The sequence below is a fragment of the Dendrobates tinctorius genome, unplaced genomic scaffold, assembly GCF_039654945.1.
Source record: "Dendrobates tinctorius isolate UK_male_01 unplaced genomic scaffold, ASM3965494v1 ptg000011l, whole genome shotgun sequence".
NCBI classification, from domain to species: Eukaryota; Metazoa; Chordata; class Amphibia; order Anura; family Dendrobatidae; genus Dendrobates; species Dendrobates tinctorius.
In genome coordinates this window covers 80804652-80876740 of record NW_027361679.1, presented here as the reverse complement: position 1 = coordinate 80876740, position 72089 = coordinate 80804652, and the positions used below count along the sequence as shown (strand labels likewise).

Here is a 72089-nt window from a genome sequence, read left to right as displayed (position 1 = left end):
TCACCTGATGTCCTGATGTCCATCTGGCGTCCCAATGTCCACCTGTTGTCATGATGTCCACCTGATCTCCACCTGGAGCCCAGATGTCCTAATGTCTACCTGGTGTCCTGATGTCCACCCGATGTCCTGATGTCCACCCGATGTCCTGATGTCCACTTGATGTCCTGATGTCCATCCGATGTCCTGATGTCCATCTGATGACCTGATGTCCACCCAATGTCCTTATGTCCACCAGATGTCCTGATGTCCACCAGATGTCCTGATGTCCACCAGATGTCCTGATGCCTGATGTCTCCCTCATGTCCAACTAGGTGCCCTGATGTCCACTCCGTGCTCCTGATGTCCCCTCCGTATTCCTGATATCCAATCCGAGTCAGGATATCTCTCCGAGTTCTGATGTCCAGCCTGTGTCCAGATATCCAGTCCGTGGTTCTGGTGGTCAAATTTGTGCTCTTAAACCGGTCCCATTCTCCTTCCTGGATGAAATCCTCCTCCATGGTTTCCGGGAGTCTCCAGCTCGGCTCCCCGGTGACCGTCCCACCTGCGAGTCCTGGATCTGACCATCCTATGCCCATGCTGTAGTGCCAACATTCCTGGACCTGTGCTTTCCGAGTCCTGTTCTGATGTCCTACAAGTTCCCTGGGGTCATACCCGTGATGACCCTGCCATCATCTGAAGTCCACCTGAGGTCGGCGTCAAACATTCTCCTGCTGCGCTTTTGCTATGCCCGTAGCCGTGCGTGGTTCCGCTGCGCTGCATGACCACCCGCATGTGCGGTCCCCCCTAGTAAGCCTGTGCTAGACAATCCTGGACTGAGTCAACCCATGAAGACCTCCTGCTTGGCCTGTCTACCTGAGATGGGTTTCCTTCATGATGTGCATATTCCGGAACCTGGTGTTTCTATGTTTTTGCCTTATTTCAGTTCATTTTATTTTTCTTCACACCTGAAGTTGTGCGGTGTCTTTTAGTCCTGCTTATGGCCATCTTGTCCACATGCTCAGCTGCCACAGACGCCGGTCGCTACCCTTCCTTAGTCCGGGTAGGTCCGAGTCCCCCCTGTGGTCCAGTGGGTCCACATTCCACGATCACCTGGGACGCATACCCCGTAGTCATTATAGCTCAAGGACACGGGAGCGTTGGCTGTAAGCCCCGCTGCGTCCGCGATCGTAACAATATTAATTACGCATCATTGTACAAAGTATGTTTCTTACATTAAACATCTTTAAACATAACAAATATCAGAGTTTCCTACATTTTATCAACTTTTGCAAGATTATTAACAAACAGATGATTGCAAGCACAAATAAGAAACTCGAAAAAAAAACCATAGGCCTCCTCCATATCCACTCAAAGCCTCCATTCCATCGCCAATACAGGTGTCTTTTCTAAAATTTTAGTAGAAAAAAAAGGTCAGCGATTTGCTCATAATCTAGGAAAAGTCGAATAAGAATGGACACAGCTCCGCAATGTCTACTTCAGAGATCTAACTAGCAAATATATCTTCAAAAGCAACTTTTTAGCTCACTTAGAATTAAAAGGTCGGAGAAACGCATATTGCAAATTACATGGTAAGTGGTTCTTATACACATTTACAGAATTGGCTGATTTTAGTCTATTGTTTAAAGGAGCCTCATTTAAAAAGCATATGATAGATCACAAAAACATATTTTCACACATTCCACAACTTAAAAATTAACAACTTTGACAGTTTCATTCATTTTAGCTACTTTTCCAAAATTATCAGAAAACAGATAATTGCACACCTAAAAATAAAATTAAAAAACATAGGCCTCCTCCATATCCCCTCAAAGCCTCCTTTCCATCTCCAATATAAGTGTTCTTTCTACCATTTTTATAAAAGAAAAAATAATCTATTTGCTCATAATTTTGGAAAAGTGCAAGGAGAGTTTTGTACCAAACACTTCCTATGTCTTGATCTGGGTACCATGGCTGGTAGTTGTCAAAGCCTTGCAACATGTACATGTGGTTAACATTTCAAAACTGAGGAACAATAAGATATTTTAAGGTTAAAACTTCATGTTAGGGTTGGCGGGTTCCACTGAAGAAAAATAAATAACAAAGTGCAATCGCTACCCGGGGTCCACCGTACAGAGATATATAAATGCTGCTAGTGAACAATGGTGGAACTTAACAGTAAGCGATCACTTTAAACGCGCTGTGTTAAATGCCACGCATTGTGAACAGAACTCAGAGTACCCAGCTCAGTTACTGCACAGAGTGGTACTGCTAAAAGTAAGCAAGGTACCAAACGCTGTTAAACGTCACAAGGGAAATAGCACGTGGGCAGAGCTCGGTCTGCAAGCAAATTGTGCTAGCCGCACACGTGTAATAGAGCAGATGCTGAGTCAAGGAAGAGAACTCATGTGACGCTAGGTGCAAGACCCTGTCGCTTTCCCAGAGAAATACAGCCTGAGGGTAGGACTTGTTCTGTAACTCAACTGTCCTAGCCGCACAAATGAAGGAGACAGATGCTAAGCCACGGGAAATTTACCCAGTCCTAACCCTACGTACCCACGTAAGTACTCTCAGAGAATAGAGCGACACACTCAAACGTGCAGACAGACTGATAGAGTATCCACTCACTTAAACCACACATAAGTGATACCAGCGGGCCCGCGAGTGCCGCTGGGGGCATTTTATACACTAGACTGTACCACAAACACTCACGCCCAGGTAGCCAAGACGTCGCCTGCGGACCATTCCGTAGCTGTCACCTCACCAGAGCAGCAAACGTCCTACCACCAATGAGCAGACGCCACATCACGGACATGCTCAGTAGAGTGATCTCTGCACTTAGACTCCCAATCTTCAGGCTGCAGCTGCATAAGGCTGATTACCATAAACTTGGCTGGAGAGCCAGCAGTAACCAAACCGCTTGGGTTCCTTTCTAGGTCGCTTCCAGATGTCCGGAGCCTGATGACCGTGGCCTCTCATCTGAAGCCTGACATCCACGGCCTGATGTCCGTTGTCTGACGACATGTTCCAGATGTCCTGTCTGGTGTCCTGATGTCCACCTGGTGTCCTGATGTCCACCTGATGTCCTGATGTCCACCTGATGTCCTGATGTCCACCTGGCGTCTAGATGTCCTGATGTCCACCCGATGTCCTGATGATCACCTGATGTCCTGATGTCCATCTGGCGTCCCGATGTCCACATGATGTCCTGATGTCCACCTGATGTCCACCTGGCGCCCAGATGTACTAATGTCCACCAGATGCCCTGATGTCCACCCGATGTCCTGATGTCCACCCGATGTCCTGATGTCCACCCGATGTCCTTATGTCCACCAGATGTCCTGATGTCCACCAGATGTTCTGATGTCCATCTGGCGTCTAGATGTCCTTATGTCCACCCGATGTCCTACTGATCACCTGATGTCCATCTGGCGTCCCGATGTCCACCTGATGTCCAGATGTCCACCTGGCGCCCAGATGTCCTAATGTCTACCCGATGTCCTGATGTCCACCCGACGTCCTGATGTCCACCCGATGTCCTTATGTCCACCAGATGTCCTGATGTCCACCTGATGTCCACCAGATGTCTTGATGCCTGATGTCTCACTGATGTCCACCTAGGTGCCCTGATGTCCACTCCGTGTTCCTGATGTCCCCTCCATATTCCTGATATCCACTGCGAGTCCGGATATCTCTCCGAGTTCTGATGTCCAGCCTGTGTCCAGATATCCAGTCCGTGGTTCTGGTGGTCAAATTTGTGCTCTTAAACCAGTCCTGTTCTCCTTCCTGGATGGAATCCTCCTCCATGGTTTCTGGGAGACTCCATCTCTGCTCCCCGGTGACGGTCCCGCCTGCGAGTCCTGGATCTGACCAGCCTATGCCCGGTGCTGTAGTGCCAACATTCCTGCACCTGTGCTATCCGATTCCTGTTCTGATGTCCTGCAAGTTCCCTGGGGTCTTACCCGTGATGACCCTGCCATCATCTGAAGTCCACCTGAGGTCGGCGTCAGACATTCTCCTGCTGCTCTTGTGCTATGCCCGTAGCCGTGCGTGCGTGGTTCCGCTGCGCTGCATGACCACCCGCATGTGCGGTCCCCCCTAGAAAGCCCATGCTAGACAATCCTGGACTGAGTCAACCCATGATGACCTCCTGCTTGGCCTGTCTACCTGAGATGGGTTTCCTTCATGATGTGCATATTCCTGAAAATGGTGTTTCTATGTTTTTGCCTTATTTCAGTTCATTTTACTTTTCTTCACACCTAAGTTGTGCGGTGTCTTTTAGTCCTGCTTATGGCCATCTTGTCCACATGCTCAGCTGCCACAGACGCCGGTCGCTACCCTTCCCTAGTCCGGGTAGGTCCGAGTCCCCCCTGTGGTCCAGTGGGTCCACATTCCACGATCACCTGGGACGCATACCCCGTAGTCATTATAGCTCGACGACACGGGAGCGTTGTCTGTAAGCCCCACTGCGTCCGCGATCGTAACAATATTCCTTACGTATCATTGTACAAAGTATGTTTCTTACATTAAACATCTTTAAACATAACAAATATCAGAGTTTCCTACATTTTATCAACTTTTGCAAGATTATTAACAAACAATGATTGCACGCACAAATAAGAAACTCGAAAAAAAAAACATAGGCCTCCTCCAATATCCCCTCAAAGCCTCCATTCCATCGCCAATACAGGTGTGTTTTCTAAAATTTTAGCAGAAAAAAAAGGTCAGCGATTCGCTCATAATCTAGGAAAAAGTCGAATAAGAATGGACACAGCAATGTCTACTTCAGAGATCTAACTAGCAAATATATCTTCAAAAGCAACTTTTTAGCGCACTTAGAATTAAAAGGTCGGAGAAACGCATATTGCAAATTACAAGGTAAGTGGTTCTTATACACATTTACAGAATTGGCTGATTTTAGTCTATTGTTTAAAGGAGCCTCATTTAAAAAGCATATGATAGATCACAAAAACATATTTTCACACATTCCACAACTTAAAAATTAACAACTTTGACAGTTTCATTCATTTTAGCTACTTTTCCAAAATTATCAGAAAACAGATAATTGCACACCTAAAAATAAAATTAAAAAACATAGGCCTCCTCCATATCCCCTCAAAGCCTCCTTTCCATCTCCAATATAAGTGTTCTTTCTACCATTTTTATAAAAGAAAAAATAATCTATTTGCTCATAATTTTGGAAAAGTGCAAGGAGAGTTTTGTACCAAACACTTCCTATGTCTTGATCTGGGTACCATGGCTGGTAGTTATCAAAGCCTTGCAACATGTACATGTGGCTCACATTTCAAAACTGAGGAACAATAAGATATTTTAAGGTCAAAACTTCATGTTAGGGTTGGCGGGTTCCACTGAATAAAATTAAATAACAAAGTGCAATCGCTACCCGGGGTCCACCGTACAGAGATGTATAAATGCTGCTAGTGAACAATGGTGGAACTTAACAGTAAGCGATCACCTTAAACGCGCTGTGTTAAATGCCACGCATTGTGAACAGAACTCAGAGTACCCAGCTCAGTTACTGCTCAGAGTGGTACTGCTAAAAGTAAGCAAGGTACCAAACACTGTTAAACGTCACAGGGGAAATAGCACGTGGGTAGAGCTCGCTCTGCAAGTAAATTGTGCTAGCCGCACACGTGTAATAAAGCAGATGCTGAGTTAAGGAAGAGAACTCATGTGACGCTAGGTGCAAGACCCTGTCGCTTTCCTAGAGAAATACAGCCTGAGGGTAGGACTTGCTCTGTAACTCAACTGTCCTAACCGCACAAAAGAAGGAGACAGATGCTAAGCCAAGGGAAATTTACCCAGTCCTACCCCTACCTACCCACGTAAGTACTCTCAGAGAATAGAGCGACACACTCAAACGTGCAGAAAGACTGATAGAGTATCCACTCACATAAACCACACATAAGTGATATCAGCGGGCCCGCGAGTGTCGCTGGGGGCATTTTATACACTAGACTCTACCACAAACACTCACGCCCAGCTGGCCAAGATGTCGCCTGCGGACCATTCCGTAACTGCCATATCACCAGAGCAGCAAACGTCCTATCACCAATGAGCAGACGCCACATCACGGACATGCTCAGTAGGGTGATCTCTGCACTTAGACTCCCAAGCGTCAGGCTGCAGCTGCATAACGCTGATTGCCATAAACTTGGCTGGGGAGCCAGCAGTAACCAAACAAATACCACGAGCCTGTACAAGACGCTGAGCAGCATTAGCAGCAGCTGGGTCAGAATGGGAGACCCAGCACCAGACAATGCTTGGGATCTATCCGCACTGCGGGAGAATCCCAACACCTAACACAAGGTAGGCAGCTTTTGCTCAAATCTGCAAAAGTGGCTGATTTTAGTCTAAAATGTATGTCAACTTTTAGATTAATTGATAGATTGAGAGTTCGACTTGCTCTGTAATTCAACTCTCCTAAGCGCACACATAAAGGAGACAGAAGCTAAGCAAAGGGAAAGTTACCCAGTCCTAACCCTACCTGCCCACATAAGTACTCTCAGAGAATAGAGCGACACACTCAAATGTGTAGACAGAGTGGTAGAGTATCCACTCACATAAACGACACATAATCAAAAAAAACAAAAAAATACCTTATATAGGCCTACTCCATATCCCCTCAAAGCCTCCTTTCCATCTCCAATATAGATGTGTTTTCTACCATTTTGGTAGTTAAAAAAAAAGCCTCTGCGATTTGCTGATAATTTATGAAAAGTAGAGGAAGAATGTTGTACACAGTTCCGCAATGTCTACTGCAGAGATCTGTCTAGCATATATATATCTTTTAAAGGAACCGTATAATGCAAACTGCGAGGTAGGCAAATATTATCCACATTTACAGAATCAGCTGATTTTAGTATATTGTGCATTAGCTATTCTCGTTGAATTCCCTAAACAGAACCATGCTTGGTTTGTCCAAATATGTATGTATTGTGAATAGGGAGAAAGAAATAAGTCATAGCCTCACACCTCTGGCTACAGCTTATCTCAATTAGAGACAAAATGATGGGTCATATTGCAATTCTGCTGTGACTATGGCTATTGTCACTTCTCACAGACAAGCTGGGAGACAAAGGAGTCAAGAAGTTTGGGGTCAAGTACCAAGAGTGTACATCTAAGGCAGAGGGCCAAGACAAAAAAGTAAACAAGTCACAGTTTGAAGTCAGCAGTCCAAAATGGTGCAGATCAAGACAAAGGGGCTAGGCAAACTAATAGTTAAAGGCAAGGAACAGCAGAACACTAAACCACAAGTCAGGCACTCCATAGCACAAAGATACAAGTAACAATGTGTCTGACCACTGCCAGCCAACTAAATAGCCAGGTGATCACCCTGAAAGGGAGAGACCTGGAGGAAGCCTTGCAGGCCCAGCCTTTGATTGGACTGCTTGGCAATAGTAAATTTGCATGGGAACAGCCTAGCATGCCCCAGCCCATGACGGGGACAGCCCAGCATGCCCCAGCCCATGGCGGGGCAGCTGATCTATCCCTAATTAGCATGAGGATAGTCAGCATGCTCCAGTCTCTGATTGGGCGACTGGGCTGTCCCATTCACTATACTGAAAGCCCAGTATGCCCCTGCCATCTATTGGATAACTGAGCTGTCACTCACTGTGTCTCTAGAATTCAACTTCAAATTAAATATTCAATATTGTTTACCCAGCACAGAGAGAATAAATGTCATCGAAGCACATAACGTAAATTGCTAGGTATGCTGTGTTAGCTCAAATCTGTAAAAGCAGCTGGATGGGAATGGTTCAGTATGTATGGCAATGTCTACTTCAGAGATCTCTGTGGCTTATATATTTTTGAAAGTGACCTTTTAGCTCATTTAGACCTAAAAGATGGAGAAACACATAATGTATATTACAAGGTAGGCGAATCTTATCCCAATTTAAAGAATCGGCTGATTTTAGCCTATTGTATATGGGAACCTTTAAGAGGAACCTGTCTGAAACTTTTATCCTCCCCCTAAACCACTAATATAAATGTGCAGCCCTTTAAAAGATAAACAAGTTGATCCCTTTATTACCCCAAAGTGCTGCTCCGGCATTGAGAAGTCATATTTTGAAGTTGTGGGTGGAAGAGCATTGGGGCGTGATGATGTACTTCTAGCTTGTCAGTCTCACACTGTATTTTCTATCTAGCAGCACCTTCCCCTGGCTGATTGAAAGGTCAGTGGACTAGTACTGGAGTAAACGACCTGTCAATCAGCCAGGTAGGACAGTGCATCACTACGCCCCAATGCATCTCCAGACACAACTTGAAAATGCAATTTCTCCTTTCAAGCAGCCACTACTGCAGCTCAAATTCCTGTTTAATTTTTATTTCTAGGGTAAAATCAGTGAAGGCAAATGTTTACATTAATGAGAAAGAAGATTGGCAGTTGCTACAGATGAGATTCTATGTGAAGGCAGAGAGGGGGGAGTTAGAGACAGAGCTCCTCCCTTCTGTCCTTCCATGGAATCTTATCAGCACCAACTGTCACCTCCTATCTCAGTAATGTACAAATCTGTCTTTAATAAAGACAGATTTGACCTCAGAATTGAGAATTTTGAAAAAGACTTATCAGTCCTGGAGGAGAAAGAAGATAATTTCTCTAACAAAATATATTGCAAAGTTTCTTAATTTTATGTGTACTATTAATTTATGGGGGAAAAGAACCTTACGGTTAATCTTTAAATAGCAGAGCAATCATTTTATGGTACCGAAACACATTGTAAATAGAGTTGAGCGACACGGGTCGAAAAATTTCAAAAGTCGCCGACTTTTGGTAAAGTCGGGTTTCATGAAACAAAACCCGACCCTAGAGTGAGGTCGGCCACGAGCTCGGCGACTTTAGCGCCAAAGTCGCGTTTCAAAAGTTTGTTTTCCGCCCTTTTTCAGCCTATCAGGATCCACGGACACTGTGGGCAACGTGATGACATAGGCAGGGGTCACCACCATCTTTGAGAAGGGCATGCAAGTGATTGGCTTGCTTTGGGGGGCGTCACAGGAGGTATAAAAGGGCGTGCACGCCGACCGCCATGTTACTCATGCTGATCTCAGAATAGGGAGAGCTGCTGCTGCTCCTGATTCTGTAGGGAGAGCGTTAGGCAGGGAAGAAGACTCCAAAAACTGCTTCTGCTGCTAGCGATTTTGCCTGTACAACACACCAGTCGCTAAGTGTGCAGTGCAATTGGAGGCTATATTTTGCTGGATCAGCTGTGTTGGTTGTTAGGCTGCCTTATAAGGCTTCCTGATAGCTGCATTGCTGTTTTCCCACTGCTCTGCAAACTGCTTTTTTAAAAGCAATCCAAATTTTTTTTTTTGTCCTGGTGAGGTACTGAGCGTGCATTTTTTCACACTATACAGCGGTGTACGCTCCTCACACAGTACCGTGTAATGGCTGTTATCAAGGCCACAGTGAAGCTATCTGTGTGTGACTCTGTAAGGATAAGTCGAGGACATGTTCCGTTCTTACAGACCTCCACCTTCTAGTTTTGTCTGGTGTTCAAACAGTTAAGTATATTTGCTGTTTGATCACATTCAAAACTATAGAGAGACAGCGTGTGTCAGTCCGTATACTTAAAAAACACGGAGCTTGACAATTTTTGCGGACACCTGACAGCGGTGTATGTGCACGCTCCTCTCTCAGTACCGTGTAACGGCTGTTATCACGGCCACAGTGAAGCTACCTGTGTGTGACTCTGTAAGGATAAGTCGAGGACTTGTTCCGTTCTTACAGACCTACACTCTAGGGAGATTCCTATTCTGCCCAATTCTATATACACCTTGTAGTTTGTCATACACTAGCCAATTTCTGCCTGTGACATAGCGGTGCGATATTCACTGGGCCTCCCACAATCCAACAGTGTCCACAAGTGTGTTCAGAAATTCTACATCTCCCCTGTCCTATAGTGACATTTTTCACCCCTACGACATTGAGCCTGTAACATAGCGGTGTGATATTCACTGGGCCTCACACAATCCAACAGTGTCCACAAGTGTGTTCAGAAATTCTACATCTCCCCTGTCCTATAGTGACATTTTTCACACCTACGACATTGAGCCTGTGACATAGCGGTGTGATATTCACTGGGCCTCACACAATCCAACAGTGTCCACAAGTGTGTTCAGAAATTCTACATCTCCCCTGTCCTATAGTGACATTTTTCACACCTGCGACATTGAGCCTGTGACATAGCGGTGTGATATTCACTGGGCCTCACACAATCCAACAGTGTCCACAAGTGTGTTCAGAAATTCTACATCTCCCCTGTCCTATAGTGACATTTTTCACACCTGCGACATTGAGACTGTGACATAGCGGTGTGATATTCACTGTGCCTTACATGTGAATCCAACAGTGTCCACAAGTGTGTTCAGAAATTCTCATCTCCCCTGTCCTATAGTGACATTTTTCACACCTGCGACATTGAGCCTGTGACATAGCAGTTTGATATTCACTGGGCCTCACACAATCCAACAGTGTCCACAAGTGTGTTCAGAAATTCTACATCTCCCCTGTCCTAAAGTGACATTTTTCACACCTGCAATTAGATGAGTCACATGCAAAACACTATCGCGTTGAATGGTGGTTATGTAGGGGTGGGCTAAATTATATCATAGCAAAGGGCCTATAAGGACTAGGAAGACGCTTACCTCGCCTCAGGAGACCTCTGTACAGGTCATTCTCTAATGATCCGCTGGGATCGGCATGTGGGTGAGATATAGTAACTGAGTCTGTTCTCCACAATGTACATGTACAATTTAAATGTTTTTTTTAACTGTTTTTTTTTTTTTTGCTCATTCAACAGCTTTAAAGATGCCATGATGATGGGGATGGACTTGGAAGAGGAGGAGGAAGAAGAAGCGGAGGCCAATTCTACTGGCAGATCAATAGGTGAAATGTGAAATTGTTTGTACTTGATTTATCTTTAATTTTTGGTTCGATAAAGGCTGGATACAGACAAAATGTTGCCATGTATTGTTGCTACATATTTTAATGATTGAATAAAAGCTATGTTTTTCCTGAGGAGAAATATTCTGGTGCCTCGAATCTTTGAGATAATGTTTTACTTACCTGCTACTCTTCAAGAGAATTTCTTCCACATATCCTGAATCTACTTTCTGAAGTCCGTCCATCTGAGCAAAAATGATAGAAAATCATTTTACGGTTGGAAATTGAGCATATTGCGACTAATGAATACTCTAACTCTACAAGAACTCTAATATTGCTGTAAACATTAAAAAAATGTTAATGTCAACCATTAACGTCATCCAACCACGCCAAGGTGTACTTTTTTTTATATGGATGTTCTCCAATCACTATGTATACCTCTGGCACCTTCCACAGCTCAGCACTCATACCCACCCATCATTTCCGTGCAAGGGTTTAATCCCGAGCTACGCCTTTTCCGAGCTACAGTTTCCTTTTCTCTCCCCATTCAGATGAGGACTGGTTTGGCACAAGGAGAGGTGGGACATATAGTGGTTAGGGACCATTCATAGTAAAAGTACACCTTGATGTGATTGGACGGCTTTTGTGCTCTTTCATCAAAAAACGCTAAGTACATTACGGTTTTAATGTTTACAGCAATGTTGGAGTTGATGTGTTCATTATTTATAGTATGCTGACGCATTGTGCCCCTGTGCATTGGTTTAATGCTAAAGGCCCTATTGTTTTGTGAATGGAGCATACATCATGTAAGGTAAAGACTATTGTGCTACTGCAATAAGAACTTTTCACTAAAGAAGAAATACGGAAATGGCTTATTATTATGATAATAGCTGAGGTCATTGATTACATTGGCAATTGTGTTAAAAATTTGAGGTTTGATCACAGAAAGCAAAAAAGAGTTTTCCAAATGAGAGATACTGTCTGATTATTGCTTGGGGGTTTTATTTATGCCTTGCTTCTTTTTTTATTTTATATTTTATAGTATAGCTCTATTCTAATAACGTTGATAAAAATAAATCAAGCAAGTGCATAACAATGCTGTATTACATAGGGTGGTTTCACATTAGCTTTTCAGGCCGCAGCATCGGCCTGCGCACAGCCGCTGCTAAGCCACGCCCCCTGCTGCGCCTCCTCCAGTAGCTCCGCCTACGGGCGCACGACGTTGCATGCGTCCTGCGTCCCCTACCTTTATCACTGGGAAAGCAGGCCGTGCACAGTATGCTTTTGGTGGCGCATGCGTCCTTTTGACGGTGCGCTGAGCGCAACCAAATTGCAACAGGTTGCGCTTAGCGCTGGTCGGTGCACTGTCAAAAGTACGCATGCGCCGCCAAATGCATACTGCGCATGGCCTGTGTCCCCAGTGATAAAGATAGGGGACGCAGGACGCATGCAGCGTCATGCGCACGTAGGCGGAGCTACCGGAGGAGGCACGGCAGGGGGCGGGACATAGCGGCGGCCGTGCACAGGCCGTCGCTGCGCCCTGAAACGCTAATGTGAAACCACCGTTAATGAATGTTTTTCAATGTTCCATTGTAGAAGGATCATCTTTATTCTCATTTGCACAAGGAAAGACTAAACGCAATGGGGTGAAACTGAAAGGGAGGAGACACAGATTAGATATTAGGAAAAACTTTTTGACAGTAAAGGGGGCTTTACACATAGCGATATCACTAGCAATATCGCTAAAGCGTCACCGATTTTGTGACGCAGCAGCGATATTGCTAGCGATATCGCTGTGTGTGATACTTACCTCCGACTGGCTCCCCCGCTGTCTGTCGCTGATCGCGCGAGATCGTGCAGCTCCATTTCTCATCGGGCACTTCCTGCTGGGGCTGCCTGCTGGTGCCGACAAGCGCCGTGTGGACGCGGGCGGGAGGACGTCAGGATCGCCGCGTCTGAAAGGTAAGTAACGACCGCTGCTGCGTCGCTACATCGCTGTGAGATCTGCCTGTGTGGCAGCTCACTAGCGACCATTTAGCGATGCACCAGCTATCCTGACCGGGTCGTATCGTGGTCGGGATCGCTGGTGCATCGCTAAATGTAAAGGGGCCTTTAGGGTGATCAATCAGTGGAACAGGCTGCCACGAGAGGTGGTGATTTCTCTTTCCATGGAAGTCTTCAAACAGAGGCTGGACAGACATCTGACTGGGATGATTTAGTGAATCCTGCTTTGAGCAGGGGGTTGGACCAGATGATTCTATGATTCTAGATGTATTAATGGGGTGAAAATTCTCCTTGTGGAAAGTGCCAAGTCGGCGTACGGAGACTTATAGGCCATGCAAAGCAACTCTGGAAATGTAAATATGAAAGCAGTTTCTTCAGAGTGGCCAGGACTGTATTTGCAAATCTAAATTTCCAGGAGACCATAGCACGTCTATAATTCTCCCTAACCCTACATAGCATTCTCCATGAGGAGAAACTTTGGCTGGTTATCCTAAGACATTTGGCAAACTATTTAAAGGGTTGATATTGACTTTTAGGATTTCTACCTCCCATAGATTGCACTAGAGTTTTAGTCTATTTGCAATGTACAATTTTTAGCGTAGTTTTCTTACACTTATTTAGTTACAATGGGATATACGACTTCCTGTAATACATGTGATATCCCCCATAATATCGTATAAGCCATATTTGATATACTGTAACTAAAATCAGAGGTACCCCAGGTTAATATGTAAAGATTATATGAAGTCCCAAAAATGCTGAAGTTGTTTTTACCATATAACTGTTTGAAGGGAGAGCTATCAACTTTAACTTACTGTGTAAAGAAAGTGAACCCCTTGCACTATACAGCCTGTAACTGCACTGTGAGTCTTTGACATTTACACTACAATGGAAACCCGTCCAGTCAAGAAAAAGTCAAAATGTTACAACGATCTAACAAAACAGAATGGAAAATGGGAATGATCCTTACCTGCTATTCTAAGGTGAGATTTTCTTGAAAACCATCTAGGATTACCATCTAAAGATCTTCCATGGATGGAGTAAATGCTAGTCTTGTCTGAGATCTATCTGATGTAATGAAGACTGCATGCTGCGGCATCAGAATTATTTCTACATTCCGTTAGCTGTGATGTCATAAAGGAAGAAGAAGCCTATGATATCATCAACTGAAGGTAGAAGCCTGAGAGGGATGTAGCTGAAAATCAAGAAAAATTCCTAATTTATACTGCCCTAACTAATGTGTTTCATTTGACTTCTAAAATGAACAGAAAGATGTAAACTGTCAAAAAACAAAAACTGATACGCTGCTCATAGCCAACAATCACAACTCAGCTTCCATTTTTTATCATCTTGGCATCACCTGCTTTACGCCTCATTCACACGTCAGTATTTGGTCAGTATTTTTCATTAGTGCTTGTATGCCAAAACAAGAAGAGTAACTTACAGCAAAAAAAAAAAGATTGAAAGATTGACATCTGTTCTGTGTTTTGGGAACATTCCTGGTTTTGGAACACAAATACTTATGAAATACTGATAAAAAAAAATGATGTGTGAACATAGCCTTATATTTGCGATAATGGAAGATAGTTATTAGAACCCTGGACAATACATTTATGGCACTATCACTGCAGGTATAGGTGTTTTACTCATATTATCATCCATGGGGCAATGGCTGTGATTAAGGGTATCGCCAAACATTCAGACAGCTGCCATGTTTTGCATGGTGTGTACAGTAATGCAACATTGTCTAGAATTACATAGGAAAAAAATATTCTTTAGATAAAAATACTATTTCCATAGCTGCACTAGAGACTCATAATGTTATCTTCCTATAAACACTACATAAGACACACAGTCATGTACAATACATGGCTATTAGGTTGATGATCTTGAAGTTTCAATGTTCAGTACATTACCATATTTAGGGTTATTCCTCAGTGTTTTTGCCAGAAAAGTGGTGTAAAACACATTGAAAAGCCACAACTCTCATTTAACCCCTTCATGACCCAGCCTATTTTGACCTTAATGGCCTGGCTATTTTTTGCATTTCTGACCAGTGTCCCTTTATGAGGTAATAACTCTAGAACGCTTCAACGCATCCTAGCGATTCTGAGATTGTTTTTTCGTGACATATTGGGCTTCATGTTAGTGGTAAATTTAGGTCAATAATTTTTGCGTTTATTTTTGAAAAAAATGGAAAGTTGGCGAAAATTTCGTAATTTTCAAATTTTAAATTTTTATTCTGTTAAACCAGAGAGTTAGGTGACACAAAAGAGTTAATAAATAAAATTTCCCACATGTCTACTTTACATCAGCACAATTTTGGAAACAAATATTTTTTTTTGTTAGGACGTTATAAGGGTTAAAAGTTGACCAGCGATTTCTCATTTTTAGAACAAAATTTACAAAACCATTTTTTTTAGGGACCACCTCACATTTGAAGTCACTTTGAGGGGTCTATATGGCAGAAAATACCCAAAAGTGACACCATTCTAAAAACTGCACCCCTCAAGCTACTCAAAACTACATTCAAGAAGATTATTAGCCCTTCAGGTGTTTCACAGGAACTAAAGCAACATGGAAGGAAAAAATGGACATTTTAATTTTTCCAACAAAAATTTTCTTTTAGCATCAATTTTTTGATTTTCACATGGGTAACAGGATAAAATGGATCCTAAAATTTGTTGGGCAATTTCTCCTGAGTACACCGATACCTCATATGTGGTCATAAACCACTGTTTGGGCGCACGACAGAGCTCAGAATGAAAGGAGCACCATTTGACTTTTTGAATGGAAAATATGCTGGAATATTTAGCGGTTGCCATGTCGCGTTTGGAGAGTCCCTGTGTGCCTAAACATTGGAGGTTCCCCACAAGTGACCCCATTTTGGAAACTAGACCCTCCAAGGAACTTATCTAGATGCATAGTGAACACTTTGAACCCCCAGGTGCTTCACAAATTGATCCGTAAGAAAAAAAAAGTACTTTTTTTCACAAAAATGTTCTTTTAGCCTCAGTTTTTTTTCATTTTTACATGGGCCACAGGGTAAAATGGAACCTAAAATTTGTTGGGCAATTTCTCCTGAGTACATCGATACCTCATATGTGGTCATAAACCACTGTTTGGGCGCACGGCAGGGCTCAGAATGGAAGGAGCACCATTTGACTTTTTGAATGGAAAATATGCTGGAATATTTAGCGGTTGCCATGTCGCGTTTGGAGAGTCCCTGTGTGCCTAAACATTGGAGCTCTTCCACAAGTGACCCCATTCTGGAAACCAGACCCCCCAAGGAACTTATCTAGATGTGTGGTGAGCATTTTGAACCCCCAAGTGCTTCACTGCAGTGTATAACGCAGAGCCATGAAAATAAAAAATCATTTTTTTCCTCAAAAAATTATTTTTAGCCCACAATTTTTTATTTTCACAAGGGTAACAAGTCTAAACTGGACCCCAAAAGTTGTTGTCCAGTTTGTCCAGAGTACGCTGGTACCCCATATGTGGGGGGGAACCACTGTTTGGGCGCACGGCAGGGCTCAGAAGGGAAGGAGCGCCATTTGACTTTTTGAACTGAAAATTAGCTCCAATCGTTAGCGGACACCATGTCGTGTTTGGAGAGCCCCTGTGTGCCTAAGCTTTGGAGCTTCCCCACAAATGACCCCATTTTGGAAACTAGACCCCCTAAAGAACTTATCTAGATGCATAGTGAGCACTTTGAACCTCCAGGTGCTTCACAGAAGTTTACAACGCAGAGCCGTGAAAATAAAAATATATTTTTTTCCTCAAAAAATGATTTTTTAGCCCACTAATTTTTATTTTCACAATGGTAACAGGAGAAATTGGACCCCAAAAGTTGTTGTCCAGTTTGTCCTGACTATGCTGGTACCCCATGAGTGGGGGGGAACCACTGTTTGGGCACAAGTCGGGGCTTGGAAGGGAAGTAGTGATGTTTTGAAATTCTGACTTGATGGAATGGTCTGTGGGCGTCATGTTACGTTTGCAGAGCCCCTGATGTACTAAACTGTAGAAACCCCCCACAAGTGACCCCATTCTGGAAACTAGACCCCCCAAGGAACTTATCTAGATGTGTGGTGAGCATTTTGAACCCCCAAGTGCTTCACTGCAGTGTATAACGCAGAGCCATGAAAATAAAAAATCATTTTTTTTCCTCAAAAAATTATTTTTAGCACACAATTTTTTATTTTCACAAGGGTAACAAGTCTAAACTGGACCCCAAAAGTTGTTGTCCAGTTTGTCCAGAGTATGCTGGTACCCCATATGTGGGGAGGAACCACTGTTTGGGCACACGTCGGGGCTTGGAAGGGAAGTAGTGACGTTTTGAAATGCCGACTTGATGGAATGGTCTGCAGGCATCATGTTACGTTTGCAAAGCCCCTGATGCACCTAAACAGAGGAAACCCCCCATAATTGACCCCACTTTGGAAACTAAACCACCCAAGGAACTAATCTAGATGTGTGGTGAGCACTTTGAACCCCTAAGTTCTTCACAGCAGTTTATAACGCAGAGCCGTGAAAATAAAAAAAAATTTTTTCCTCAAAAAATGATTATTTAGCCCACAATATTTTATTTTAAAAAGGGTAACAGGATAAATTCGACCCCAAAAGTTGTTGTCCAGTTTGTCTCGAGTACAATGGTACCCTATATGTGGGGGTAAACCACTGTTTGGGCACACGTCGGGGCTCGGAAGGGAAGTAGTGACGTTTTGAAATGCCGACTTGATGGAATGGTCTGTGGGTGTCATGTTACGCTTGCAGAGCCCCGGATGTGCCTAAACAGTGGAAACCCCCCACAAGTAACCCCATTTTTTAAACTAGACTGCCCAAGGAACTTATGTAGATGTGTGGTGAGCACTTTGAACCCCCAAGTGCTTCACAGGATTTTATAATGCCCAGGCGTGAAAATAAAAAATAAATTTTTTTCCACAAAAATAATTTTTTTAGCCCCCTATTTTTTATTTTCCCAAGGGTAACAGGAGAATTTAGACCCCCAAAGTTGTTGTGCAATTTTTCCTGAGTACGCTGATATCCCATATGTGGGGGTAAACCACTGTTTGGGCACATGTCGGGGCTCGGAATGGAGGGAGCACTGTTCGACTTTTTGAACGCAAAATTGGCTGGAATAAATGGTGGCTCCATGTCGCGCTTGGAGACCCCCTGATGTGCCTAAACAGTGGAAACCCCTCAATTCTAGCTCGAATCCTAACCCCAACACACCCCTAACCCTAATCCCAACCCTAATCATAACCCTAACCACAACCCTAACCCCAATACACCGCTAACCCTAACCACAAGCCTTTCCCTAAACCCAACCCCAACCCACCCCTAAACCTATTCCTAACCCTAATTCCAACCCTAACCCCAAACCTAATCCCACCCTAACCTTAATTCCAACCCTAACCCTAATTCCAACCCTAACACCAACCCTAAACCTAATACCAACCCTAACCCTAATTCCAACCCTAACCCTAATTCCAACCCTAACCCTAGCCCTAGCTCTAACTCTAGCCCTAGCCCTAACCCTAACCCTAACCCTAGCCCTAGCCCCAACCCTAGCATTAATTGAAAAATAAAAATATTTTCTTTATTTTATTACATGTGCCTGCCTATGGGGGTGATAAGGGGGTGGTGATTTACTTTTTTTTATTTTGATCACTGTGAGAGTTTATCACAGTGATCAAAATAAAAAAATTGAATCTGCAGCAGGGAAATGCCGGCGGGCGCACTGCGCATGCGCCCGCCATCTTCCAAGATGGCGGCACCCATGCAGGAAGGACGGCGGGACACCGGGAGGCAGAGCGGGACATAGGAGGTACCGGGGAGGGTGAGGGGGGATCGGACAGCAGGGGGGACAGGAGGGAAGGGGAGGGGGAGCAGATCGTGATGGCAGCGGCCCATCGCTGCCATCAGTCCGTGGCGGGGGGTGATCGCCCCCGCCAGCCGGTGTAGGGGGGTTAAATTAGTGTCTCCAGCCATGACCGATGCTAGTGCAGCATCGGCCATGGCTGGATTGTAATATTTCTTCAATTTTCATTGATGAAATATTACTTTCGCTCTGATTGGCTGTTTCACTTTTAACAGCCAATCAGAGCGATCCTAACCTCGCGGGGGAGAAGCCAACCCCCTGGGCTTAACTCAATGTTGTCCTGTATCTGCGGGTCAGGTGACATTTCAGTGACCCCGGTCACCCGACCCGCAGGAACGCTACTTATATCATGACGCCTACGGGGGCGTCATGGGTCGTTTGGGCACGACTTTTCATGACACCTACATAGGCGTCATGGGTCGTGATGGGGTTAATAACATTGTTAAAAATATATCAAGCAACTGCATAATAATAAAGCAAATTCTGTATTACTTTGCAAATTTTTTTTAATGTTCCCTATAGGGTAACTATCAAAGATCCGATCCCCGTGTAATAAAGGTGCTATATACCATGTGGCTTTTGGCTGACGGTGCAGGACCCATGTCATTACATTCAAAATGGGGCAGTGGCTTTTATATTTAAAGTACAACATTTCTGCCAGGAATGTGTTTCTGTATCAATTCTGCCCTGCCATAAAAATATCTCAAGAGCTGTCACTTTGTTGAAGGATCATCTTTATTCTCATTTGCACAAGGAAAGACTAGAAGCAATGGGATGAAACTGAAGGGGAGGAAACACAGATTGGATATTGCAAAAAGTTTTTTGACAGTGAGGGTGATCAATGAGTGGAACAGGCTGCCACGAGAGGTGGTGATTTCTCCTTCCATGGAAGTCTTCAAACAGAGGCTGGACAGACATCTGTCTGGAATGATTTAGTGAATCCTGCTTTGAGCAGGGGGTTGGACCAGATGATTCTATGATTCTAGATGTATTAATGGGGTGAAAATTCTCCTTGTGGAAAGTGCCAAGTCGGCGTACGGAGACTTATAGGCCATGCAAAGCAACTCTGGAAATGTAAATATGAAAGCAGTCTCTTCAGAGTGGCCAGGACTGTATTTGCAAATCTATATTTCCAGGAGACCATTGCACGTCTATAATTCTCCCTAACCCTACATAGCATTCTCCATGAGGAGAAACTTTGGCTGGTTATCCTAAGACATTTGGCAAACTTTTTAAAGGGTTGATATTGACTTTTAGGATTTCTACACCCCATAGATTGCACTAGAGTTCTAGTCTATTTGCAATGTGCATTTTTTAGCGTAGTTTTCTTACACTTATTTAGTTACAATGGGATATACGACTTCCTGTAATACATGCGATATCCCCCATAAAATCGTATAAGCCATTTATGATATACCGTAACTAAAATCAGAGGTACCCCAGGTTAATATGTAAAGGTTATAGATTATATGAACTCCCAAAAATGCTGAAGTTGTTTTTATCATATAACTGTTTGAAGGGAGAGCTATCAACTTTAACATACTGTGTAAAGAAAGTGAACCCCTTGCACTATACAGCCTGTAACTGCACTGTGAGTCTTTGACATTTACACTACAATGGAAACCCGTCCAGTCAAGAAAAAGTCAAAATGTCACAACGATCTAACAAAACAGAATGGAAAATGGGAATGATCCTTACCTGCTATTCTAAGGTGAGATTTTCTTGAAAACCATCTAGGATTACCATCTAAAGATCTTCCATGGATGGAGTAAATGCTAGTCTTGTCTGAGATCTACCTGATGGAATGAAGACTGCATGCTGCGGCATCAGAATTATTTCTACATTCCGTTAGCTGTGATGTCATAAAGGAAGAAGAAGCCTATGATGTCATCAATTGAAGGTAGAAGCCTGAGAGGGATGTAGCTGAAAATCAAGAAAAATTCCTCATTTATACTGCCCTGACTAATGTGCTTCATTTGACTTCTAAAATGAACAGAAAGATGTAAACTGTCAAAAAACAAAAACTGATACGCTGCTCATAGCCAACAATCACAACTCAGCTTCCATTTTTTATCATCTAGGCATCATCTGCTTTACGCCTCATTCACACGTCAGTATTTGGTCAGTATTTTTCATTAGTGCTTGTATGCCAAAACAAGAAGAGTAACTGACAGCAAAAAAAAAAGACTGAAATATTGAAAGATTGACATCTGTTCTGTGTTTTGGGAACATTCCTGGTTTTGGAACACAAATACTTATGAAATACTGATAAAAAAAACTGATGTGTGAACATAGCCTTATATTTACGGTAATGGAAGTTAGTTATTAGCACCCTGGACAACACATTTATGGCACTATCACTGCAGGTATAGGTGTTTTACTCATATTATCATCCATGGGGCAATGGCTGTGATTAAGGGTATCGCCAAACATACAGACAGCTGCCATGTTTTGCATGGTGTGTACAGTAATGCAACATTGTCTAGAATTACATAGGAAAAAAATATTCTTTAGATAAAAATACTATTTCCGTAGCTGCACTAGAGACTCATAATGTTATCTTCCTATAGATATTACATAAGACACACAGTCGTGTACAATACATGGCTATTAGGTTGATGATCTTGAAGTTTCAATGTTCAGTACATTACCATATTTAGGGTTATTCCTCAGTGTTTTTGCCAGAAAAGTGGTGTAAAACATATTGAAAAGTCACAACTCTCATTTAATAACATTGTTAAAAATATATCAAGCAACTGCATAATAATAAAGCAAATTGTGTAATACTTTACAAATCTTTTTCAATGTTCCCTATAGGGTAACTATCGAAGATCCGATCCCCTGTATAACAAAGGTGCTATACACCATGTGGCTTTTGGCTGACGGTGCAGGACCCATGTCATTACATTCAAAATGGGGCAGTGGCTTTTATATTTAAAGTACAACATTTCTGCCAGGAATATGTTCCTGTATCAATTCTGCCCTGCCATAGAAATATCTCAAGGGCTGTCACTTTGTTGAAGGATCATCTTTATTCTCATTTGCACAAGGAAAGACTAGAAGCAATGGGATGAAACTGAAGGGGAGGAGACACAGATTGGATATTGCAAAAAGTTTTTTGACAGTGAGGGTGATCAATGAGTGGAACAGGCTGCCACGAGAGGTGGTGATTTCTCCTTCCATGGAAGTCTTCAAACGGAGGCTGGACAGACATCTGTCTGGAATGAATTAGTGAATCCTGCTTTGAGCAGGGGGTTGGACCAGATGATTCTATGATTCTAGATGTATTAATGGGGTGAAAATTCTCCTTGTGGAAAGTGCCAAGTCGGCGTACGGAGACTTATAGGCCATGCAAAGCAACTCTGGAAATGTAAATATGAAAGCTGTCTCTTCAGAGTGGCCAGGACTGTATTTGCAAATCTAAATTTCCAGGAGACCATTGCACGTCTATAATTCTCCCTAACCCTACATAGCATTCTCTATGAGGAGAAACTTTGGCTGGTTATCCTAAGACATTTGGCAAACTTTTTAAAGGGTTGATATTGACTTTTAGGATTTCTATACCCCATAGATTGCACTAGAGTTCTAGTCTATTTGCAATGTGCATTATTTAGCGTAGTTTTCTTACACTTATTTAGTTACAATGGGATATACGACTTCCCGTAATACATGCGATATCCCCCATAATATCGTATAAGCCATTTATGATATACCGTAACTAAAATCAGAGGTACCCCAGGTTAATATGTAAAGATTATATGAAGTCCCAAAAATGCTGAAGTTGTTTTTATCATATAACTGTTTGAAGGGAGAGCTATCAACTTTAACATACTGTGTAAAGAAAGTGAACCCCTTGCACTATATAGCCTGTAACTGCACTGTGAGTCTTTGACATTTACACTACAATGGAAACCCGTCCAGTCAAGAAAAAGTCAAAATGTCACAACGATCTAACAAAACAGAATGGAAAATGGGAATGATCCTTACCTGCTATTCTAAGGTGAGATTTTCTTGAAAACCATCTAGGATTGCCATCTAAAGATCTTCCATGGATGGAGTAAATGCTAGTCTTGTCTGAGATCTACCTGATGGAATGAAGACTGCATGCTGCGGCATCAGAATTATTTCTACATTCCGTTAGCTGTGATGTCATAAAGGAAGAAGAAGCCTATGATGTCATCAATTGAAGGTAGAAGCCTGAGAGGGATGTAGCTGAAAATCAAGAAAAATTCCTAATTTATACTGCCCTGACTAATGTGCTTCATTTGACTTCTAAAATGAACAGAAAGATGTAAACTGTCAAAAAACAAAAACTGATACGCTGCTCATAGCCAACAATCACAACTCAGCTTCCATTTTTTATCATCTTGGCATCATCTGCTTTACGCCTCATTCACACGTCAGTATTTGGTCAGTATTTTTCATTAGTGCTTGTATGCCAAAACAAGAAGAGTAACTTACAGCAAAAAAAAAAAGATTGAAAGATTGACATCTGTTCTTTGTTTTGGGAACATTCCTGGTTTTGGAACACAAATACTTATGAAATACTGATAAAAAAAACTGATGTGTGAACATAGCCTTATATTTACGATAATGGAAGTTAGTTATTAGCACCCTGGACAATACATTTATGGCACTATCACTGCAGGTATAGGTGTTTTACTCATATTATCATCCATGGGGCAATGGCTGTGATTAAGGGTATCGCCAAACATACAGACAGCTGCCATGTTTTGCATGGTGTGTACAGTAATGCAACATTGTCTAGAATTACATAGGAAAAAAATATTCTTTAGATAAAAATACTATTTCCGTAGCTGCACTAGAGACTCATAATGTTATCTTCCTATAGATATTACATAAGACACACAGTCGTGTACAATACATGGCTATTAGGTTGATGATCTTGAAGTTTCAATGTTCAGTACATTACCATATTTAGGGTTATTCCTCAGTGTTTTTGCCAGAAAAGTGGTGTAAAACATATTGAAAAGTCACAACTCTCATTTAATAACATTGTTAAAAATATATCAAGCAACTGCATAATAATAAAGCAAATTGTGTAATACTTTACAAATCTTTTTCAATGTTCCCTATAGGGTAACTATCGAAGATCCGATCCCCTGTATAACAAAGGTGCTATACACCATGTGGCTTTTGGCTGACGGTGCAGGACCCATGTCATTACATTCAAAATGGGGCAGTGGCTTTTATATTTAAAGTACAACATTTCTGCCAGGAATATGTTCCTGTATCAATTCTGCCCTGCCATAGAAATATCTCAAGGGCTGTCACTTTGTTGAAGGATCATCTTTATTCTCATTTGCACAAGGAAAGACTAGAAGCAATGGGATGAAACTGAAGGGGAGGAGACACAGATTGGATATTGCAAAAAGTTTTTTGACAGTGAGGGTGATCAATGAGTGGAACAGGCTGCCACGAGAGGTGGTGATTTCTCCTTCCATGGAAGTCTTCAAACGGAGGCTGGACAGACATCTGTCTGGAATGAATTAGTGAATCCTGCTTTGAGCAGGGGGTTGGACCAGATGATTCTATGATTCTAGATGTATTAATGGGGTGAAAATTCTCCTTGTGGAAAGTGCCAAGTCGGCGTACGGAGACTTATAGGCCATGCAAAGCAACTCTGGAAATGTAAATATGAAAGCTGTCTCTTCAGAGTGGCCAGGACTGTATTTGCAAATCTAAATTTCCAGGAGACCATTGCACGTCTATAATTCTCCCTAACCCTACATAGCATTCTCCATGAGGAGAAACTTTGGCTGGTTATCCTAAGACATTTGGCAAACTTTTTAAAGGGTTGATATTGACTTTTAGGATTTCTATACCCCATAGATTGCACTAGAGTTCTAGTCTATTTGCAATGTGCATTTTTTAGCGTAGTTTTCTTACACTTATTTAGTTACAATGGGATATACGACTTCCCGTAATACATGCGATATCCCCCATAATATCGTATAAGCCATTTATGATATACCGTAACTAAAATCAGAGGTACCCCAGGTTAATATGTAAAGATTATATGAAGTCCCAAAAATGCTGAAGTTGTTTTTATCATATAACTGTTTGAAGGGAGAGCTATCAACTTTAACATACTGTGTAAAGAAAGTGAACCCCTTGCACTATATAGCCTGTAACTGCACTGTGAGTCTTTGACATTTACACTACAATGGAAACCCGTCCAGTCAAGAAAAAGTCAAAATGTCACAACGATCTAACAAAACAGAATGGAAAATGGGAATGATCCTTACCTGCTATTCTAAGGTGAGATTTTCTTGAAAACCATCTAGGATTGCCATCTAAAGATCTTCCATGGATGGAGTAAATGCTAGTCTTGTCTGAGATCTACCTGATGGAATGAAGACTGCATGCTGCGGCATCAGAATTATTTCTACATTCCGTTAGCTGTGATGTCATAAAGGAAGAAGAAGCCTATGATGTCATCAATTGAAGGTAGAAGCCTGAGAGGGATGTAGCTGAAAATCAAGAAAAATTCCTAATTTATACTGCCCTGACTAATGTGCTTCATTTGACTTCTAAAATGAACAGAAAGATGTAAACTGTCAAAAAACAAAAACTGATACGCTGCTCATAGCCAACAATCACAACTCAGCTTCCATTTTTTATCATCTTGGCATCATCTGCTTTACGCCTCATTCACACGTCAGTATTTGGTCAGTATTTTTCATTAGTGCTTGTATGCCAAAACAAGAAGAGTAACTTACAGCAAAAAAAAAAAGATTGAAAGATTGACATCTGTTCTGTGTTTTGGGAACATTCCTGGTTTTGGAACACAAATACTTATGAAATACTGATAAAAAAAACTGATGTGTGAACATAGCCTTATATTTACGATAATGGAAGTTAGTTATTAGCACCCTGGACAATACATTTATGGCACTATCACTGCAGGTATAGGTGTTTTACTCATATTATCATCCATGGGGCAATGGCTGTGATTAAGGGTATCGCCAAACATACAGACAGCTGCCATGTTTTGCATGGTGTGTACAGTAATGCAACATTGTCTAGAATTACATAGGAAAAAAATATTCTTTAGATAAAAATACTATTTCCATAGCTGCACTAGAGACTCATAATGTTATCTTCCTATAGATATTACATAAGACACACAGTCGTGTACAATACATGGCTATTAGGTTGATGATCTTGAAGTTTCAATGTTCAGTACATTACCATATTTAGGGTTATTCCTCAGTGTTTTTGCCAGAAAAGTGGTGTAAAACATATTGAAAAGTCACAACTCTCATTTAATAACATTGTTAAAAATATATCAAGCAACTGCATAATAATAAAGCAAATTGTGTAATACTTTACAAATCTTTTTCAATGTTCCCTATAGGGTAACTATCGAAGATCCGATCCCCTGTATAACAAAGGTGCTATATACCATGTGGCTTTTGGCTGACGGTGCAGGACCCATGTCATTACATTCCAAATGGGGCAGTGGCTTTTATATTTAAAGTACAACATTTCTGCCAGGAATATGTTCCTGTATCAATTCTGCCCTGTCATAGAAATATCTCAAGGGCTGTCACTTTGTTGAAGGATCATCTTTATTCTCATTTGCACAAGGAAAGACTAGAAGCAATGGGATGAAACTGAAAGGGAGGAGACACAGATTAGATATTAGGAAAAACTTTTTGACAGTTAGAGTGATCAATGAGTGGAACAGGCTGCCACGAGAAGTGGTGAGTTCTCCTTCAATGGAAGTCTTCAAACAGAGGCTGGACAGACATCTGACTGGGATGATTTAGTGAATCCTGCTTTGAGCAGGGGGTTGGACCAGATGATTCTATGATTCTAGATGTATTAATGGGGTGAAAATTCTCCTTTGGAAAGTGCCAAGTCAGCGTACGGAGACTTATAGGCCATGCAAAGCAACTCTGGAAATGTAAATATGAAAGCAGTCTCTTCAGAGTGGCCAGGACTGTATTTGCAAATCTAAATTTCCAGGAGACCATTGCACGTCTATAATTCTCCTTAACCCTATATACAGGGCTGCCATCAGGGAATGACAGCCCTTACTGCTGTATGGGGCCCGATGAACAGCAGTACAGAAGGGGGCCCGCAGATCAGGGGACCCGCTCCCGTGCTGCCAGTCATCGGGCCCCAAGTGTGTGCTGCGATCGGGCCTGCAGCGCACACATCAGCAGAGCCGCCACAGCGCCTGACATCCGAAAGATAGAGAAGTGCTGAAGGACCTGTGGTGACGTCATCATTATCACAGGCCTTCAGCATTGATCAGATCCGCCCCCTGATCACATGACGATGACGTCACCACAGGTCCTTTCAGCTCACACAGCAGCAGCTCCATCTTCAGCACAGGAGCGAGGCCAGGTAAGAAGAAAGTTTTTATTTTTGAAAGGGGCATTATGTATCCCTGGCAGAATGGAGACAGGGGGCAGGATTGCAGACACACAGGGGCAAATATGGAGACAGGTCAGGATTGGAGTCACACAAGGGCAAATGTGGAGACAGGGGGCAGGATTGGAGTCACACAGGGGCAAATGTGGAGACAGGGGGCAGGATTGGAGTCACACAGGGGCAAATGTGGAGACAGGGGGCAGGATTGGAGTCACACAGGGGCAAATGTGGAGACGGGGCAGAATTGGAGTCACACAGGGGCAAATGTGGAGACAGGGGGCAGGATTGGAGTCACACAGGGGCAAATATGGAGACGGGGCAGGATTGGAGTCACACGGGGCAAATGTGGAGACGGGGCAGGATTGGAGTCACACAGGGGCAAATGTGGAGATGGGGCAGGATTGGAGTCACAGGGGCAAATATGGAGACAGGGGGCAGGACTGGAGTCACACAGGGGCAAATGTGGAGACAGGGGGCAGGATTGGAGTCACACAGGGGCAAATGTGGAGACAGGGGGCAGGATTGGAGTCACACAGGGGCAAATGTGGAGACAGGGGGCAGGATTGGAGTCACACAGGGGCAAATATGGAGACGGGGCAGGATTGGAGTCACACAGGGGCAAATGTGGAGACAGGGGGCAGGATTGGAGTCACAAAGGGGCAAATGTGGAGACAGGGGGCAGGATTGGAGTCACACAGGGGCAAATGTGGAGACAGGGGGCAGGATTGGAGTCACACAGGGGCAAATGTGGAGACAGGGGGCAGGATTGGAGTCACACAGGGGCAAATGTGGAGACAGGGGGCAGGATTGGAGTCACACAGGGGCAAATGTGGAGACAGGGGGCAGGATTGAGTCACACAGGGGCAAATGTGGAGACAGGGGGCAGGATTGTAGTCACACAGGGGCAAATGTGGAGACGGGGCAGGATTGGAGTCACACAGGGGCAAATGTGGAGACAGGGGGCAGGATTGGAGTCACAGGGGCAAATGTGACGGGGCAGGATTGGAGTCACACAGGGGCAAATGTGGAGACAGGGGGCAGGATTGGAGTCACACAGGGGCAAATGTGGAGACGGGGCAGGATTGGAGACACACAGGGGCAAATATGGAGACAGGGCACAGGATTGGAGACACACAGGGGCAAATATGGAGACAGGGGGCAGGATTAGAGACACACAGGGCCAAATATGTAGACACGGGGGCAAAATGCAAGACATGGGGCAAAATGCAAGACATGGGGCAAAATGCGAGACATGGGGGCAGAATGCAGACATGGGGGCAGAATACGACATATGGGGACAGAATACAAGATATGGGGGCAGAATACGAGATATGGGGGCAGAATACGAGATATGGGGACAGAATACGAGACATGGGGACAGAATGCAAGACATGGGGGCAGAATACGAGACATGGGGACAGAATGCAAGACATGGGGGCAGAATGCAAGACATGGCAGAATGCAGACATGGGTGCAGAATGCACACATGATGGGGGGGCAGAATGCAAGACATGGGGGCAGGCAGAATATGACAGTGAGACATAGGAGGGGGCTGAATGTGACAGTGAGACATGGGGCAGAAAGGACATGGGGCATAATGTGAGACATGAGGGCAGAATGTGAGACATGAGGGCAGAATGCAGAACGTGAGGGCAGAATGAAGACATGGGGGCAGAATGCAGACATGGGGGCAGAATGTGACAGTAAGACACAGGGGGGAAGAATGGGACATTGTGAGACATGGGGGCAGAATGTGACAGAGACACAGGAGGGGGCAGAATGTGACAGTGAGACACAGGAGGGGGCAGAATGTGAGACATGGGGCAGAATGTTACAGTGAGACACAGGAGGGGGCAGAATGTGACAGTGAGACACAGGAGGGGGCAGAATGACCATGGGGGCAGAATGTGAGACACGGGGTCAGAATGGACATGGGGGCATAATGTGACAGTAAGACACAGGAGGGGACAGAATGTGAGGCACGGGGCAGAATGTGACAGAGACACAGGAGGGGGCAGAATGTGACAGTGAGACACAGGAGGGGGCAGAATGTGAGACACAGGGTACAGGATGGGAGACACATGGTGCAGGATCATGGGGCAGGATGGATACGATGTAGACAGATGGGGCAGGATCTGGAGATCATGTGGGGGCAGAATGGATACTCATGAGGGCAGGATGAGAGAAAATATGGCTGGAGCCAGGATGGGGGATATTATTACCATAGGGGCTAATTAAGGGATATTATTACTGCAGTGATGTATTTATTTTATTTTTTTGAGGATACTGTTTTAAATGGGGGGAGGTTCTATTACTGTGCAGAGCGACACTATGTCGCCTTTTTTTCTTCATCTGGTGTAGTGTAGAAGTTGGGAAAAAAATTAAGTAATGTGTTCTGCAAGTGGAGCTCTAGATAACTGTGTTATTTCCTGCAGAGACAAGCCCTGGCTGGAAGATGTGATGGCGATCTGTGCTGGATGAAAAATGAAAAGCAAAGATGAAGGACTTCACCTAGAGACATCACTGGTGAGTTTGTGTTACCTGTACAATGACACTATACACTATACAGAGTGCCTTTGTACAATGTCACCAGTGATCACTGTATTACCTGTACACTGACACTATATACAGAGGTCCTGTGCATAATGTCACCAGTGATCACTGTATTACCTGTACATTGACACTATATACAGAGTTCCTGTGTATAATGTCACTGGTGATCACTGTATTACCTGTACACAGACACTATATACAGAGCTCCTGTGTATAATGTCACTTATGGTGATAGTAATATGTTTTTTTATTAATGATCAGTATTGTAGTATTCAGTCACCATGTGCTGGTAATATGTGGTCTGGTCATGGTGCGATGGTATTTGTCCCTTGTATGTGCTATTATTCTGTCACTGGTGGTAATATGTGGCCTGGACATGGTATGGCTGTATTTGTTCCCTGTATGTGGTATTATTGGTCACCATGTGGTGGTAATATGGTGTCTGGGCATGGTGTGGTGGTATTTGTCCCTTTGGATGTGATATTATTGGTCATTTTAAAAATTGAAAAATAAATAAAAAAAATACCTAAATTGTATTGGATAGTTTAGCAAATGTTTAATAGGTTAGAGTAGAATAGGGCTCAGCCAAAAGAGTCTACCTAGTGGTGGCAGATTTAAAAAATCTTTTGGTCATAACAAGAGCTGCTGGCTATGTGTGTGATCTGGAGATGGGAACTGTTAATGTGTGATTGGTGAGAAGTGGAATTTTTCTAAGAGAGAGCGGTGGGGCTGTGGACAGTTTGAGGGGTGGAGGGCGGGGCTGGGGTGGAGCCTGGGTGGAGTCTCAAGGGGGCCCCAAAAATTTTGCCAGTATGGGGCCCCAAAATTCCTAGTGGCAGCCCTGCCTACATAGCATTCTCTATGAGGAGAAACTCTGGCAAACTTTTTAAAGGGTTGATATTGACTTTTAGGATTTCTACACCCCATAGATTGCACTAGAGTTCTAGTCTATTTGCAATATGCATTTTTTAGCATAGTTTTCTTACACTTATTTAGTTACAATGGGATATACGACTTCCTGTAATACATGCGATATCCCCCATAATATCGTATAAGCCATTTATGATATACCGTAACTAAAATCAGAGGTACCCCAGGTTAATATGTAAAGATTATAGATTATATGAACTCCCAAAAATGCTGAAGTTGTTTTTACCATATAACTGTTTGAAGGGAGAGCTATCAACTTTAACTTACTGTGTAAAGAAAGTGAACCCCTTGCACTATGTAGCCTGTAACTGCACTATGAGTCTTTGACACTTACACTACAATGGAAACCCGTCCAGTCAAGAAAAAGTCAAAATGTCACAACGATCTAACAAAACAGAATGGAAAATGGGAATGATCCTTACCTGCTATTCTAAGGTGAGATTTTCTTGAAAACCATCTAGGATTGCCATCTAAAGATCTTCCATGGATGGAGTAAATGCTAGTCTTGTCTGAGATCTATCTGATGGAATGAAGACTGCATGCTGCGGCATCAGAATTATTTCTACATTCCGTTAGCTGTGATGTCATAAAGGAAGAAGAAGCCTATGATATCATCAACTGAAGGTAGAAGCCTGAGAGGGATGTAGCTGAAAATCAAGAAAAATTCCTAATTTATACTTTACACAGGTATAGGTGTTTTACTCATATTAGATAGAATGTTAAAAATAATAAAAAAATTAAAAATAGGGATATACTTCCCCTTTGTCAGCCCCCGAAGTCCTCCCGGCTCTCAGCGGTGCTGGTGACAACTTCCATTCTCAGGGATGCATTGCGCGAATGACCTCTGATGCCGCCAGCACCACTGAGGGCCGGGAGGACTTCGGGGGCCGACAGAGAGTAAGTATATCCCTATTTTTATTTTAATTCTATTTTTTTTACAGGAATATGGTACCCAGGGCATGGAGGAGAGTCTCCTCTCCTCCAGACGCTGGGTACCATCCGCACATGAAGTACTCACTTTACGCATGGTGGGCATAGCCACATGCGTAAAGTGAGCAATTTAATGCAAACTTATGGTGGCGGAATCGCCGCGATTCTGCAGAAATAATGGACATGCTGCGTATTTTACCGCTATGCGATTCTGCAGCGGAAAAATCCGCAGCATTGGCACAGCAACTGCGGAATCCCATAGGATTGCATGGAAATGCATTTTTTAAGCATTTCCGCTGAGGCAAAAATGTGGCGGAAACGCTTAAAAAGCGCAACGTGGGCACACAGCCTCATAGATGTATTAACGGGTAAAGATGTCCAAATACAAGGATGTCAGCGCCATCACATGCACATAAAAGAACAACACAGAAGAATCCAGAACAAGGGTCATTAACCCCTTAATGTCCAATGACGGACACAGTCCATCATCAGACATATCCCCTGCTTTGATGAGAGTTCCGGCGCTGAGACCGCATCAAAGCCGGGACATGTCAGCTTTTATGAACAGCTGACATGTGCCCGCAATAGGCGCGAGCGGAATCGCCGTCCGCCCGCGCCTGTTAACTAGTTAAATCCCGCTGTCAAAGCTGACAGCGGGCATTTAAATAGCATTTCCGGCCGTCAGGCTGGAAATGACGTCATCGCCGACCCCCGTCACATGATTGGGGGTCGGCGTCATGTTGCCTGGACAACCAGAGGTCTCTATGAGACCTCTATGGTTGTTCCAGGCATATGGCTTTCAGCGCCACCCGGTGGTTGGCGCTGAAAGCACAGCAGTAAATCTGCTACATATGGGCGATCTGCTCATCGCCCATATGTAGCAGAGTCGATCGGGTTGTGCATGCTTCTAGCTATTGAGGCTATTGAAGCATGCCAAAAGTTAAAAACTAAAATGTTTAAAAATATAAAAAAAATAAAAAAACCTAAAAGTTCAAATCACCTCCCTTTCGCCCCAATAAAAGTAAATCAGTAAAAAAAAAATCCCACACACACATATTAGGTATCGCCGCGTTCAGAATCACCCGATCTATCAGTAAAGAAAAGCATTAACCCGATCGCTAAATGGCGTAGCGAGAAAAAAATTCAAAACGCCAGAATTACTTTTTTTGGTCGCCAAGACATTGCATTAAAATGCAATAACGGGCGATCAAAAGAACGTATCTGGACAAAAGTGGTATCATTAAAAACGTCAGCCCGGCACGGAAAAAATAAGCCCTCACCCGACCCCAGATCATGAAAAATGGAGACGCTACGGGTCTTGGAAAATTGCGCAATTTTTTTTTTCCACCACTTAGATAAAAGAGGACATAGACATGTTTGGTGTCTATGAACTCATAATGACCTGGAGAATCATAATGGCAGGTCAGATTTAGCATCTAGTGAACCTAGCAAAAAAGCCAAGCAAAAAACAAGTGTGGGATTGGCAATTTCACCGCACTTGGAATTTTTTTCCCATTTTCGAGTACATGACATAGTAAAACCAATGGTGTCATTTAAAAGTACAACTCGTCCCGCAAAAAAATAAGCCCTCACATGGCCATATAGACGGAAAAATAAAAAAGTTATGGCTCTGGAAAGAAGAGGAGGGAAAAATGAAAATGCAAAACCAAAACTACCCCTGGTCGTTAAGGGGTTAGTGGCAATGTCAGGCCTGGCACAGGCATACAGACACACAATGATGGCTGGCAGAGCGGTGACCTTGTAGGCAGACACAGTCCTGCATCCTTATAGCATACACACAGGGGCAGGCACTGATTGCCAACCTATTATCTCTGGCACACGTTTACAAAACTCTGGGCAGCTCTAATGTGGCCGCTGCCTGGCACTAACTAGTCAGACAAGTCCACCATGCAGCACCATCCACACACCACATGCAACGACCTGCAGCCTTAGCATCAACAAGCCACCACTGCACTAAGGCCTCTTTCACATATCAGTTTTTTTCCATCAGTTGCAATCCGTTGTTTCTTGAAAAAAAATGGATCCGGTGACTGATGCTGCTGGATCCTTTTTTTTCTCATAGACTTGTATTAGCGACGGATTGCCGCACGTTAACATTCGTCGTTTGATGGATCCATCGGAAATTCTATGTCCAATGGCCAGAGACAACGGACATAGGAACGTTTTTTGTCTACGCCGAAAAATCGGACAGTGACAAATGACGGAATCTGGCGACGGATTCCGTTTTTTTAACTGCACATGTGCCGGCACTGTGTGCCTGTATGGTATGTGCGGGCCATGTGTGTGTACGTGTGTGGTGAGGCTGTGTGGGGGTCTGTGCAGCGGTCTGTGCGGGGCTATGCGGGGCTGTGCGGGCGTATGTGTGGGAGTCTGTGCGGGGGGGTCTGTGCGGGGGGGTCTGTGCGAGGGTTTGCGGGGGGTCTGTGCAGGTCTGTGTGCGGTCTGTGTGGGGATATGTGCGGGTCTGTGCAGGCACATGTGCGGGGTTATTTGTGGGTCTATGTGGGGGTATGTGCGGGTCTGTGCAGGGGTATAGGCGGGTGTACGTGCGACGGTATGTGCGAGTCTGTGCGGGTCTGTGGGGCTGTGCGGGGGTCTGTGCGGGCATACACACATATATAGTTCATACTCACCATATTCTGCTAATCCCCGAAGCCCTTGGTCACCTGAAAAAAATTAAAATAATAAACCAACAATATTCTCCCTGTGTCCCAAGACGATCTCTCGTGGAGAGCTTTCACATCAGTTGATGCGACTGCTCTCCAGGGGCTGGAGTGATACAATGACTGAGATAATCTTCCGCATTGTATCACTCCGCTGCTGACAGGTCATCTGAGTTCACTTGTCATTTTGCGGCACTACAGCGTGAGAATTTTCTCACGACGTAGTGCCATAAAGCGAGAGGCTTATCTCCAATGACACACTGCTGGAGGGTTATCTCCGATCAGTGTGTCATCGGAGGTCTATAGAGAGGTCACATCTGCTGATGTGACAGCTCTATAGGGGAGATCGTCGTGGGACCATCGTTATTAATGGGATTACGTCGGACAGGGAGTATACTGTTGTTTTTTTTTATTTTATTTTGCAGGTGATCGATGGATTCGCTAGGATCTGGGCGTGTAATAAAAATTATGAAAAAATGTGTTGTGTTTTATTTAATTAAATACTTTATTCTTATGTGTGTGGTTTTTTTTAACCCTTTATTACTTAGATTAATAATGGATAGGCATCTTATTGACGGCTCTCCATTATTAGCCGGGTTTATTGTCACCTTACAATAGCAAGGTGACATTAACCCCTTATTACCCCATATGCCACCACTACACGGCAGTGGGAAGAGAGTGGCTAAGTGCCAGAATTGGCGCATCTTAGAGATGCGCCATTTCTTGGGTGGCTATGGGTTGGTATTTGTAACCAGGGGATTTGCTGGGAAATATGTTAAGGTATATCCTTTCCAGGTTAATGACTTGTATATAAGGCAAAATAATTAACCCCAGACCAAAATGTCCCACCCCCACTTGGGCTATGTTCAGATGCAGCGTTTTTGATGCATTTTTCAACTGTAACATTGCTTAGTTTAAAAAAATACAAATGCCCTGCTGCCAAGTCATATGCACCCCAATAATCCTTTGAACCCACGTACTAGATGGGTCCAGGAAAATCCACTTCACATTATACATTTTGTACTCCCATACTCTTTTCTTATGCATTGACAGCAAGGCTTACCCTGCTGCCAAGTCATATGCACCCCTATAAGCCTTTGAACCCACATACTGGATGGGCACAGGAAAATCCACTTCACATTATGCATTTTGTACTCCCATACTCTTTTCTTATGCATTGACAGCAAGGCTTGCCCTGCTGCCAAGTCATATGCACCCCAATAAGCCTTTGAACCCACATACTGGATGGGCACAGGAAAATCCACTTCACATTATTCATTTTGTACTCCCATACTCTTTTCTTGTGAATTGACAGCAAGGCCTGCCCTGCTGCCAAGTCATATGCACCCCAATAAGCCTTTGAACTCAAATACTGGATGGGCACAGGAAAATCCACTTCACATTATTCATCTTGTACTCCCATATTCTTTTCTTATGCATTTACAGCAAGGCCTGCCCTGCTGCCAAGTCGTGCACCTCAATAAGCCTTTGAACCCACATACTGGAAGGCCACATGAAAACCCACTTCACAGTCTTAAGTTGGTCCTGCCATACAGTTTCCTTATGCATTGATTGCAAGGGCCGCCTTGACCCAAATTTGCATGCACCACAATCCCCTCTTGGCCAAAACATGGAGGAGGGCCTCCTAAAAAAACTTCCCATTACAAAGGTGCGGGTTTCCTAGACTAGTAATGCCCATACACGCAGTGAATGGGCTGATAAACATTTCCCCATAGGGGTACATTTTTAAAAAGTATACTATGGGCATCCTAGACACCCTAGCCAAAAATTGGACTGCCTGTAGCAGCACAGAACACGTTAACCCTGGTTATCTAGTGGCGGAGAAGGAATAGACCTAATGATAAATCATACTGAAATCAAACAAATAAATTAAAAATGTGAATCCACCTATGAAAGAAAATAACAAAAGGGAGGGGATATAAATAAAAATATAATCTAATAGGATTTCACTATTTTTTTATTGGAGAGGTATACACTAGGTCATAAGAGGATGTTCCACAGATATGAAAAATGGAAAATATAACAATAAATGGGAAGAAGATATGTAGATCTCATTTGTATGAGATTTCCCTAAAAGGCGGATTTCCCCTCTCTCGTGGTGCTGTCATGGGAGACCGAATAAATAGTAAATACTACAGTTTCATGCAAAATTAAATTTTAAAGTATTGGGGAAAGTGGTGTTACTCATCAGCCCTTACTGATGTTCTGCCCAGGTAGTCTAGCCTATAAACATAGTAATGTGACTTATTTAGTTTTATATCTTTCCTGGTTATTCACAACAACGTAAAAGTGGAACTGATGCTTTGCATTTTCATATCTTTATTTTATTCAGTCGTTGATTTACTGTATATTGTGAGCAAAGTCAAATGAACGATGACAGTATTGTATGTTTACATAATTGTGTATTCTTTAATAAAATGTTAAAAACTGATATATCCACTTGATTTTTCTCTAGACACATGAGGTCGATTCATCAAGTTTTATGCCAGAGATATATAATAAGCTATAATTAATAAGCTTTGAAAAGGCGCAAATTATTTTATGACTTTTAGCGTCTTCACTCCAATTTGAAGCCATTCTGCCTAAATGAGCAAAGCAGGGCAGGAAGCGGGGTGTTAGAAAACCTTGCCACACCCACCTGTCATGTTAATTACAACTGCCAGCCCTTCTAACACCAGTCCAGTTTTTCACTGGAGTAGCTTTTTTGGGGAGGCGAAGGCCACAAAGAAGGTACGCTTAATTCATTAAATTGAAATAGACATGGTAATGAATGCAAAGGATGAAAAATGTATTTGGTATCGCTCCCTCAAGATATGTTAGACGTCAGATGCATTACATAGTTGGCATCTGTGTCTAACAGCCATGGCCAGAGCTGAGTTCTGCCTTCAGCTGTCAACCATTCAAATGGAATCTGTCGGCAAGTTTTTACTACCTCATCTGAGAGCAGTGTAGGCAAAGCGAAGCTGAATTCATCAATGTATCACTTAGATTAGTGGGTGCAGTTTTTAGAATTAGCAATGAAGCAGAGTTGAGGAAGCAAACCCTGCCCCACCAGGCTTGCCATGTACAAAGTATATAGGCAGTGAGCTGTTTATCACAGGAGGGGGCATGTGGGACCAGTGATCACCCACCAGCTAGTCACAGCAATGATGCGCTACTGGTTCTAAAACAATCATTGTAAGCAAACAAAACCTAAAGGCCTCGTTACACATAACGATGTCCCACCAACGATCCGACATGATGGGATCGCTGGGACATCGTTAGGCTGATTGCTGGTGAGCTGTCACACACACAGCCCCTCCAGCAATCAGGACCAGCGAGGAAGCTGGTTACCAATGTAAACATCGGGTATCTAAGAGCCGCGCGGATGTTAGATACCCGATGTTTACATTAGAAACCAGCGTCGCTGATCGCTGGTCTCTCGCTGCCACACGCAGCAATGTGTGCTGGCCAGCGGGAGACCAGCGATCAAAAAACGGCCCAAGACGTTCGAGCGTGATCAGCGATACCCGGCGGGGGGGCGGGTCACTGATCCCCGTCACACACAGCGATCTCGCTGGCGAGATCGCTGTGGTGTCACAAAATCAGCAATCTCGCTATCAAGATCGCTGTGTGTGATGGGGCCTTAAGAATCATAGTTGAAATCTGTGTTTTAACCTCTACCTCATGCTGTCTTCAGATTGCACACCTGATAGATTCCCTTTAAACCCTTAACGCCCTATGACTGATATATCTGTCATAGGTTTCCTAGCCCTCTTTGATGCGAGCTCCGGCAATGAGCCTGCACCTTTGATCTGATCAGCTGTCATGTGTCCGTCACAGCCGCGGGTGGAATTGTGATCCACCCGCAGCTGTTAAGCTAATTTCACATTAGCATTTTTTTGTGCAGCGCATAGTGTGCAATAAAAACGCATGCAAAAAATGCATCATGCGTTTGCGTTTTTTATGTGCATTCGTTCTCCAGGGGTTAAAACCAGTGTCTACACATTTTTACGCCAAAAACGCATGCGTGCAAAAACGCAGATGAACGCATGTCCATGCGCACGCCTGCGCTCCCATAGACTGTAATGCGCAATTTTGTCGCATTCCGTGCTCAACGTGTGCATGCGTTTTTTTGACGCCTTTCGACGGACCCAAAAATGCAACTGGTTGCGTCTGGCGCACCTAGGTGCACACCTTGAAAAAACGCATGCGCACAAAACCGCATGCAAACGCAAGACCATGTGCACGCCATGTTAAACATAGGTACGCATGACGCATGGACGCGCACGATGCGCTGGGCAAAAAAACACTAATGTGAAACCAGCCTTAACCTGTTAAATGCCACTGTCAAACTCAAGACAGCTGCATTTAACATGGCTGCATCGGAAGCGGGTCTTAGCGGTACCCATGCCACATGACCGCAGGTCGCCGATGGGTTGGCATGACTACCCAGGGTCTGCAGGAGACCCCTGTTGTTGTTGCTGGATAGCTATAAAAGTCGCCCAGTGACCAGCGCTAATAGGATATGAGCATTTTTGTTACACATAGCAGTGGATTGTGTAACACAAGCAATCAGAAGATCGCAGCTTCTAGTCTCCTAAGGAGACTATTGAAGCAAGTAAAAAGTAGAAAAAAAAGTTTACAAATATTTAAAAAATTAAAATATAAAAGTTCATATCACCCCCATTCACCCCATTCAAAATAAAATAAATACACATTTGATATCGCTGTGATCAGAATCTCCCAATCCATCAATAAATAAAAGTAATTAATCCGATTGGTACTTTTTTGGTGGCTGCAACATTGCAATTAAAATGCAATGACGGGCGATCAAAGCATGGTATCTATTCCAAAATGGTATCAATAAAAACGTCCGCTCGGTGTGCAAAAAATAAGCCCTCACCCAGCCCCAGATCCCAAAAAATGGAGACACTAAGGGTCCCAGAAAATGGCACCTTTGTTACCACTTAAATAAAAAATAACATATTTGGTATCTGCAAACTCGTATTGATCTGGAGAAACATAACGGCAGGTTAGTTTTAACATTTAGTCAACATGTTATAAAAAAACAATTGTGGAATTGTATTTTTTTTTTGCAATTTCACCGCACTTTTATTTTTTTTTTCCTGTTTGCCAGTACACTATATGCTAAAACTGATAGTGTCTTTCAAAAGTACAACTCGTCCTGGATAAAACAAGCCCTCACATACCTATATTGACGGGGGAAAAAAAAGGGTATGGCTCTAGGAGCAAGGGGAGGAAAAAGAAATGCAGTAACTGAAAATACCAAGATGTTGAATGGGGTTAAAATGAATATTGTCAAAACTTGAAGTCATTCTGCAAAAAAACAAAACCTCATGCAGCCATGTCAACAGAAAAAAAAGATTTATGGCTGTTAGAAGAAGGGAGGAGAAAACTAAAGCGCACAGGTGATAAATCACCTGGTCTGAAAGGGGTTAAAGTGAGTCTCTTAGCACAAAATGAATGTTCAAACCAAGCACAGAATCTTTGTGCACACTTGGCACGGCCGAGCAGTTCAGTATACCTTCCTCCTTCTGATTTTCCATCCATCTCCATCCTTCTCTGGCTTCTGAGAGAGTTTTACTTTTATTTGGAGCAGATTTCACATTTCTATCATCTTTTGTTGCTTTCCAGTGACTGGTCAAAAGTGCACCCTGACTTTACGGACACGCTGTATTATCACATCCCAGATACCTCCAATTGCCCCCTCAAGCTTATAGTGTTCTCACATCCCAGAAATCTCCAGTTATCCCCACTAGTTTATAGTGTTATCACCACGGCTGTGGAGTTGGAGTCGGTTCTCATTTTGGTGGAGTCGGTATAAAATGGACCGACTACGACTCCTAAAATATATAATAAGTTGGGTACAGTAGTTTAATGCAGAATGTGCTGAATATCTTTTGATAGGAATTTGGGAAAGTTATGAAATGTCCTATAAATGGCTGTTCTATTCCTGATCTAAGGCTACATTCACACACAGCGTTTTGCTGCGTTTTTTGAGGATACGTTTTTCAGCTGTAAAAGCAGATCAGCTTTTTAAAAAACCGCATCACCTGAAAGGTTTTTGAGCTCATAGATGTTTTCAATAGCAAAAGCAGATTAGAAAAACACCACACAAACTGACAGGCTCATACAGCCCAAAAACGGATCCTCACAAAACAATGTGTCTGAATGTCATATCTTGAAACCCATTGACTTTGCTGTGATGCCCAGAGTCACTGCATTTTACTGCAAAAAACAGATCCACAAAAACGCTGTGTGTGAATCATGACCGTAGCCAGCGAGGGGCAGGGGGGCAGCTGCCCCCCCCTAGAAGCAGGGGCACACACCTATCAAAACTCGCTTGCATGCTGCAGTGCTCCTGTCCTGCACCGCAGGGGGCAATCTCCCCTCCTCTGTCCTGTCTTCTGCCGTCTTCACCAGAGAGAGGAGGAGGAGGGGTGCCTGCCCTGCACAGGATCCGATTCCTGGGCCCCGAGCTGGAGAAAGTGAGAAAGTTGTGCACACACTGCAGCTGGCAATAAGAGATAGTCTGCAAGAGGGACATGCTGGAAATCTGATTGGAAAAGTGAGGAAATTGGTTATTGCCACCAGAAACCCTAAGATTGATTCCATCTTGAAGAGACATGCTGGGAAAGGGGCAACTGTCGATCAAGCCACTCGGTGGGGCAGCACCTATTTAATGATTGAGCGATTGCTTGAACTAAAACCGTTTCTTATAGATATGGCAAGCCCTCAGGTAACCCTCAATGAAGGTCAATGGACACAGGTGGCTGAATTGAAGGAATTGCTTAATCACCCATTTACCGTGACTAAAAAATTACAAGCTGAGGATTTAACTCCTGGCATTTTCATAAGGGAGTGGAAGAGCTTGCTATTTTGCCTGTCCCAAAGAGGAGGTTTAATCGCAGATGGCATTTCTGCGTCAATGAAACGGAGAGAGACACAGCTATTGGAAAATAAAATTTTTCTGGCAGCTGTTTATGTGGACCCAAGTCATCGTATACTGCTTGATGATCAACAGCTTACTAAAGGTAAAGAAGCTCTGACTGAGGTAGCAGTTAGGATGAGTGACCTACAGGAGGACTGCCAGGTGCAAGAGGACTCGGGTCCTGACAGTGCTACTGCTGCCATATCTTAATCCTCATCAGATGAGGAGTTTGACTTTGACAAGTATTTGGATGACATGGAGCAGGCAAAGTGTTGCCGCAAGGAAAAAGATTTCACTCCATCTCCTATAGCAAGCAGATTGACCAGATTTCAGCAAAATGTTTCACTTGCTCTCAAAGAAATAGAAAAATTCAACCATTCATCAAAACTGACTGTGCATGAGGCAATTCCTTTATACCCAGAAATTGTTAGAGATGTTGCCCATGTGGTTACGGCTTTGCCTCCAACCCAAGTTAGTGTAGAGAGGTTGTTCTCTAGCCTTAAAATTATTAGGTCAGATTTGAGGTCATCTATGAAGGAGGATCTCATGGAGGCAATTGATATTTCTTAGAACAAATTCATAGACTGCACAAATGTTATTTAGTATGTTTTTGTTGAAAACTGTTTTTTGCCACTTACATAGTTTATTACATAGTGTTATATATACATACAATATGTAATCGATATTACATATTCACAATTTATTACCGTTTTCTGTGTTCTAAAGTTGTATTCCAATAAATATATATTATGTTCTATCTAAATATCTTGATTATTGTATCATAAAAATGATTAAATGTCTGATGGTCACATTGTACTACAATAAATTTTTCACTTAAATATAAGCAATATATTTGGGAGTCGGAGTCGGTGTAAGGGAAATTGAGGAGTCAGTCGCAGGTTTGGCTTACTGACTCCACAGCCCTGGTTATCACATCTCGGATTCCTTCAATTGTCTCCTATAGTTTAGAATGATATATACCAAATTCTTCCAATTATCCTCTCCAGTTCATAGTGTTCTTACATCCTGGAGTCATATAATTGTTCCTTCTAGTTTATAGTTTGGATTCTTCCAACTGTCCCCTATAGTTTATGTTATATACCAGATTACATCAATTTTCCCATCTATTTTATAGGGTTACAACATCACGGATACCTCCAAATTGACCCCTATAGTTTATAGTGTTCTCACATCATAGAGTCCTATAACTGTTCCTTCTAGTTTATAATTTGATCACATCCCAGATTCCTCCAATTGTCCCCTATAGGTTGTATTATCACATCTCAAATTCCTCTTAATTCCCTTTAGTTCAAACCCGGTCAAAGTGTAGCCCGCGTGCAACATCTAGCCCTCTGGCTGTTCCAATCTGGCTTGCAGACCAAGACAGCCGAGGGGCTGAAAACCGTGGCCGCACCTCGCCCACCCGCTTGCTGTCTCCGCTGTCACTCTCCATCAACACTAACTGAATTGGTAGAGGAAGGGTCTCCAGCCCCTTCCTTCACCAATCAACATGTGAAACAGCTGACGCAATGACGTCAGAAACAGCGCTGTGGGGCTGGGGCCATGATACTATATATGGGGGAACTGGGGCCATCATACTTTACATATGGGGGAACTGGGGCGATCATACTGTATATATGGGGGCTGGGGCCATCATACTTTATATGAGGGGAACTGGGGCAATCACTGTATATATGGGGGCTGGGGCCATCATACTTTATATATGGGGGGGAACTGGCACCATCATACTGTATATATGGGGGCTGGGGCCATCATACTATATATGGGGGATCTGGGGCCATCATACTGTATATATGGGGGAACTGGGGCGATCATACTGTATATATGGGGGCTGGGGCCATCATGCTTCATATATGGGGGAACTGGTGCCATCATACTGTATATATGGGGGGAACTGAGGCCATTATACTATATATGGGGAACTGGGGCCATCATACTGTATATATGGGGGAACTGGGGCGATCATACTGTATATATGGGGGCTGGGGCCATCATGCTTCATATATGGGGGAACTGGTGCCATCATACTGTAAATATGGGGGAACTGGGGCCATTATACTGTATGAGGGCTGTGGCCATCATACTTTATATTTGAGGCGGAACTGGAGCCATCATACTGTATATATGGGGGCTGGGGCCATCATATGTTATATGGAGGAACTGGAGCCATCATACTGTATATTTGGGGGCTGGGGCCATCAGACTGTAGATATAGAGGAACTGGTGCCATCATACTGCATATATGGGGGCTGGGGCCATCATACTGTATATATGGGAACTGGGTCCATCATGCTATATATATGGGGAGAACTAGGTCTATCCTTGGTCTGGGTCAACTCAAAGTCCCACGGATTCCAGTACCACCTTTATGCTGATGACACTCAGATCTACCTCTCTGCTGTCCAGAATCCCAGAGTGTCTATCAGCCATATCCTCCTTCTCCTCTCACTTCCCCAAGCTCAATGTGGACAAATCTGAACTCATCATCTTTCCTCCATCTCACAGATCTTCCTTACCCGACCTAGCTATAACAATTAATGACATCACGCTTTCCCCAGTACTGGAAGTCCGCTGCCTCAGAGTAACCTTTGACTCTGCCCTGTCCTTCAAACCGCACATCCAAGCTCTTTCTACCTCCTGTCGCCTCCAGCTCAAAAATATTTCCACAATCCTTCCTTTCCTCAATCTACTAAAATTCTTGTGCATGCCCTCATCATCTTCCGCCTCGACTACTGCAACATCCTTTTCTGTGGTCTCCCTGCTAACACCCTCGCATCTCTCCAGTCCATCCTTAACTCTGCTGTCTGACTAATTCATCTCTCTCCTCGCCACTCCTCCTGTTATGATTGAGTCACCGTAGGAGGCAAAAACAGAAATGCTAGCTAAGTCCAGAAAACCAGAGAGGTCGGCAGCTATCGGATTGCAGACCCCTGATCCTATCCACAACAACTAACAGTAGCCGTGGGGGGTTCCTACGATGCCCTAGACCCCTCGATCACAGCCGGAGAATTAAATAGGCCTAAAGAAAGAAAGGGGAAAACTAAACTGCCCCAGAGCAGACCCCAAAGCAATAGGCAGCCCCCAACATATAATGACGGTGAAGCAAGATGAAAACACTAACACAGACAGAAAGATAGACTGAGCAAAGACGGGGCCCAAGCTAACTAGATAGGAAAGGACAGGAAGGCTGCTGTCTGCAATCCGTGAAAAACCCTATGAAAATAAGAGCCAACAGACTGACAGTGAAAAAGGCCCTGAAGATGCTAGGCTTCAAAAAGGCTATGTCAGTACTCAGGAATATTCTGAAGACAGAGCAACCGGCAAAAGGAGATTCAGCTCACCCCAGCAGGGAATGGCAGAATCCAGAAAAGCAAGGAAAACAAAAACAAAACACAAATGCGAACAGGCAAAGCAGAAAACTTAGCTTTAGAGGAGCAGGAATCAGACTGGTGTCCTAGAAGTCCACAGAGAAATCACCCGCAGGGCAGAAGGGCGTCAGCAGCCTTATATCCAGTCTGTGACTCCACTCAGCCAGTCATCCTCATTAGGCTCAGGTGCCTGATAATCAGGCTCATTACCTTCCTTTACCAGAATAGGGAGTTCACCAGACCTCAGTGACGAAGGGGAAAATGAACTCACAACATCCTCCGCTTCTCCCCTCTGCAAATCTCTTCACTGGCTCCCATTCCCTCTGCGTATCCAGTTCAAATTACTACTACTGACCTACAAGGCCATCTATAACCTGTCTCCCCCATATGTCTCTGAACTAATCTCCCGATACCTTCCCTCACGTAATCTCCGGTCATCCCAAGACCTCCTTCTCTCCTCCACACTTATTCGCTCCTCATCCAAACGCCTCCAAGACTTCTCCCGAATAGCCCCTATCCTCTGGAATTGTTTGCCCCAATAAGTCCAACTAGTAACCACATTTGTTACTTATATGGGGAGAACTGGGACCATCCTACAATATATATGGGGAGAACTAGGGCCATCATACTATATATGTGGTGAAAACTGGGGCCATATATAGGGGCAGTGGGGACAATGATACTATATACAGGGGGCAGTGGGGCCCATCATACTATATCCACGGGGCAGTGGGGACATCACATTGTATATAGGGGCTATGTAGCCATTTTACTATATGGGGAGCTATGAGGTCCTCAATGTATAATAAAGGACTTTGAGGACCACAATATTGTGTATTGGGGGCTGTAAGACCATCATTCTGTGTATGCAGAGCTGTGTGGGCACTCAGGACATTATTTGTTATAAACGGGGACAATAATAGTTTTGATATGGGCATTCAGGTTCCAATATTTTTTTTTGGGTGGGTACATAGTTAACCTGAAATGGACACTCAAGGGCATTTATTGCTGGAAGGGGGCTCTTGGGATATTATATCCTTCAAAGGAGCATACAGGTCTTTGCACAGATCAGTTCTGCTCCCACATCTCTGTAGTAAGCTCGGTTCTGCTCCCATACCGCTGGAGTAAGCTCTGTTCTGCTCCTTTATCTCTGGAGTAAGCTCTGTTCTGCTCCCATATCTCTGGAGTAAGCTCAGTTCTGCTCCCATATCTCTGGAGTAACCTCTGTTCTGCTCCCATAGCTCTGTAGTAAGCTCTGTTCTGCTCCCATAGCTCTGTAGTAAGCTCTGTTCTGCTCCCATAGCTCTGTAGTAAGCTCTGTTCTGCTCCCATAGCTCTGTAGTAAGTTCTGTTCTGCTCCCATAGCTCTGTAGTAAGCTCTGTTCTGCTCCCATAGCTCTGTAGTAAGTTCTGTTCTGCTCCCATAGCTCTGTAGTAAGCTCTGTTCTGCTCCCATAGCTCTGTAGTAAGCTCTGTTCTGCTCCCATAGCTCTGTAGTAAGCTCTGTTCTGCTCCCATAGCTCTGTAGTAAGCTCTGTTCTGCTCCCATAGCTCTGTAGTAAGCTCTGTTCTGCTCCCATAGCTCTGTAGTAAGCTCTGTTCTGCTCCCATAGCTCTGTAGTAAGCTCTGTTCTGCTCCCATAGCTCTGTAGTAAGCTCTGTTCTGCTCTCATAGCTCTGGAGTAAGCTCTGTTCTGCTCTCATAGCTCTGGAGTAAGCTCTGTTCTGCTCCCATATCTCTGTAGTAAACTCAGTTCTGCTCCCATATCTCTGTAGTAAGCTCAGTTCTGCTCCTATATCTCTCTAGTAAGCTCAGTTCTGCTCCCATATCTCTGGAGTAAGCTCTGTTCTGCTCTCATAGCTCTGGAGTAAGCTCTGTTCTGCTCCCATATCTCTGTAGTAAACTCAGTTCTGCTCTCATATCTCTGTAGTAAACTCAGTTCTGCTCCCATATCTCTGTAGTAAGCTCAGTTCTGCTCCCATATCTCTGTAGTAAGCTCAGTTCTGCTCCTATATCTCTCTAGTAAGCTCAGTTCTGCTCCCATATCTCTGTAGTAAGTTCGGTTCTGCTCCCATATCTCTGTAGTAAGCTCAGTTCTGCTCCCATATCTCTGTAGTAAGCTCAGTTCTGCTCCTATATCTCTCTAGTAAGCTCAGTTCTGCTCCCATATCTCTGCAGTAAGCTCGGTTCTGCTCCCATATCTCTCTAGTAAGCTCAGTTCTGCTTCCATATCTCTGTAGTAAGCTCGGTTCTGCTCCCATATCTCTGTAGTAAGCTCAGTTCTGCTCCCATATCTCTGTAGTAAGCTCAGTTCTGCTCCTATATCTCTCTAGTAAGCTCAGTTCTGCTCCTATATCTCTGTAGTAAGCTCGGTTCTGCTATCATATCTCTGTAGTAAGCTCGGTTCTGCTCCTACAGTATATCTCTCTAGTAAGGTCGGTTCTGCGCCCTTATCTACGTAGTAATCCATCCTTCTCGTGTCTATGTAGTCAGATTGCTTCTGTTACAGTATCTTTGTAGGCAGTAAGCTTGGTTTTGCTCCCATATCTATGCAGCAAGCTCCGTTCTATTTATATATCTATGAATAAGCCTGTTATCTCTGCAGCTTTAATACAGCAGCCAGAGATAAGTTTGGCAAAGGTTGGCAACTGCAACTTAAGGGCCACTGCCTTGTGATTGCCCCCCAGGCTGAAAAGTGCCAGCCAGCCCCTGCATGTGGGGCTCATATGCTGGACGTGGGGAGGATGAGTGGGGCTCATATGATATATAGAAGGGGCTGTATTCCAGTTCAAACGGTATAGAGTGTGATGTCAGCATACTAAATTCTGCTCAATATTAAGGGATACAATTAATATAATGTTATTAATATTAATCCAAATTAATTTCTGCCTATTGGTTCGGCCCTCCACAACAATTACGGTCTCATGTAGCCTCTCAGGAGAATTGCCCACCCCTGCTATAATTTATAGTTTTATGACACCCCAATTCCCTGCACTCATTTTCCTGTACCTTTTTTTTTTTAAGTAAAAAAGCACTCTCTACACATGCTCGAGGTCTACAATTGAAAGTTTATTTGTTCAAATACACCAAAGGAGCCGCAAGCACTTTCTTGACAAATATACAGAAAAAACGTACGGTAATGTTATGGCAAACACTCATGTCAAATCTGTCCAATATATCTGTACTTTTTAAAAACAAAAAAATAAAGAGTGGATGGTTAGCTTGTGCATCTTCTTAAAAATAACTCCAAATAGTATTTGTCATGCCAGCTTATCACTACAACTAAAATTTACGAAGTAGGTGCAAAGGGTGTGGGGGTGGGTATGGGGGTTAAAGGCCTTGCATTTTCCCCTGTACCAACTGCTTACACAGTTCAGTAGGAAACTTAAGTTATACAAATACAGCAGGCAAACTGACTAATGGACTATGCGTTTTATGTTCTTATCCGCAGTCTCAAATTGTGCTAAATGCTTGATCAACAGTATGGCACATTTTGGTCCGTGATGGTGGTGTTTTAGCTTGTTGGGAGTATAAATTGGGGGAAATGAAAAGTGTACTTCAGGGACAGTCAGGACAGGGCGATTTAACAGCAGATTCTGGATGTTTAAATAATTTTGGTTTTCATTTGTTGGTTTGCATGTCTATATACAGACACATGTATGATGTTTAAATGACAAGTATAATTGCACAGATGAAGGCAATGTGTAGAGATCGCTTTTAGGAAATAGTCAGGAGTGCGTCGGGTAACATGCGGCTCTCCGCGCCGAGGAGCAGGATCAAATTGGAGACTGCAGGGAAAAGAAAAAATAAAGTTAGGATTTAAAAAAAAAAAAAAGAGTGAACTATCAGCAAGGCAGCCTAGAGACAATATGCAATCATTCATTTGAAACAGTCAAACAAGCCTAAAGAAATTATTACAATCTTCAGTAAGTTTCACCTGTAAAAGCCAATCAGAAAAAAAAAAAAAAAATACTGTAAATGATGGTAAAGCCATATTTTTTTGCTGAACAGTTCTCTATCACATGACATCCTTAACCCCTGGAGCTTTTTTTTGGTTTTGCGTTTTCGCTCATCTCCTTCCCAGAGCCATAACTTTTTTATTTATCCGTCAATATGGCCATGTGTGGGCTTATATTTTGCGGGACGAGTTGTACTCTTGAACGATACCATTGTTTTTACCATGTCTTGTACTAGTAAACGGGAAAAAAAATTCCAAGTGCAGTGAAATTGCAAAAAAAGTGCAATCCAATTGTTTGGCTTTTTAACTAGGTTCACTAAATGCTAAAACTGACCAGTGACTGACTCTACATGTAAGTACGAGTTCATAGGCACCAAACATGTCTAGGTTCTTTATCTAAGTGGTGAAAAAAAAAATCCAAACTTTGCTAAAAAAATAAAAAAAAAAATTGTGCCATTTTCCAATACCCGTAGCGTCTTCATTTTTCATGATCTCGGGTTGGGTGAGGGCTTATTTTTTGTATGCCGGGCTGACGTTTTTAGTGATACAATTTTGGTGCAGATACAATCTTTTGATCGCCCATTATTGCATTTTAATGCAATGTCGCGGCAACCAAAAAAGATAGACCAAGCTATTCTGAATGCGGCAATACCGAATGTATGTTTGATTTTATTTTTGTTTTATTTTGAATGGGGCGAAAGAGGGGTGATTTCAACTTTTATATCTTTTTAATTTTTTTATATTTTTAAACACTTTTTTTTTACTTTTGGCATACTTCAATATTTTCCATTAAGTGCTGCTGGAGAAAATACCACAAATAGTGTCTTATCCAAGATATAAATGGTTTGATACAATTGAATTGTACTCACCAGATGGAGCTATCATTGAGCTTGTTGGAATATTCGCTGCAGCAGATCCAATGGTCCATTAATGACCATCCATAGGAAAAATAATTGGGTAGATGTGGACTTATCCTGTGCTGCTAAATAACTGAAAAATCCAATAAATCATAAAATGTGGATTTATGCAACGCATTTCAAAGTTCCAAGAATACTTCAACAGGAAATACCACAATTGTGAATTGTGGTATTTCCTGATGAAGGAGTCTTGGAACTTTGAAACACGTTGAATAAAACCACATTTTATGATAATTTACTGGATTCTTCAGTTATTCAACAGCGCAGGATAAGTCCACATCTACCCAATAGTCTCCATAGGAGACTAGAAGCTGCCACAACTCAATCAGCTCTGCTACATAGAGGCGATGGTCATATCGCCTCTGTGTAGTAGAATTGCTCACTTGCTATGAGTGGCGAACAGGAGACCTCCGGTTGTCATACCAACACACTGGTGACCCACAATCTCGTGAGATGGGTCACCGGTGTGCATATTTCCGGCGCGATTGCCGGAAGTGCTTGTTAAATGCCGCTGTCAAAGTTTGACAGCAGCATTTAGCTGGTTAATAGCCGCAGGTGGATCGCGATTCCACCCGCGGCTATTTCGGAGACACGTCAGCTGTGCAAAACAACTGACATGTCCCGGGAAAGATGTGGGCTCACCGCCGGAGCCCACGTCAAAGGGAAGGAGCCTGACATCGGCATACATATACGCCCGATGTTGGAAAGGGGTTAAGGGTATTTTCCAACAGGCCAAAAGCCACTGCAGACTTGTGCTGGCACTGACAGGCTGCAAATTCAACAGTGTCAGATTTTCTTCCACAGTGGGTGAATGAGGTATTGAGAAATCTCAGTTACAATGCTGCTAAAATGATATCCTGCAGAAAACATGACATTGGAGCATATACTGTTTGAGGCTGAAACAAAATCCTTTGCAGATGCCTTTTCCTGGAGGTACCTGGGCCACGAGTTAGGTACCCGCTGATCTATTCAGTGATTTTTGCCATTATTGACAGGTTTACATTACATGAAGCCACTTACAAGGAGTATTTTAGGGTGTCGTCCAGTTCCATTATAGCTGCCTGATTTCCACAACGGTAACAGTAATTAGGTGCACTGAAAACGGTAACCACATTCCTGTCATGACACCAGTTGTAGCCCTGTAAGACAAGAGACGGATGTAATACAGATGTAACACTGGGGGAAAAAAAAAGAAAGAATCTAAACAAAATTCCATATTTATTTCTCCTGTCATGTTCTGGGGACTCTGATTGTTTACAAAATTGTGGTGTACATTTGCGTTTCGCTTGCATTTGAGAATCTCTTTTTCTTGTGTTGGAGTTAAAAGGATGTTAAGTCACTACACCCAAACATTGGTATTAAATGCATTATATGGCAAAAACATTTTGCGCCTCACTAGACCTGTCTTGAAGTCTGGAGTAGCTATTATTTTGGTGCATAATATGGGGTGTAAAGAAGCCAATTCTGAGTTTATCAGCGCAAAAATACATTTCTTCCGAAGTTGCACATTTTTTCTTTTTAGGTATACTAAAAGACATGTTGTGTCTTTAAAGGTGTTTTCCAGTATTTTTTTTCCTTATAGGCTTCCTCTAAGTAAAAAGTATCAAACTGGCGTTACTCATTGCTGTTTTCTGCACTGCCTCTCCACAACTGGCCCAACCTAAAATATAACTTGTGACCACTACTATTCACCGGCTCAGCGGTCTTGTGCCAACTACCTCTGCATCAACGCTATGCCTAGCGATTTTCCCAGGGGTCACGTGCATGTTTACTAAACACAATTCTAAAGAACGTCTATTCAGCCACTTAGTACCCCATGAACCTACACTACAGATTCCACTATTAACCTACAGATACAAGGGTTAACCTGCAGATTAATATGGTTAGAAAAGTACCCGGCCGCAGTACTGAAAGTGCAACTCCTGGGAGAAAAATTAATTTTGCTCCTACTGGGAGCTGCTAGCTTTCAGTCGGAGTAGCGGCTACAGTCATCACAGCACAGAGTGCTAGTTGTAAGCACACCCCAACGCAGCTCAGTCTCCAGTGTAGTCAGTCAGCCAAAGTGCCGGGAAGTGCTTATAGCCACCACTCTCAGTGCTGTGAGCAGTGACTACAGCCATATCAGCACGCCTGTATGACTAAAAGCCAGGAGGAATAAAGTTTATTTTGTCCAACGATACACATTTTCAGTAAGGAGTTTGAATACCTTTCTAACAGTATTAACCTGCAGATTAGCACTATATCTAAAGGTTAATAGTTTTATCAGAGATGACATGTTCCCTTTAAGAGGCTCTGATCTTTCTTAGAATTTTTTTTTGCCATGCTCCTGCTCCCATTCTGGTCACGGGAACCAGCAAAAGTTTTCATGCTGCTTTAATTGGAAATTGAGTATTCTGCCCAGATTATTGTACCTAGAACAATCAACCTAACCTCATCTGAAACCTAAAACTCTGGGTATCAACATGACACCAGGATCTAAACTATTTTTCATTTAGCCACGTTTTAGGTCATGATTGTATTACATATGACCTTGACAGCGAAAGGGTTAAACATTTTCTAATAGTTTTTTTTTTTAAATCATGGATGTATTTGCCAGTGGATTATAGTCTTTTAGTTTTCAACTTTTTTTTTCACCTTAAAAATGAATGAAAATCCAGCAATGTCTCTCTAAAACTCCCACCCTGTCTCATTCTGCAATATAACTGAAGTACGGTATATTACAATGCAATATACAATACGTAATGCTAAACGATCCTGGTGTTTTGATGTACTGCTTCCAGTCATACCTCCATTACAAGTTGATGAGCACGTGACACCAAAGTGAGTCCATTGGCATGGTTAAAAGTTTCAGAAATATCCTGTCCAAAAGTGTAGCCAGCACCTCGAGGGGAAATGCCCCAACCACCACGATCATCTGGATCCGACCACAAAAGGTCACACATTGGCCCCTAGAAGAAGAATACAAATTTAGCAGACAAGAAAAACAGCAAATAGTAAACACAATTGCTCATATTTATCAATGATGACTTCAACTGCGACAAATCGTCATGGCATGTTCAAAAGTTGCTCGTTTTAAGCTTTTTTTTTTTTTCCCGGCACCAAAAACCAGAATGGTGGCAGGGAAAAAATGTCAAAATATGTGCACTTTTTGGAGTATTTTTCACCTATTAATTGTAATGGGTGAAAAACGCTGAAAGAATTGACATGCTGCATTTTGGAAAACCACAGCAGGGCTCAAAATACAATCAGAAAGAAAAACCTTAGACGGCATGAAACTTCAGAAATCTCATTGCTTATTCTGGTACTGTAAAGTGCTGTGTATTTTATGCACAAAATATGCTACGTAAAACACGCAACAAAAACGCCACATGTGAACATGCCCTTCATGTGCACATTTCAACTCCGCCACTCCATATTCACCAAACGCCTCATCTTAATGGTACATTTGGTGCCAACTTTTCAAGCATTGTAGTACACCTTCCAATGTGAAATAAGGGCAGGCGAGTTTCACATTTTGCACATTGACACAGAAAATTTGCACAAATTGTGACTTATAAAACATGTTAATTTATTTCCCAATGTTAGAAAAAAAGGAAAAACAATGTGTCATACAGTACAGACCAAAAGTTTGGACACACCTCATTCAAAGAGTTTTCTTTATTTTCATGACTATGAAAATTGTAGATTCACTCTGAAGGCATCAAAACTATGAACTACCATATGTGGAATTATATAATTAACAAAAAAGTGTGAAACTGAAAATATGTCTTATATTCTAGGTTCTTAAAAGTAGCCACCTTTTGCTTTGATTACTGCTTTGCACACTCTTGGCATTCCCTTGATGAGCTTCAAGAGGTAGTCACCGGAAATGGTCTTCCAACAGTCTTGAAGGAGTTCCCAGAAATGCTTAGCACTTGTTGGCCCTTTTGCCTTCACTCTGCGGTCCAGCTCACCCCAAACCATTTCGATTAGGTTCAGGTCTGGTGACTGTGGAGGCCAGGTCATCTGGCGTAGCACCCCATCACTCTCCTTCTTGGTCAAATAGCCCTTACACAGCCTGGAGGTGTGTTTGGGGTCATTGTCCTGTTGAAAAATAAATGGTCCAACTAAACGTAAACCGGATGGGATAGCATGCCGCTGCAAGATGCTGTCGTAGCCATGCTGGTTCAGTATGCCTTCAGTTTTAAATAAATCCCCAACAGTGTCACCAGCAAAGCACCCCCACACCATCACACCTCCATGCTTCACGGTGGGAACCAGGCATGTAGAGTCCATCCGTTCACCTTTTCTGCGTCACACAAAGACACGGTGGTTGGAACCAAAGATCTCAAATTTGGACTCATCAGACCAAAGCACAGATTTCCACTGGTCTAATGTCCATTCCTTGTGTTCTTTAGCCCAAACAAGTCTCTTCTGCTTGTTGCCTGTCCTTAGCAGTGGTTTCCTAGCATCTATTTTATCATGAAGGCCTGCTGCACAAAGTCTCCTCTTAACAGTTGTTGTAGAGATGTGTCTGCTGCTAGAACTCTGTGTGGAATTGACATGTTCTCTAATCTGAGCTGCTGTTAACCTGCGATTTCTGAGGCTGGTGACTCGGATGAACTTATCCTCCACAGCAGAGGTGACTCTGGGTCTTCCTTTCCTGGGGCGGTCCTCATGTGAGCCAGTTTCTTTGTAGCGCTTGATGGTTTTAGCCACGCACTTGGGGACACTTTCAAAGCTTTCCCAATTTTTCAGACTAACTGACCTTCATTTCTTAAAGTAATGAAGGCCACTCGTTTTTATTTACTTAGAATTTGTATTATGGCAAGAAAAAAGCAGCTAACAGTCTATTCAGTAGGACTATCAGCTGTGTATCCACCAGACTTCTGCACAACACAACTGATGGTCCCAACCCCATTTAAAAAGCAAGAAATCCCACTTATTAAACCTGACAGGGCACACCAGTGAAGTGAAAACTATTTCCGGTGACTACCTCTTGAAGCTCATCAAGAGAATGCCAAGAGTGTGCAAAGCAGTAATCAAAGCAAAAGGTGGCTACTTTGAAGAACCTAGAATATAAGACATATTTTCAGTTGTTTCACACTTTTTTAATTATATAATTCCACATGTGTTAATTCATAGTTTTGATGCCTTCAGAGTGAATCTACAATTTTCATAGTCATGAAAATAAAGAAAACTCTTTGATTGAGAAGGTGTGTCCAAACTTTTGGTCTGTACTGTATATCAGGAGAGTAGAAACAGAAGCGCAGAAAACAGTGCACAAACAAGTCAAATATGTGTATAAAAAGGCTTTATTTAACACCAATGCCTGAAAGACAGAAAATATATTTAAAAACACCATAAAATCACAAAGAACATGGACAATTCAAGCCTGACAAGGTATACCAAAAGGGCAATATTGGATAAAGGTGCAGCTGTGAATAAGTGACACACACAGATCACTGCCCGGGCGGCATGTAGAGGATAACGAATATTCCAGTCCAAAATATAAATAAATGCTATGGTATTATAGCTAATGCTTGATAATGTATTACAAAATTATTCCAACTTGCTAATTTACTAATACCATAAGCGCCCTGAGCAGAGATCATGCGCTAGACACATATATAAAAACATTATAGACTGAGCGCACTCCATGCAACTGTTATAAAGATCAAAAAATAACTCAGAAACTAGCCAAAGCTGGGACACTGTGCACCATTTTATTGCTCAGGTGAATGCAATATACAGAGAAATAATTTATGCACAAAGCCAAGAGTCATGTAAAAAATTGCTCAAAGCCAGAAAGGCTGGTATGGTAGATAATTAATGAAATGTTATCACTTTGCAATAACAATGCTATATCCAGAGCGCTCACAGCAGTGGCCATGTGGTACATACAAATACATGCTGTCATGATCCAGGACGGGATTTCGCTTTGACCCATCCTGGTTAGACTATGGGTTAATTGTGCTGCCTCTCTCTGGCAGCAGGAGGCTATTTAGTGCTCACTGGGCCTGGGTCCGGTGTCAGTTATACTCCTGCCCTCGGCTGAGTTAAGTGACCTCTTGTATACGTGTGCCTTGTGCCTGATAACTTGCTTGCTTATTCGGTTGTGATCTGGTTCTGTCCCTGTTACGAGTTCTGCCTGACCCTCTTGTACTGCGCTACCTCTCGTGTATGACTCTCTGCCAATTATTTATGATGAGCCTGATCGGGTGCGTATGGCTGAGGACATGTTGATGAATGTTTGCCAGGGGAAACACTCAGCCGAGTGGTTTTGCTCAGAGTTCAGATGCTGGGCTGCTGAGGTCTGCTGGAACGACGCCGCTCTCCGGGGGTTGTTCCGTAGGGCCCTGTCTGAGCATCTGAAAGACGCCTTGGCTCTCCACCCCCCACCTGATGCCCTGGAGGAAGCTATGACACAGGCCGTCCGAATGGATCGCAGGTTACGGGCAAGGGGAGTGATACAAACCGAGACTTCATTATTCTCCCAAGGAAGGGGAGCCAGTTCTTCATTGAAAATCACGGAGATGGGAACCATCAACCTTAAGGAGGAAGAAAGGAGACAACGGCACGTGAGAAAATGCTGTGTTCACAGTGGCGAGTCTGGACATTGGAAAAAGGATTGCCCCTCCCGGCCACTATCCAACAAGCGACTGAGCCCGGGTGATTATCGTGGAGGTCACCCAGGCTCTCAGGTACCCTTTTCTGCATTTTCTAAAATGTCATTTCAAGTGGAACTTTGTTGTGGGGGTGTCTTCACATCCACTTCTGCCTTCGTGGATTGCGGTTCATCATTGAACTTTATTGACTCTGACTTGGTGGCCAGGTGTAAGTTAGGGACAGTTAGGTTGGAAACTCCGATTCACCTTGTTGCTATTGACAAAACACCACTGGTTAAGAATGACATTGTGTTTTGTACTGAAGAGTTTCTCCTTAAAGTGAGTTCCCTACACCAGGAACGTATTTCATGTTTTGTAATGAACAACCTGCCTGCGGGACTGGTGTTGGGGTTCCCCTGGTTACAGCTGCATAATCCTGTGATTAATTGGGAATCTCGGGATATTGTTAAATGGGGTCCCTATTGCTCTGAGAAATGTCTTGTTTCTGTGTCTGTGTCGTCCATGGGTCTAGAAGGCATTCCGGAGTGCCTGATAGATTATACTGACGTTTTCTCCGAAAAAGAGGCTGAGGTTTTACCACCACACCGCCCATTTGATTGTGCCATTGACCTGGTTCCAGGTGCTAAATTGCCCAAAGCCCGCCTGTATAACCTCTCGGGTCCGGAACGGGCTGCGATGAAGGAATATATTTCCGAGAGCCTCCGTAAGGGACATATTCGTCCTTCTGTTTCTCCTGTGGCGGCAGGGTTCTTTTTTGTAAAAAAAAAAGACGGTGGTTTGCGCCCATGCCTCGATTTTTGTGAGTTAAATAAAATAACTGTGAGGAATACTTATCCCCTTCCACTTATTCCTGATTTATACAATCAGTTGTCCGGAGCTAAGTGGTTTTCGAAATTAGATCTACGGGGAGCGTATAACCTTATCCGAGTCCGGGACGGAGATGAATGGAAGACCGCTTTTCTCACTACTGAAGGGTTGTTTGAAAATTTGGTCATGCCCTTCGGCCTGACCAACGCTCCAGCGGTCTTCCAAAATTTCATAAATCATGTGTTCTCCGATTTGATTGGACGTTTTATGGTGGTGTATTTGGATGACATTTTAATCTACTCGCCTGATAAACAGACTCACATTGGTCATGTTCGGGCAGTTCTCCAAAGGCTCAGGGAGAACTGTCTGTTTGCTAAACTTGAAAAATGTTTATTTTTTGTTCAGGAACTGTCCTTTCTGGGGTTCATTGTGTCTGCTGAAGGGTATCGCATGGATCCTAATAAGGTGCAGGCCATTCTCGAGTGGGTTCAACCGTGTGATTTGAAGGGTCTGCAACATTTCCTAGGGTTCGCTAATTATTATCGGAAATTTATAAGGGGGTTCTCACAGGTGGTTAAACCCCTCACAGACATGACTCAAAAGGGGGCTGATATCAAGAATTGGTCAACCGCAGCGGTAGCGGCATTTCAGTTTTTGAAAAAATGTTTCATGTCGGCCCCGGTTCTTATCCAACCGGACCCCTCTGAACCATTTATTGTTGAGGTAGACGCCTCAGAGGTGGGGGTGGGGGCGGTATTGTCCCAGGGACCCGCCACTTTGACCAATTTAAGACCTTGCGCCTTTTTCTCAAAGAAGTTCTCCCCTGCGGAGAGAAACTATGATGTGGGGAATTGGGAACTTCTGGCCGTAAAATTGGCTTTTGCAGAATGGAGGCATTTTTTGGAGGGGGCTGTTCATCCTATAACGGTAATCACGGACCACAAAAACCTAGCTTACATTGAGTCGGCTAAAAGGTTGACTCCCAGACAGACTAGATGGTCACTTTTTTTTTCCCGATTCAACTTCTCGATCACTTTTCGACCAGGATCCAAGAATATCAGAGCGGATGCGTTGTCACGCAGTCTTGATCCGGTGTCCCCCCCGGAACCTCCATCCTCCATTCTTCAGCCTGGGGTGGTGGTGGCAGAGGTTTCTAATGTGTTGGAACGGGAGATTCGAGAAGCCCAGGCTCTTGCACCTCCAGCTAAGCCGTTGGATAAACTTTTTGTGCCAGCTCAGTTTCGTCTCAAGGTCCTCCAGGAGTTCCATGACTCAGTTCTGGGTGGACATCCAGGGATCTCAGCGACCCGGAAGGCCATTGCTAGAATATTCTGGTGGTCTTCTTTAGCCTCTGATGTTGGGGAGTATATGTCTGCGTGTGAGGTTTGTGCCCGTGCGAAAACTCCCCATAACCAGCCGGCCGGGGAATTGGTACCACTGCCAATTCCTGAGAGACCATGGACTCATCTGTCCATGGATTTCATCACCAACCTTCCCCCTTCCAAGGGTAATACCGTGGTCTGGGTCGTAGTGGACAGGTTTAGTAAGCAGGCACATTTTGTACCTTTGGCAGCTCTACCTAATGCGGAAACATTGTCCAGATTGTTTGTGGAGCATGTGGTGCGGTTGCATGGGGTACCCCTGAATGTGGTGTCTGATAGGGGAGTTCAGTTTGTGTCCAGATTTTGGAGAGCTTTTTGTAGGAGGTTGGGTATTGGTCTGTCCTTTTCATCCGCCTACCATCCAGAGACTAATGGGCAGACTGAGCGGACCAATCTGTCTCTGGAGCAAATTCTGCGTTGATTGACCTCAGCCCGACAGGATGATTGATGTTCTGTGTTACCATTGGCTGAGTTTGCATTTAACAACCGCACTAACCAGTCTACGGGTACATCTCCTTTTTTTTGCAATTATGGGTTTCATCCTCATTTTGGAGAATTTTCCCGCTTGAATTCTGGGTGGGGTGTCCTGGGGCAGACGAGACGATCCAGCGGTTGGGGGAGGTATGGCGGGAGGTCCAGAATAACATTACGAAGGCCCAGGACACATTTAAATTTTTTGCGGACAAAAAACGATCCGTGGGTCCAGTGTTTCAGGTCGGAGATAAGGTATGGTTATCCACCAAAAATATAAGGCTCAAGGTCCCCTCTGCGAAGCTTGGACCCAAGTTTATAGGTCCCTATGTAATTACCGAAGCAGTTAACCCGGTGGCTTTTCGGTTGAGTCTTCCGCCATCTCTAAGGATCCCTAATGTTTTCCATAAGGCCCTTTTGAAACCTGTGAGGTCCAGTGGGGAGGGATCATCATCTTCCCCGACACCGGTTCTGGTAGATGGGCAGTCTGAGTACGAGGTGGAACGAATTGTCGACTCCAGGTTGGTCCGTCGCGCCCTTCAGTATCTGATACATTGGAAGGGCTACGGTCCTGAGGAACGCTCGTGGGTTCCTGCTCGATCAGTTCATGCGGATCGGTTGATCCGAGCCTTTCACGCCAAGTACCCTGGAAGACCTGGGGGTCCGGTGGCCCCCCATTGAGAGGAGGGTACTGTCATGATCCAGGACGGGATTTCGCTTTGACCCGTCCTGGTTAGACTATGGATTAATTGTGCTGCCTCTCTCTGGCAGCAGGAGGCTATTTAGTGCTCACTGGACCTGGGTCCGGTGTCAGTTATACTCCTGCCCTCGGCTGAGTTAAGTGACCTCTTGTATACGTGTGCCTTGTGCCTGATAACTTGCTTGCTTATTCGGTTGTGATCTGGTTCTGTCCCTGTTACGAGTTCTGCCTGACCCTCTTGTACTGCGCTACCTCTCGTGTATGACTCTCTGCTTGTGACCCGACTCCTCTCTGCTCGTCCCCTTGGTACCGCACCGCCCTCTTGTGTATGACCTTTGGCTCTGTCTGACTACCCGTCTGTTTGTCCCTCTGTACCTCGTTTGCCCGTACTGCTGTGACCTCTGTTTTGCCTGACTCTGAGTTGTTGTGTGGTGTCCTGTCCTATCTGAATACAGGACGCTAAGCCCCGCCCCCTTGCTGTCACATGACCATAGGTCCCGTGCAGACTATTCAGTTTCAGTGTCCGCAGGTCCTATGCCTCTTTACTTTCCAGCGCTGACTGGACCCTGACACTATTAGCCTGAAGCACGCATGGTCACCTCTGCTGCCCGCTCCACAGGTATCTTTTAGCACTGCTTCTGTACTCAGGACACGAGCACTGGCTCTATGAGCAAGTGCAGTGCGGTGTCTCTGACACATGCATAAGAGTAACAGATAGACACACACTGCAATCACATAGTTACCCAGAGCCCAGGTTACACCATCAGGTCTGTCCGGCCCGACGCGTGTCGCTGTCCCCACAACAGCTTCGTCAGGGAAGTAGCGCATGATCTCTGCTCAGGGCGCTTATGGTATTAGTAAATTAGCACATTGGAAAAATTTTGTGATACTATATTATCAAGCATTAGCTATAATACCATAGCATTTATTTATATTTTGGACTGGAATATTCGTTATCCTCTACATGCCGCCCTGGCAGTGATCTGTGTGTGTCACTTATTCACAGCTGCACCTTTATCAAATATTGCCCTTTTGGTATACCTTGTCAGGCTTGAATTGTCCCTGTTCTTTGTGATTTTATGGTGTTTTTAAATATATTTTCTGTCTGTCAGACATTGGTGTTAAATAAAGCCTTTTTATACACATATTTGACTTGTGTGTGCACTGTTTTCTGCGCTTCTGTTTCTACTCTCCCAATTTACAGTGTTTTTGGCGCATAGTAGCACCCGGTTTATTCACTGTGTAATACTAAATGTGGTGCCCACCTTTTCTTTCATCATTTCTGTACTGTATATCACACATTATCGTAGAATCTTGCAAAAATTGCAACTTTATTATGCATAACAATTGATGCACCTTTATACATTTGGTGTAGGCATTTACGCCAAGGATTTGCTGCACACTGTGCAATTTTGGGCACAAAAACACTAATAAATGCTCCCACTATTGGTTATACACCACAGTTATATCTGTCTCTTACATGTATATTGTAATCCTCGTCCATCTAGTACAGACACAGTAAGAGTCATGCCTTGAGTAGATTAGCTACAACTCTACAATCACATTTTATTTTGGAGTTTTCCAGTTTTTCTATAAGCTATAGCCACCATGGAAAACTGCTCCCATGTCTAGCACTGCCACTCCAAATGTCTCCTGGTCCAGAAGTGAATATCCCAACCACCAATCTGCTGATCCTACAGTCAATCACTTTGACACAACTTGTCTGGAAAAAGCCATGAATGCACCACCCAGTGGATTTTTCTTACACCACTGGAGTTGTGCATTAAAGTCCCCTTTCCCTGGTCATATACTCACCCTCCGGCATCTTCACCGTTTTTCGGGACCACTCTGGTCCTGTGGCGCTATCTCGTGAGCGCAGCTTCTGAGTGGCCAGAACTCACAAGCTACATCATAAGCTCTCAATACAAGTCTGAGAGCCAGAAAAAGGCTTTCATAGACTACGTGTGCAAGGTTTACCAGACAAGTTAGAATAGCAGAAGTCTATTAACCTCAACTGCAAGAAACGCTAACGACTCTACAGAACATTCTTAGCAACCTTCATGACAAAACGTTCTACATACCGTGGTGACATAGGACTCCTTCCACTAGTGTGATTAGTTTCTATATCTATCTTGTTAGATTTTAGGGGCCAGTAGACTAGTGTAACAGCTGTCCATACACCGTTACTTGCAATAAATATTCACAATGGACAGAAAAGCAGGAGTAATGCTAGCAATGCGCCTATACACTCGCTACAGACGAAGACGTGTCTATCAAGATTCCTACGGCTGCAACATTGTGGTAGCTACATTAATACCTCATGTGGGACTTCTTGTAAGCGATCCAGAGCACGAATATGATCCAGCGTATCAATAGACGGGGAAAGACCTCCATGAAGACAGAAGATCTAAGAAGAGAAAAAAAAGATTAAGTGACACGTTTTTCATACCATTGACCAACTTTTCTTTTTTTTTTTTAAAGAGTAACTGTGATTTTAATTTCTATTTCATAAAACAATAAACACACACACATATAATATTAAATTTAAATTTTATATTAAATTTTCAATTCACAGGTAAAATGAGTATTCAATGGAGACAGATTTTCCCATTACTGAGATAGAATCTTATCAGTACTAGCAGTCATCAATGTAGATAGAAGATGTGAGCAGGAAGGAGGAGCTCGGCCTCTAGCTCCTCCCATTCTTCTCCTTCCTTCCCTCTACATAGAATCTTATCTGCACCAACTGCCATCTCCCATCAAAGTAATATAAGAATCTGATGTCACAATACAGGTTTCATTGAATTGAAAATTTTGAGAATAAATGATCAGTCCAGTGGGAGAGAAAAAAGTATACTCCCCTCCTGTGCCGGTGCCATTCTAGTGTTGTAGGCACTTGCATTCCTGGAGCTCACGTGAGGTTGATACATCACATGAGCCCTGCGACCAATCAGCGCTGACGTCATAGGCCCCGCCTTCAGGCAAATTGAACATCAAGAGGAAGTTGGAGCAGCCGCAGCCCTAACTCCCTGATGATCAATACATCTGAAGGTGGGGATAATGATGCCAGTGCTGATTGGGCGCAGAGCTCGTATGATGTAACGACCTCACGTGCGAAACAGGAACACAGTTGGGTGCCAACACCACTGGAATGGCGCCGACTCCGGAGGTGAGTATTTGTATCTGGAGGTGGTTGTATTTTAAACAGGCCAAACATGAGGAATGAGAAGGATTTGTCCTAGTGGTGGATAACCCCCATTAATTTAAGAAATATATATAGCTGGCATCTATCACATGCTACAAAGCATCATTTAAGCAGCACAATCCATTTTTTTACAAAGTAAAAATAAAAACAGACTTAAACTCTGGCTACTATGATAAGCAATACTGGAGCGCATCCTATAAAAGAAAAAGTACCTTATTGACGGCTTACAATATACATGAACAACATAAAGAGGTCATCGAGGGGGCGATGTGTGCATGGCACGGATGGGTTTGGGAAATCGATACACTGTCATGGCAGACACAGGTCTAACAATATTCTCCATGGATGCTTTGTCCACAGCCAAATAGGATAGCTGTCGGCATTAAGCAGAAGTATTGCAGTGCATTACATGAGCCACCAGGCTCAGTCTGGTTCATCATGTTCCCTGATGGGAACCAGAAAGCAAAGTTACATTGTAAATAAAGTGTGTCGGTGGAACAGCAACTAAAGCGAGAAAATAAAGCTATAGTTGACCCAGAGCTGCTTGTAATTATTTTTCCTAATGAGGGTTTTTTTTTCTTTTCACTGCTGACTGTGTGGTATAAATGTCCGATCTGGTAAGTAATATAGAACACACACCAGACAATGTCAGCAGTCCACTCTCTCTTTCGTTCAAAGACAAAGATAGCACATATTTGTATCTTGGGGAGAAGAAAATACATACCTGGCCATCAACTAAAGCAGTTAATGGTAAGTAGTCGAAGAGATCTGTGAAATACTTCCATACATTTGCATTCCCGTATTTCCGTAGACACTCATCGTAGAAACCATAGACTTGAGTAATTTGTCGAGACTCATGGTTCCCTCTCAATATTGTGATGCGTTCTGGGTAACGAACCTAGGTAGGAAAACATACATTTAAATGCCTATATATACACATACACATACTTAAAATCAAATTATTATTTGCCATAGGAAATTATAATTAGAGAAAGTCATTTAATGACGCCAGTCTGCACTTCATTGGCCACTGCTATAAGCACCTGTCTAATAAAAAGTCAAGATCACCTCTACTATAAAAACGGTCTTAATTTGTAGAATGCACTTAAGCGAGGTCAGCATCGAAAAGTTTCTCCACATTTATTGGTGGCAATATGTCTCTAATCTTCTGTTACACCAAAAGTCACATAAGGAGACTGACCCGACCAAGGCGACAAACATGAACTCCATCAATCCTCCAGTAATGTTTATTGGTACTCCCGCTCCAGTGTCATACAAGGGCAATGTTTCAGGTCTGAAAGCCCTTTCTCAAGCCAAAGATGCAGGGATGGGGGACACAATAGATTATGTGGTTTAGAACAATTTCTGACCCATTTGCACTGTATGTAGCACAAATTATTCATCTGACCACTTGGCTTTATGCCAGTCTTTCGGCTAGCCAGCTTCCCCGAGTAGGACCTCATGATGTTTTCGGCCGCTATAAACAATCCACTTGAACGGTCCGTTTGGTTCGAGTTTAGAGAGGGTCTTCTGGTCTACAGATAGATTGACCATCTTGAGCTTGTGCACATTTATGTATTGTGTTGGTGCGAATGATTGGCTGACTAAAGGAAATCCATCAGCAGGTTTTACTATGTAATCTGAACAAACATGGTGTAGGGGCAGAGACCACAATTCCAGTGATGTATAACTTAGTTTAATGAGTGTAGCAGTTATGGTAAAGACATAGTCACAGTTTTCTCAGCTGCAGCTCTCACAGACCTCAGTTGTTGAGTGGTGTGTAACCCGTCCACACCTCAGCTTTCAGTGTACAGTGACAGACTGCTGCTAATTACAGTTGTGGCCAAAAGTATTGACACCCCTGCAATTGTGTCAGATAATACTCAGTTTCTTCCTGAAAATGATTGCAAACACAAATTCTTTGGTATTATTACCTTCATTTAATTTGTCTTAAATGAAAAAACACAAAAAGAATTGTCCTAAAGCCAAATTGGATATAATTCCACACCAAACATAAAAAAAGAGGTTGGACAAAAGTATTGGCACTGTTCGAAAAATCATGTGATGCTTCTCTAATTAGTGTAATTAACAGCACCTGTAACTTACCTGTGGCACCTAACAGGTGTTGGCAATAACTAAATCACACTTGCAGCCAGTTGACATGGATTAAAGTTGACTCAACCTCTGTCCTGTGTCCTTGTGTGTACCACATTGAGCATGGAGAAAAGATAGAAGACCAAAGAACTGTCTGAGGTCTTGAGAAACCAAATTGTGAGGAAGCATGAGCAATCTCAAGCCTACAAGTCCATCTCCAAAGACGTGAATGTTCCTGTGTCTACCGTGCGCAGTGTCATCAAGAAGTTTAAAGCCCATGGCACTGTGGCTAACCTCCCTAGATGTGGACGGAAAAGAAAAATTGACAAGAGATTTCAACGCAAGATTGTGCGGATGTTGGATAAAGAACCTCGACTAACATCCAAACAAGTTCAAGCTGCCCTGCAGTCCGAGGGTACAACAGTGTCAACCCGTACTATCCGTCGGCGTCTGAATGAAAAGGGACTGTATTGTAGGAGACCCAGGAAGACCCCACTTCTTACCCCGAGACATTAAAAAGCCAGGCTGGAGTTTGCCAAAACTTACCTGAAAAAGTCTAAAACTTTTGGAAGAATGTTCTCTGGTCAGATGAGACAAAAGTAGAGCTTTTTGGGCAAAGGCATCAACATAGAGTTTACAGGAGAAAAAAAGCAGCATTAAAGAAAAAAAACACGGTCCCTACAGTCAAACATGGCGGAGGTTCCCTGATGTTTTGGGGTTGCTTTGCTGCCTCTGGCACTGGACTGCTTGACCGTGTGCATGGCTTATGAAGTCTGAAGACTACCAACAAATTTTGCAGCATAATGTAGGGCCCAGTGTGAGAAAGCTGGGTCTCCCTCAGAGGTCATGGGTCTTCCAGCAGGACAATGACCCAAAACACACTTCAAAAAGCACTAGAAAATGGTTTGAGAGAAAGCACTGGAGACTTCTAAGGTGGCCAGCAATGAGTCCAGACATGAATCCCATAGAACACCTGTGGAGAGATCTAAAAATGGCAGTTTGGAGAAGGCACCCTTCTAATATCAGGGACCTGGAGCAGTTTGCCAAAGAAGAATGGTCTAAAATTCCAGCAGAGCATTGTAAGAAACTCCTTGATGGTTATCGGAAGCGGTTGGTCGCAGTTATTTTGGCTAAAGGTTGTGCAACCAAGTATTAGGCTGAGGGTGCCAATACTTTTGTCTGGCCCATTTTTGGAGTTTTGTGTGAAATGATCAATGTTTTTGCTTCATTCTCTTTTGTGTTTTTTCATTTAAGACAAATTAAATGAAGATAATAATACCAAAGAATTTGTGTTTGCAATCATTTTCAGGAAGAAACTGAGTATTATCTGACAAAATTGAAGGGGTGTCAATACTTTTGGCCACAACTGTAGGTGCTGGGGTTGGACTAGAAGACACAAGGCCTACTGATATAACACACTGTATTAAAACAGCAAAATACAGCCCAGTATGTGACACATCACTGTAATTAGGCCATAGTACCTACATCATGTTGCTCTAAGATTGCATGGCAAAACCTACTGACAGATTCCCTTTAACAAGTAGGTATATTTAATAAAGAGGACAAAAAAAAGAGCTATATCATATAATAAATTATGGAGAATAAAGTGGTGAGACACAATAGAAAATAACGGAATAATTACCTTTAGTGCTACAAGTAGAGTAACTGTCTCCACAGAGTAATAGCCTCTATCCACGTAGTCTCCCATGAACAGGTAGTTAGTGTCTGGAGATTTGCCCCCAATTCTGAAGAGCTCCATAAGGTCATGAAATTGGCCATGGACATCTCCGCACACGGTGACTGGGCAGCGAACGTCCTGCACATTTGACTCTTTAGTAAGAATTTCTTTCGCCTTAAACATGAAGCATACAAATAGATTAAAAAATGTGGCAACATGGCAAATCAGCAGCATGTGAACAGCTTCAGTGGCAGAGTCTGGAACCAGTCACCTTATCTATACATCTTACAGACGGTGGGACGCTACCAAGGTACTTCCAATACACAACAGATGGATAATTTCAGACCCAGTAGGGCAGCTTCTAATGTACAGAACCAAGATTACCACAGGAGGGCAGCAACACAGCACATACACTTCTGAAACTGTTCGTTTCAATGGAGTTTGGTTTCTTTTAGACAACACAATTTGCCTCTAGTATTATTTATTATAGCGCCATTTATTCCATGGCGCTTTACATGTGAGGAGGGGTATACATAGTAAAAACAAGCACAGTAATCTTAAACAATACAAGTCACGACTGGTACAGGAGGAGAGAGGACCCTGCCCGCGAGGGCTCACAATCTACAGTACACCCAGTCTCTCATTATGGCAAAGGTTGTGTAACAACCCTGCTGGCATCACGGCATGGCCTCCCATCCCCCGCGCACCAACTTAGTTTCTCCTTCAAACCATGCTGTGAAATCTGTCTGTTGCCAGCCCTGAGCTCCATGTGCTATGCCTCTTGTTTTCCTGCTTGCTCTCCATGTTTCCAGACTGTGTGTATAGGGGGGTGGCGCCTGAACTCTCTGGTTCTTATGCAGTCTGGGTGCACCTGGGTAATCTGTCCCTGACCAATCACCTGGAGCCCCTGACTATTTAGTTTCGCCACTCCCACTGAAACATTGCCTGAGCAATGTCTATACTCAGTTAGTATTCCGCTGCTGAGGAAGCCAGGCCCTGTTCTGTCTGTCTCCTTCTCTGGAGGATTACTCTAGTCTTGCTTTGTACCCTGTCTGCCTGCCAGGAGGCTGAATATCCTGGCCCTTGAGTCTTGTTCCCTGTACCTTGTCCGTACTCTGTCTGCCTGCCAGGAGGCTGAATATCCTGGTCCTTGTGTCTTTGTCCCTGCGTCTCTGTCTGAACTCAGTCTTACCTCTGTCTGTCAGTCTCCTTGTTTGTGGTTCCTTCCCTGCCGTGTCTTTCCTTGTGTCCTCTTTATCTGTGCATCTGCACGCTCGCACCTTTATCTGTGCATCTGCACGCTCGCCGCTCTGCCTGCTCCGCACTCCTGCGGCTCTGCCTGCTCCGCACTCCTGCGGCTCTGCCTGCTCCGCACTCCTGCGGCTCTGCCTGCCTGCACCTCCTGTGTGAACAGGCCCAAACCTGTTCCTTCATATTCCATTCCTTCCTGCCTAGATCCATACCTGTACCTCCTGTGTGAACAGGTCCAGATCCTGTTCCAGCATACACCACTCCCTCCTGCCTACACCTCCTGTGAGAACAGGTCCAGATCCTGTTCCAGCATACACCACTCCCTCCTGCCTACACCTGCTGTGTGAACAGGTCCCTACCTGCTCCTTTTCATACCACGCCAATCTGTCCGGTGTCTCCAAGCCGTGCCCGCCTGTCCGGTGTCTCCAAGCCGTGCCCGCCTGTCCGGTGTCTCCAAGCCGTGCCCGCCTGTCCGGTGTCTCCAAGCCGTGCCCGCCTGCCCTGTGTCTCAGCCGTGCCTGTCATATCCACCTGCCTGCCTGTCTATAGCCTCTGTCAAGGTGTCTTGTTCCCGAGTGGGATCAGCAGCCACAGCCAGACACCACCCTGGAGTGGCACCCGGCAGCTACCTGCCGCACAAGCCTGACCTCACCATCAGAGGCTCCAGTGAAGACCAAGGAAGCTGCCGTAGTTACGCCCCTTCCAGGGTAGTCTGGTTTGTGGCACAGTGGGGCCACAACCCCCCGGCTCGCGCCATTCAGCCAAGGCGCGAGCGTGACAGGTTGTAAAGGTATATCCATGGAAATGGCTGTCCAGGACTACGCAAATACGGTATATAAAGTCTGTTTCCACTAAAGCCACGGCTTCCTGCCCCTAGAACACAATGAGCAACCCACCACTGCGGCAGACTCCTGCCACACCACATGTTCATACAGCGCCTACAGGTGATTATGTCCCAACCACCAGTGATCTGACAGTCGAGGCCCCTGCCTGGCTCATGTGACTGGTGATCCAGACAGTATCACTTCCAATCTAGGAGAGAAAGTCGGAGGAAGGTGGAGGCTTCTGGTGGTAAGTGTGGCTCATTTTTTTCTCTTCAAGGACATAGAAGTGGCAAATTTTCTCTTGTTATTTTGTCCAGCCTACTTTTATAGATATACAGTAATCGGTGTTGTTTCACATGTCCATTTCAATGTTTGTTTGCCTTTTTTAAAATCAGTTTTTGAAGCGATGGCAAAGAATATACAGTATATTAAAAGGGAAAGGAATTATACAGGAAAGATTGCATTTCTATTTTTTTCATCCACTCTTAGCTTTGCCTTCAATACCTGCAGCAATAGGGCAAGTGAAAAAGTGTCCTTTAAGGCCAAAAGTATGTAGACAAATCAAATTATTTTAAGGTTTTCACATATTTCAACCACAACCATTACAAAGAGGTGCAAAAATAAAAAATAAAGTAATCAAGCACACAGCCATGCATCATCCTTAGACAAATATTGGCAGTTGTAGGAGTACGAGTGGTACTGAAGAGTTCAGTGACTTTACAGGGAATCTGCTAGCAGGATTTCACCCCATCCCACAAACTATATGTGTATGATGAAGGAGGAATTACAATCATTTTCCCTCAGTATGCTGCGCAGATTTTTATTACACTTAGGTAAAATTCTGCCCCCGACAACCAGTGTGCCAGTCCCGTGGGCTTTGACATCAAGTGACGTTCCATATACCACCCACATGGGTTTTTGCTCCAAACGGTTCAGCCCAGCTGTAGTGTCCACAGTATATGGGTAATGCTGAAGTTCTGGGATTTAGATCTCCGCTCCCTCTCCTCTGTACTAGGAGTGTAGAAACATTTGGGACTGTGCATGCGCAATCTCTGCGGTGTCCGGACGCTCAATACAAGCTGGTGCTGTGAATGCAAGGGACAGCAGAAAATGGGCACTTCTAGATCACCAACAGACTATGTAGGAGAGAGATTGGGAATCGCACATAGATGCTGGAGCAGCGGGATCCCTGCTCCCAATCCTGCACTCAACAGCAGAAGACCACCCTGTACATAGGAGACTGCCATGTTTATACAGGACAGATGGGAAGTTAGGCCTCTTTCACACATCAGGTTTTCGCCGTCAGGCGCGATCCGGCGCTTTTGACAAAAACCGGATCCGGCGAAATGCAATGCCGGATCCGGTTTACCCCCCATTGACTTGCATTTGCGCCGGATGGCCATGCGTTTCATCCGGTTTTCGCTGGATCCGGCAATGTGTCGCGATCCGGCGCCTGGAAAAAACGGCTACTGTAACGTTTTTTGTGTCCGGCTTTTTCAAGCAATGAAAGCCTATGAGTGCCGCAATGCGCCGGATCCGGCAGCAGCCGGATCCGGTGGCCGGATCCGTTTTTTTTGGTCTGAGCATGCTCAGTAGCTCTGCCCACAAGACACATATATAAAAGCATGACAGTGGGACCCTCAGCCACACCCAACATGCCACCCAAGACAGAAACCAGGCGCAGGAGACCACTGCAGCAGCACCATCAGCACCACCACCACCCCAAATGGAGCAGCATGCTGAACAACGGGAGGGGAGTCCAGCAGCAGATGAGAGACGGTAATTATCAAATCCCCCATTCCTCCAAACTAGGGCCATGGAATATCAAGATATTCATTGCCCCTTTGTTTCTCTTTATTCAACAGCCGCCCAAGAGATGCAGCAGCAGCAACAGTGGCAGCACTGGAAGCACTGGCAGCAGCAGTACCACCACCCACAGACATGGAGTCTGGCCAGCAGGAAGACAGAACATCTTCTTCTGGGAGCCCTCCCTCGCATCGTCAGCGTTTGACGGTAAGTTTTTATTTCCAAAATCCATCATCTCTGTAATATATGTCTATTCATTGCCTTTTATTTCAAAACAGGAATCACAAGATGAAGAGGAGCTCCCAGAAGAAGAAGGAAGGGGTGGACAGACACCTGGAGTGGGCTCACAATTGGTAAGTTTTTTTGCATCAAACGCAGAAACACAACATCACACTACACACAACACATAGAAAACAATGTTCTGCAGACCACACACAGCAAACAAATGCCTACATCCAAAGACATAACATTTTTTGTTTTCTTCTCTAGTCTTCCCAATCTGGTGCTCGGCAAAGAGGTCCTCGCAGTGCCTCCCAGGGTCGTCGGCGACAGCAACGTGGCGGTCACCAGCGTGTGAGTATAAATATTTTTGCTTTGTTTTTTTGCACTTTTTATTTCATTTCTTTTGTGGAGGCAAATTATTTTATTTTTGTCTTTTTCTTTAACAGCCTTCACAGCGTGCTCCCGACTCTGACGGTGAGGATGGAGGGATTGATGTGGACCACCTCATCGATCTCGTCAGAGAAAGGGAGCCGCTATGGAATATGGCTGACCGCCACCATGCTGACCTGATCGTTACCCGACGACTCTGGGAGGAAATCTGTTCGCTCCTTGTGGACCGCTGGGAGGATCTCGATGCTCGGGCCCAGATTAAAGAGCGTAAGTATATACCGTACCGGTTGCTTGATGTAAACCAGTGTTTCCCGAACTCCAGTCCTCGTGGTCCCCACAGATCATGTGTTCAGGATTTCCATTTACTATGGAAATCCTGAAAACATGACCCCTGGGGACCATGAGGACTGGAGTTTGGGAAACACTGATGTTGTATACTAACCACTCCTTTCTCGTTTCAGGGGACAGAATTGTGAAGCGGTGGCGGTCTGTGAGGGATCGTTTCAAGAAGGAGTTCAATAAAAAGATGCGGGCCCTGAGTGGATCTGGAGGATGCAGGAGCAAGTACAAGTACGCACAAGCCCTGTCGTTCCTCCGGGAAACAATGGTCACCAGAAGGTAAATATTACACACCACATGTGAAAAAAATGTTTAGATGTAACTTTTTTTTTTCAGCCAGGTCCATACCATGTCACTATTTTAAATGTTTTTTTTTTTTTTCTCTTTATTCCACAGCACAGTGAGCAGCACTCGGGAGCCTGCACGATTGGACCCTTATGAGGCGATCCCTGAGGAGACCGGCACCGAGGGACACTTCGACCGCCCCGGTACATCTGCACCTTCCCAGCCTTCCCACACATTCGACCCATCTGTCCCATCCACCAGCACAGGAGCATCGTGGCCGCCTACATTACATGAAGCTGCCGGTGAGGAGATCGATTTCCCTTTACCCCACCCTTCTGCCCCTGCCACCTCTAGTACACCTGCGGGTACTGGGCGGCAGCGGCAAAGGGGTCAGGAAAAGACTTATGCTCCAGAGTTCTTGCATCTGAATGCACCTTTCCAGAACTGTCTAAAAGTCTTGTCAGAGCAAATCTCCGCAGGCTTTCAGCAGATCAACTCCAGCATTCTGGAGGTGAAGACACTTCTGCAAACCATGCA

General features: G+C 43.8%; 1 protein-coding gene across 1 annotated transcript; it reads right to left on the bottom strand.

Moving 5' to 3' along the window:
- Nucleotides 1-47663: 47663 nt before the first annotated feature.
- On the bottom strand, nt 47664-66633 carry LOC141048241 (serine/threonine-protein phosphatase 2A catalytic subunit beta isoform-like). The gene is made up of 6 exons (XM_073543666.1): nt 66400-66633; nt 63388-63561; nt 61776-61865; nt 52277-52438; nt 50511-50629; nt 47664-48403 (listed from the first exon to the last, which is right to left on the bottom strand). Exons 1-6 carry the CDS (start codon nt 66616-66618, stop codon nt 48220-48222), a joined length of 948 nt encoding a protein of 315 aa, XP_073399767.1. The 5' UTR covers nt 66619-66633; the 3' UTR covers nt 47664-48219.
- Between the last annotated feature and the right edge of the window lie 5456 nt (nt 66634-72089).

Excerpts from the sequence above, each read along its gene's own strand:
- LOC141048241 (XM_073543666.1), bottom strand. The coding sequence starts at position 66,618 with ATGTTTAAGGCGAAAGAAATTCTTACTAAAGAGTCAAATGTGCAGGAC. Across the intron at positions 52,439-61,775 it reads TACAAGAAGTCCCACATGAG|GGGCCAATGTGTGACCTTTT; the intron begins GTATTAATGTAG and ends TTCTTCTTCTAG. Across the intron at positions 50,630-52,276 it reads CTCATCAACTTGTAATGGAG|GGCTACAACTGGTGTCATGA; the intron begins GTATGACTGGAA and ends CTTGTCTTACAG.